The sequence below is a fragment of the Sphaeramia orbicularis genome, chromosome 5 (genome assembly GCF_902148855.1).
Source record: "Sphaeramia orbicularis chromosome 5, fSphaOr1.1, whole genome shotgun sequence".
NCBI lineage: Eukaryota > Metazoa > Chordata > Actinopteri > Kurtiformes > Apogonidae > Sphaeramia > Sphaeramia orbicularis.
In genome coordinates, this window is record NC_043961.1 from 49,914,238 (window position 1) to 49,970,764 (window position 56,527).

At 35.3% G+C, this 56,527-nt stretch overlaps 2 protein-coding genes across 2 annotated transcripts in view; both read right to left on the reverse strand.

Moving 5' to 3' along the window:
* Positions 1–13,775: 13,775 nt before the first annotated feature.
* On the reverse strand, positions 13,776–32,621 carry LOC115419679 (elastase-1-like). The gene is made up of 8 exons (XM_030134617.1): positions 32,567–32,621; positions 31,252–31,352; positions 28,810–28,910; positions 23,587–23,712; positions 21,523–21,659; positions 21,265–21,407; positions 18,678–18,827; positions 13,776–13,819 (listed from the first exon to the last, which is right to left on the reverse strand). Exons 1-8 carry the CDS (start codon positions 32,604–32,606, stop codon positions 13,808–13,810), a joined length of 810 nt encoding a protein of 269 aa, XP_029990477.1. The 5' UTR covers positions 32,607–32,621; the 3' UTR covers positions 13,776–13,807.
* A 22,742-nt stretch (positions 32,622–55,363) lies between these two features.
* LOC115419712 (elastase-1-like) overlaps positions 55,364–56,527 on the reverse strand; it is a 5,405-nt gene continuing 4,241 nt past the window's right edge. The window contains exons 6-8 of the mRNA XM_030134657.1: positions 56,329–56,471; positions 55,531–55,680; positions 55,364–55,410 (exon numbers count right to left, since the gene is read on the reverse strand). Coding sequence (XP_029990517.1) covers positions 55,399–55,410; positions 55,531–55,680; positions 56,329–56,471 — 305 coding nt within the window. The 3' untranslated portion in view covers positions 55,364–55,398. The remainder of the gene's footprint in view (positions 55,411–55,530; positions 55,681–56,328; positions 56,472–56,527) is intronic.

The following is a 56,527-nucleotide window of genomic DNA, read 5'->3' on the forward strand; positions in this document are numbered from 1 at the left end:
AATGAATAAACAGTGGAGGGACACACTGGGTTTATGTTAAGTTAAAGAGAGATTTGCTGATTTGCTAAAAAAAAAAAAAAAAGAAAGAAAAGTCACTTTTTCTTTAGTTTTCTCTATTTTTTTCTCTATTTTTCTATATAATAACCCTCAAATTTACTGTTAGCTTTTATGACATCTATGTGAACTGTAAATTAAATGTAAGAAAATACCTGATTGTTACTGAAAAACCAAAAAATAGTGAAGATATTATAATAAATGGTGATAAGTCACTTAAGTAAAGTTAAATATAGAGAAAAATTCATTTGGGAAGTGCCACCAAAGTAACACTGAGTCCTTATGAGTTACATCAAAGTCCATATATGACTTCAGTGCAAAATAACAATTACACTGATATCTGTAACCAATCCCATGCCCTTCCTGCCATCTAAATATGGTCCATTTTGAGTAAAGGCAAATTTTTACCTCCGCCAAGGAGGTTATGTTTTTGCCAGGGTTTGTTTGTCTGTTTGTTTGTCTGTCCGTTAGTGTGCAACATAACTCAAAAAGTTATGGACAGATTTTGATGAAATTTTCAGGGTTTGTTGGAAATGGGATAAGGAAGAAATGATTAACTTTTGGGGGTGATCGGGAGTGGGGGGGCCCACGGGGGGGCCCACTGATCAGCCTTGGCGGAGGTCTGCGCTCTCCGAGTGCTTCTAGTTAATATTTTTAAAAATTGTCAGAAATTCAGAAATCAAAATTTTTCAAAACTGTGAACAAACTTTAAAATTTAAAAAGAATCCGACTAGTAGTTTTGGAAATTTAGATTACACTGGTATACAAATTGTTGGAAACTGTCTGCTTCTGAGATAAAATTGGCTAACTCTTACATACTTTGATAAGATGAACTGAAAAACAAATAATAAAACTGATGATCGGCTAATATATATATATATATTTAATATTTAATGGCAAAGTTTTATTATGTATATACATATACATAAATCTTGCGTTTGAAAGAATATTTTTATCTGAAGTGTCCAAGTGCTACCTTGGCAAGGACTTATTGTAAACTAAATGTATTAGGAAAATACAAACTGAAACATCACTCATAACAACAGTTTTACCTTATGTAGATGGTGCTTTTTGGCTTGTCTCTTATCTGTGTTGTTTACACAGTTTCAAGGCATCTGTGGCTCCTCAGGTAAAAATAACAGACAATTTGATAAAAGTATCACACACGGACAATTATAAACACAGCTACATTTGACTTAGATCAGTGCTCGTCATGGCTTATGAAATGTAACAAAGTGTATAATATGTCAAAGTGGGCATGTTCTATCAAGATGTTATCATAGATGAATATGTTCTACATTGCAGAAATGTTTTGAGTCAGAACTTGTAGCTCAGACTTGTAGCTCCCAACCCTCAGCCCCCTGGTGGTATTGCTGTGGTCTTTGGCGAGGGCAGTGGGAGGTAGCTGGCTTGAACACATCCAGCCTAGTCTCTCATAAGAAAAATTAAAAATGGTCACTTGTCATTGGACAGACTGTCTCCTAAATGGTCTGAGAGTGGTCCAGCTGTGGAGTGGACTAGGTCTATATTCAAAAAAAAAAAAAAAAAAAAAGAAGAAGAAAAGGGTAGGAGGAATACCCTTTGACTGGCCATGGCTGGTCTGGTCCTTGGGCTGTGGCTGTGCTGCTGGGGGTGCTGGGAGGTGTGGTTGGTGTCCTCCCCTCCTTGGGCTCTGCATGCTGCCCCCCCCCCCCCCCCCCCCCCACAGCCATATTAATTTAAATTAATTCATATAAACTCAAAACAGATAGTAACTGATACAAATACATTATTACAAATATTAAATTATTTTTACTCATTGTTGTATTGTGACTGCCTCCACCGCTACCGCCGCCACAATAATGCTAGCCAATTCGACTACTGGTATTATTATTATATATTTTTGTATTATTGCAACAATTATTATTTTCCCCCTGACTCTCCCCTCTCTCTTTCTCACTTTCATTCACACCCCCGTCCTCCCCTTTTCCCTATCGCCCCTAACCAAGCTATATTGTTTAGTTGCACTGTACATTTATGATCTTTTTCTTTGTAAAATGATGTTGTCATTGTTGTTGTCGATACTCTGTCGTCGTTGTTGTTGTTGTTTTGTTTGTTTATTTGTTTGATTTTCCCTTTGTTTGTGTGTTGTTGTTTTTCTGTCCACAATGTCTTGTTAACTATCACTAATAAAAAATAAAAATAAAAAAAACCTCGTAGCTCAGACACATACATATCCTTTCAGTCAATAATCGCTCTTTCATTACTTCGAATAGCATTTATTACTGAATCTTGATAACTTGAGCCAACCATCACTTTTGACTTATTTTTTCTTTTTTAGTAACTGAAAGTAGGTCAAATTTAGCTACTTTTATTCTGGAAGCATTTTACTTTGAGGTTTGTCGACATTAGGGATCTGCTCGTCACATAGTTACATCACATCCGTCTTATCTGTGATTGGTTTACTCTGCACCTGTTAGTCCGGCCTTCATATTTGGATTCAAGCCCCACCATTCCAGACGGATTTCTCATTGGGCAACACAGGCAACACGCCAACAGCACTACACAATACTTTTAATTTCAGTTGGATTTGTTTGGTTTTTTTCAATAAAAGGATGTTTTGAGAAAAGAATGAAACGTTTTAAGGTTTTTTAACCTGTTTTATGGTACGTGGGCATTGTTCTTATATCATGGAGTAATACATTGGTGTGTAAAGTGTTGCCCTGATTCTTCACTGTGATAAAAGGCTGCAGGTATCCACACCGTACCCCCTCCCGTGGTTGAGGTCACAGTTGTCCAGCTTCCACCAGATGTCACTGTGTCTCCATCAAAGACATGCTCTTATCACAACGGTTGATCAGTCTGTCAGACAGTCCTCTGGTCTTCCACCGTAGTGTCACATGACAGAGGGACAAAAGACCTTATGTACACAGACTCATTGTTTGTCTTCTTCAGGTGTGATTTCAGGTTTTAGGACACAGGCAAATGACAGAGGCACATTCCTCCACTCCTCCTTCATTCTACTGTCTACTTTGATTTACCAGAATTGTTTCATTCTGGTAAACCATTATCTGTCCTGCCTGCGATGGCTTGTAGAGACCAGGATTATTAACATATCAGCACAAAATTCAAACATGCAGCTTTTTAAAATTTCGCCTCATTGCTTAATGATGCAACTGATAAGTGAAGTATCTCGCCTGGGGTTTCATTTTCACTAAACCATTCAATAAAATCAACCAGAAGTTCGCAATCACTGGCTCGTGGAGGCTGTGGGCTTCATGCAGTTTTTGGCCTGAAGGGAAACGGTGGGTGGGGTATTAGTAGGAGAGAGATTTCTAAGGTAGAGACACTCTGTTTGTCTGACAGCAAATAAAAGTGCTGGACTTAACTGTCTTCAAATAATTTGAGTCACTTCATCACTGTGGCAGAAAGGTATAATGTTGTGGTTTCTATCTTTCCCACAGCTCGCACCATAAACCTGCTCCAGCTACAATCTGAGCGAAGCGTGAAGTCCACCGCTGCTTTCATGATGAGAAGGAAAAGGCAGAATTTATGAAGATTAAAGAGTAGATTACCTGATAACTTTTGAACAACTGTAAACTTCAAAAGTACTTTCAGCTTAAATTTGTATTTGTAGGTGGCTCATGTTACCTGTAGCTGGTAAAATTGAGTTTGTCAAGTGCAGAATTAACAATTTATGTGTTTTGGTACAAAAAAGCTCCAGTTTACACAAACTTTTCCAATTAGGATTAAAATGGTTTGCAGTAAACTCAACAGTAAAATCAATATTGCAAACAAAATTAAGCAAAATAGTACAAAGAAGGGCATACTCCTATTCAGTAGAAAAAAGAAAGTAAAATTACGTATATAATGAAGAGGTAGACAATAAAATAAGAAACATACAGGGGTTGGACAAAATAATGGAAACACCTTCACCTCAAGATGATAATGCCCCAATCCATACAGCTAGAATTGTTAAAGAATGGCATGAGGAACATTCTAATGAAGTTGAGCATCTCGTATGGCCGGCACAGTCCCCAGACCTCAACATTATTGAGCATTTATGGTCAGTTTTAGAGATTCAAGTAAGACGTCGATTTCCACCGCCATCGTCTCTAAAAGAGTTGGAGGGTATTCTAACTGAAGAATGGCTTAAAATTCCTTTGGAAACAATTCACAAGTTGTATGAATCAATACCTCGGAGAATTGAGGCTGTAATTGCCGCAAAAGGCGGACCTACACCATATTAAATTATATTTTGTTGATTTTTTAAGGTGTTTCCATTATTTTGTCCAGCCCCTGTATAAAAGGAAACTAAACTAACAGGGATCGTGTGAGGCAAACTTAAAAGTTAGTCTATGCTTTTAAAAGTTTTTAACAAATATTACAGACTCAACACTGACAAGACACAACCCCCCCCCCCCCCCCCCCAAAAAAAAACAAACTAAAAAACAAAGTTTAAGATTTAAGAACGTTTAGTCAGAAGATCTCAGTAGATTTGGTTTCAAGTGTAAAGTAAATACTTATAAACCTTCCAAATCCTAGATTCTGACATTCGAGTGCATTCTTTTACCATTGATTCAGTGTTATTTGACGGTTTATTTAAACAAAGTGTGTGGACTGATATATACATACTACATATACACAGTATGATGGTGGTACAGCCTGTGATTTGCCTCCTGAGAACATTAGACTAAATTAAAATTCCATGTAGCTCACCTCTGACTGTGTGTTAAACTCAGGCGTGAACATTTCTCATCACTTGAATCTAATTAATCAAGAAGAACAAATGATGAATGGGTTGTAATTATTCCTTCAAGCCAAGTATTTCTCATTAAACCAAGAAACAACATCTTTTCACAGTAATAAAACACTGACCTTTACATTATGTTCCACCAGCTGAGAATGTGCAGTTAAAATATTTTTTAATTTGACTTTTGTGCTGATTAACTCATGTAATTAGTAGCTATTACTCTAATAGCTCTGACTATTAAATATACACCGTTACCGTATGTTGATTGAATAAAATCAGAATTTAAATAAGCAATTTAATAATCTCTTGCATGTGCTTTGTCTTAAGCAGTACATTAAAATGTGTGCTTTCTATCTTTTGCATAAATGTTTCTTCATTATGAGCAGAGGTGGAAAATGTTCTAAACAAAATATGAAACGCATCTGCACATACGTAAAAGTACTACGAACATTTTAATACAGCAAAAATATGTGGCTAAGAACATCACTTTTGAAATCTAAGACATGTTGTAATACTTGTTAGGCTCTTTAATTAATAAGTAATGTACCAACCTTATTCATGTAGTAAATACTTTAATGATTTACATTACATAATTACTTTTCTACATAACTAACACATATTTTAAAAGTGGAAATTAAGCTTTAAACATAGATTAAACTAGGCGGTGTAAACCTTACAACAGTGCTCAACACTGATAACTGTCAAATGTTTATCAGATGTTCCTCAGTATATCTGAATTTAGACTGGCAAAGATCAACCCCCCAAACATACCGACAGTTATATTTATTAACTACATTTAAGCATTTTTGGCAGTTGCTACATCAGACTACATTACATTTGATTAGTTATTCTCTGACACTTCTCAATATGTGAGAAGTTCATGTTTCAGTCAGAACTGAAACCTATCTTGTTGGATGTGCAGTTAGCGTGGCAGTTATCGAAAATGTACATCAGATTCCTATGCCGCAGCAGGATGAGATGACAGGCATTTACTGAGGTATATAAAACCACTATCTACAGCAGGCTGACACACACAGAGCAGAAAGTTTACACACAAATTAACATCAACACAGATCCAGACAAAGTTAGGCCAGTATTTTATTGGAGTTGTTATGGTTTATGAAGCTTTTTTTTGTATCGCATTTGTTATATTTGGCTCTCATTTGTCTTTTTTCCATTCTCTTCAGTTTAATACAGAACAGATGAACAGCGTATCCAACATTACATGCATTAAAAGCTTGACTTTAAATGTTGTCTCTATACTTCTGCAAATTAAAATGTATTGTTTATTTAACCTTTATTTAACCATGAAGACCACATACAATAAAAGATTATTTACAAGGGAGGCCAAAAAGGCACATCATTAAAAATAAATAAATTCATTCATTCATTCATTCATTCATTCATTTATTAACACAGTTTTTTGTAAATATTATTTTTATTATGATAATAATAATTATTAATAATAGTCGTAACAATAATCATAATAAAATGTTAAAAAAATATTGTAAGACAAAATGCATGATAATAGCGTTACTGTTCTTGGGGTATCATAATCGTGTAATCATTTGTCATCTGTCTGTCTGTCCATTCAACAGTTTAACCCTTTCATGCATAGCGGTCACTACAGTGGACAGTTATTCTCAAGCTGTTCTCTTGTATATTCACAGGTTTTGTTATTTTAGTTCCATACCATCCAACACAGTGGACACTTATGAAGAAATGAAATCAGAAAATGAAATGTATGAGTGGACATTTTTGTAACTCTGAAAATGAAAAATGAAAATGAAAATGAAAAATAGGTTAATTAAAAAAATCTCAATTGCATTTTTTGCTTAAAGAGGAATAAAATCACTCAAGAAAAAAATACTGACTTAGGTTCTCATAATTCATGCATGAAAGGGTTAATCACATTTTCTGAAGAATGCGTTGACATATCTGCACCAAATTTATACTGTTGATACATTTTGGCATGGAGCAGAAGCGCATTGAAAATAGATGACCTTGACCTACTTTTCCAAGACCAAATGGTGTCAAATGGTGACATGACCCCTTTGTTTGGGGTGATAAGTTTGCTTGAAACAGCCCTGTGCAGTTACAATATCTGAGTACTTTCAATATAAATATGTATGCAATAAGTTTTACACAAAGACAATCTAATCTAAATTACAGGGCAGTAACTTTCAACAGAATCTTATGCTATATTTGGCTGAGGCATATTAAAAGTGCACATCACGTTATGTTTAGTTATGTAGAAATGTTAGCAGTAGTAATAGTGGTAGTAGAGTCTACTCTCGTTAGACCGCCAACTTCCGTTCACGGCCAAATTGGCGGTATAGCGAAAATGGCGTTACAACGGGTTGCGTCCATAATGTGCATGTCTTTACTATATGATGTCTATGCTGCCTCCGTTAACCCGTTCTAATTGCGTTTCTAAATAAATCTTGATTCTGTTATGTTGTAAGGGATCATTTGAAGTGGGGAAACATTTTAAGCATTATTATACCGTGTCGGGAAATGACACCCCATCATCTTGAGGCTTTGGCTTAATCCCTCGTCCTCTTCCCGACATCCTGACCTACTGAGTGTTCTGCGATAAATGAACGGTGGCCGTTCCGTAGACCTTCTCGTAGCTTGTCGCGATCAGCGTCTGGCGCGTTTGTTTCAGTGCATTGTTAAAATTTATGTGTACTCGATGGCAATCACGCTGGCGGTATAACGGTCGGGAAATCAATGGTATAAGTGTTGTTTGTGCATGGAACTGGGCTGGCGGATGGCGATAGGCGGAAATGGCGGTAGCTAATGGAATAATGCATTGGGGATTTTTGTGCAATGGTTTTAGTCGGCGGTGAGCGAAAATGGCGGTATAACGGTGGGCGGTTTAACGAGAGTAGACTGTAGTATCAGTTTTGGTGAACACTAAATGCTACACTGTAAAAAAAAATGACTGTAGAATTAACACCAAAAAGTTGTAAAATTGCAACATAAAAAGACTACAAGTGACAATACAATGCAAAGTTGTTTATTTGAAAAGATTTTTGTGTTAATGATTGAGAGTATGTGAACAAAACCAGATTTGTATGTAGAAATTATGTATTTCTATTGTTTTTAGAAAATAAAACTGTAAATTGAAATACAGTGTGGTGCCGTTTAAATTGCAAAGACCATAATGTTGAAGTAACAGCATATTTGCTTTTTTATATATATAAAAAAGTTATAAAAAGTAAACATTTAACAATGTAACATTTTAAATTCATAAATGAATGGGTTGGTAGAGCGGCTCGTCCAATAACCAAAGGGTTGGTGGTTCGAATCCTGGCTCTGACTGTCCAAATGTCAAAGTGTCCATGGAAGACACTGAACCCTAAATTGCTCCCAGTTGGACCTGGTGGATTTGGAAAGTGCTTTGGACACCATGAAGGTGGAGAAAATGTGTTAAATAAGTGCAGTCCATTTACTATTTAAATCCAGTGTTAAATCTACATGTTTAAAATGTTAAATCTACATGTTACTCCGCAAATATGTTTACAGTTGGATGTGTTTTTTACAGTATTGTTCTGGAAACCACAGCTGCCAGTTGTTGTTTTTTTCTGTAAAAACAACAGGATTTTTTTTACAGTGTATTTAATTTCAGATAGTTGTCCAGTCATCTGTCTGTTTTAAAGCGACGCATTCTGTGTAATGCATAAGGCTGTTTCACTGCACACCATACACTCATGTGTTGTGCAAATACAGCATCTCACTCACTGATATGATCACATGGTAGCACCTTAACATTTCTGCTGCTCTGCTGTCTAATGCACCTCTGTCTTATTGGCCAAGTTCAGTTCACATGTCACATCGCCCACAAGATGTGATGTCAACTGGACGCCGTGTGTGTGCCAACATGCTGGCACTTCTGCGAGCCGCTCAGAGGGGAAAAGTCACCTGTTCTTGAAATGAAGAGACATCACAACAGCACTGCAGGGCCAGGCTATGACCTGATCCTGAGAGTCCCTGGTCTATGTTTGCAACGTTTTTCAATGATAATAAAGTAAAGTGAAGATGCTGAAACTGTTGAATAAATGGTCTCCATAAATATGATGTATAATCTTGTCTCAGAATCAGAAAGTCAAATATATAACCTGAATAGTGTGTAAAACTGCCACAAACCCACACAGCGATAGCTGCCCAGACTGAACCCTCAATTAAGAAGCGCTAACCTGCCACTTGAAAATATGCATGCATTTCAAAGTCCCCTAAATCACTGCACCCCACCAGGATCTACGTCATTTTGATAACATCACTGAAAATAGCCATGTCCCCCCTGCAGCTCTCTCCTCTCAGTCCAAATCAATAGACCAAATATAAAGATACATGGGCTGATAGGAAACTTATGAAATCTATGAAATCTATGTTGAACTGTAGTTCAATATTGGACAAATAAGACACGGCTCATGTTATATTGCATTTTATGGTTTCATTTTTTTATGAATGTTTGCATTTGAACAAGAACCATAAATTATTTCAGATATGTCTGCTAGTCCTGAGTCATAATCTATACGAGGAGTTCCTTCATGGGTTTATTAAAGGAAGCTACTGTGTTTTTAACTCACCGGACGATAGGCCATGAGTTATTATGAAGCACTAGTGATGGGAAGTTTGGCTCCTCTCAGAGCCACTTTTTTGACTCAGCTCCTGTAAAAGAGCCAGTTCTTCCAGCTCCCATACGGCTCTTCATTTAGTATAATTTGTAGCCCAATGTTTTAGCCTAACCTAGCATTTCTGAATGGTTTACATGTTCATAAACCCTTTGGCATTCACTGTTTTTATGAGAAGCCTTATAAATGTCTGATTTTGTGCATTTACACAACAGCATTCTTACTTTTGTTAAAAATTTTATTAAAACACTGCAAAAAAAAAAAAAAAAAATCCACAGAACAGGAACAGACCTAAAAACAGTCTGTTTGTGGTGGAACCTGCACTTACTGTGATTTTCATTTTACAGTGAAGGAACATTGCTTTGTTATTTCCAATGTCTTTAAACTGCAGCAAGATACTGCCTTTTTTTTTTTTTATGTGTGTCACTTATATTTATTACCAGTTTTTGCAATGCACTTAGACTCTCTTTCTCACTGCTGTCTCATTTAGTCAGAGCCACAGTGGAGCGTCTGCCCCCCTCTCTGCTTTCACATAATGAAATAATCCATAAACTCACATGTGATTGACCCCATGGCCGCCATGCTGCCAATCACTTGTGAGGATACGGACATGTGACCAATCAAAACAAAGTTCTGCAGTGAGCAGTGCCAAGACACTGAGAGCGAGAGAGCTGAGCAGTGAAAGGAGGAAAAAACTGGAGAGCCGGCTCACCCTCAGTGGGAGCCGACTCTTCTGATTCACTACAAAGTATCAACTCTAAGAGCCGACTCTTATGAACATGACCCATCACTATAATCCAGTCCACCATAATTTAATTTAATTTAATTCAATTTAATTCAACTTAATTCAATTTATTTTATTTTATTTTATTTTTACATTATTTTATTTAATTTTATTTGCAGTCATTACAAGCTAGTAACACTGTGTTCAACTTCCTATAATTTTAGTGAAAAATGGAGGGGCGCAATGGAAGGCTACACGCGCTGACATGTTTTTGACTATTGTCCCGGTTTTTATCAACTCACGATTAGTTTGATCATGTCTGAATTGGCACAAGGTTACTGAAACAAACCATTGTGAGTACATAATAATGTACCTGGAAGACTAACAGTGAAACTAAATGAAATACCCAACTAAAAGTAGTCATTTACTTTTATAAACTTTGCTTTTTACGTATACTTTTTATATAAGTACCCATGCATTTGTACAACGACAAAAAAGTGCATTAAATTAAGCAAAACAACAAAATTTTAAAAAAGGATGAAAATTTCCAAAGTCATACGATATGTCCTGTCCTTTTGTCCTCTTGTCTCTGTATACACTGTCAGAGCTGTGATACCTGAGCAGAGGACTGATCAAATGGACACGTAGTGAAAAATTCAGTTCCTTTCTTCTATACAGTCCAGGCTTTAATAATTCAAGACTCTCAGGAAGGATAATACGTCTTGATGGAGGTAAACGTATTAGGTTTACCTGCCAGGGCCACCAAGGAGTTACCACTTCATCTCCTGCAGCCGTCGTCACATGCTCACATAATGTCATTTCTCCACAAACAGTAGTGGATGAAGACACTGTGTACAGACCGTTGGAGAAGCTGTGAGCAGTGGGAGAGAATGAAGGAGCTTTCAATGTGTTCTGCATGTCAGGGATTCATGCAGCATTAAGCAATGTACATTAACCCGCTGTTACATACTGTTCCCTCTCCATCTCAGTTTCTGAGCTGTAATTCATCACTGACATTTGTTGTGTTTTTTGTTTCATACTTTTGTTGTTTTTATGGTTTTCATCTGTCACTGAGTTTATCTTTTTGACAGCTATTTCCCTCTCTCCCTGTTTTATGAACTCAGATGGACTCACAACATATTCAGCACTGAAGGAAGCTTGATTTAAAGCTGGTTTATCTTAAACTTTTTAAGAGTCTTGGGTCAGTCTTCACATATTGTCCCTTGAGAATCAGTTGGTTCTATGTCCACTATTTGCAGAAATGGAGTTAAGCATATCAGGACATTCTAAAACCATTTAAGTTTTTGTCCCAAAGTTGTAAATGAAATAGAGTTTAGGTATATAGTGTAGGATTCCACTTGCCATTGCTGACTTTTGTTGTGTTAATTCCAATTTTATTTTGGGGACATGAACCCCACACCCCTGCAAATTGGGGTTGTGCACCCCAGGAGATAGCAGCAGTTTTGTCGTTCTCTCCTGGTGAGTGCACGCATATTGGTCCTGTCTTTATTTTACATTTTTTTATTTTCTTTATGTCATATTTGAATAGGTGTTGTGTGCCATTGTGTTGGTGTCATGATTGGCTTTCTGTTGAGTATGTTTTTTTTTTGTTTTTTTTTTAATTGCAATGTTCTTTGTGTATGTGCATGGAGTTAGCCAACTGTGATTTTCATTTTTATGTTTTTTTATTTTTAGCCTCAAGACGGACTGCAGGGTTTTCATTTAACGTATGTTTTTTTGTTTTTTTTTTTTGTATGTGTGCCAGTGTGCCAGAATAAACTGGTGAACAAGAAAGAAAAGGGTTGTGTGGAAAAAAACTCTTTGGCAACGCATCTGTACAGCCGCTACATAAACTCCAAGCTCAACATCTACACACACTCACACCTAGAAACATTTAGTTCTGTCCTGAGTGGCGCTTGTTTCAAATCAGGTAGTTCTATGTCCAAGAGGACCCAATCAGGGGCCATACCTGGATCATGTGACATTCACTCAAAAAAGATGTATGCTCAGAAAATACATGGAGGCGGTCTCAAATTGACTGAGACATGTTTAATTTATGCCGTTGATGCCTAAGTAAGACATTTTGATACTAGTAAAAGTTTTAAATGATTGGTCTGAACAGGGCTATCATGTAAATAGTTTTGTTTAATGTTTGTTCAAAGTAGTTCAGTGTTCAGATTTGGCATTTTTAGATGGGCAAGACTGTCCCGGAGAAAGGTCTGAGAAGGTGGCTCATGGATAAACTTGTGTATTTGATAGTCATTTTATATTTGAGTGTATGAGGCATTTTGATGCAAAATTCGGCATTTCTGGATAAGTTTTATTTTTCATTCTTTCATTCTTTCTTTCATACGAGATTTTGGTCAAGTGACCAATATTGTCCCGGCCTCAGGTTCAAATGAGAATTTGGCTCATTTACAGACTTGTCATTGATTTGATATCGTTTTATCTGTGAATGTATATTTAATTTTGATGCAATTTTTGCATTTTATACACTTTTTTTCTAATTTCTATTTTTTATGTTATAAATTCTGGTCAAGTGGGTAATGTTGTCCGGTGTCAGGTTCAAATGAGAATGTGGCTCATTCATCGACTTTTATCGAAGAGCGTACGAAGAATTTTCAATACTCATCAATCCTCAGTCTTCAAAAGGTCGTTCATGGTGTTACACATCATTTGCCTACATTCCACAACTAATTCTCCTGCCTTTGAGGATTGAAGTATGGCTGAAAAATGGTTGTTTGCCATGAAAACTGAGTTAAAACAATTTACTCAGGTACTCCAGGTGTCCTAACATGTTTATTCACCATTCTACCTTTAATGAAAAAGGATAGATGTGCTCATTTTAGTTGTCAACCTTAAATACATGTGGATTGGAAAACACTAGCAAAGGCTGTTTTTTTATGTTGCATTTTGTGACATCAGTATAAAATACATGTAATCACTGACGAAAACGTTCTTAGTTTGTTCATAACTTTTTTAAAAACAACTCTGGTGGACATAGAACTTCCTGATTTGGATCATAAGTGAAACCTGTAAAGGCACCAGGTCCTATGTTGGACATAGAACTTGTTGACCAGGGGCAGCTTACATACCTTGGAATCAGAAAGTTCTATGTCCATTTTTAACTTCTTACATCTCTAAGCTTATGGAGATTTACAACATGTTAACAATATGTTTAGGGTTCCTTCCACAGTCAACACTATTCCACACAAAAAGATGATTGATAACTGTCCAAATATCAGATCAGACAGGTGAAATTTTCAAACTCCATTTTCTCAAAATGAGGAAAAGTGGACATAGAACCAGCTGATTCTCAAGGCATGATATGTAAGACTGAATACTGCTGCTTAAGCTATATCAGATCAGGGAAGGTTGTGGTGATGATTTGCCTGTAGTTTATTAGCAAACAATCATCTCTCAAAAATAAATATCCTACGAAAAATTAGTCATTAAATTGTGTGTGTGCATAGATCTATTAATTACACCCCTAATTTATGCTTTTATAAATCTTAGCCTGGCAGATGTCTGTTTTCTCCCACACAGAAACCAGGGCACACAAATGTATTTGATAGAACATTTTATTCAGACAGAGACGAGCAGACAGTGAGATTAATCCAGTTTGGTGTCTTGTCTCCATGGTGATCGTCCTTCTCCTCAACCCATGATCTAGCAAAGGAAGGACAAATAAATCATTATGCGATTATCCTAAAGAATATGACCACAACACTGCATGAATAGGTAAACCTTGTTCGCTGCACATTATGCATTTATTTTTGGTTTATTTGATGAGGACATTTACTGTATGAAGTGGAAATAGTGATTCAGTACAAGTATCACAGTGTTTATAGTGAATTTCAAAGTTGAAATTGCATCTTTAGAAGAGTTTTAAGGGGGTAAAGTAGTACCATGAATAAACACAAGGACACAACAAGGTGCACATTTGACATATTAACCCTTTCATGCATAGTGGTCACTCCGGTGGACAGTTCTTCTCCAGCTGTTCTCTTGTATATTCATGGGTTTTGTTGTTTTAGTTCCATATCAGACAACACAGTGGACGCTCATGCATCATCCCATTCACTGATATTCATACTGTTACTGTAACTTTGCTGTTTTTCATAAACCTGATCTGCAGTAACATGTTTGAGTGTAAATCAATTGCTAGTTATTATTAGACTGTAATTAACAGTTTTCCTAAACAAAAAGTGAGGGTTTTTAGCATATTATCTCCATGAAGTGAGTAATAACTAATATTAGGGTATGTTAAAATGGGAGAAAACATCAGATTAGCAGCATTAAAAATGTTTTTATTTCATAGTTTTCACACAGTATATATTTTAACCCATAAAGACCCAAACATCCACCATCTACTAAAATCATCTACTGATATAAACTGTTTAATACCTGTTGATCCATTAATCCTACCAATCCATGTAAATAATTGGTGTAAAATACAGTTTGTCGTCTTTTCATGGTCATCAGATATGACCATATTTGGATGTTTAGAGGCTCTGCAGTTACCGTGGAAACACCGTCATCTTCTCCAACATTGATTTTCCAGTCAAACCCATGGAGTTGGATCAATGACAGTGGATGGACACACTGGGTTTATGTTCAGTTGATGGTATATTTTACTGAAAAAGTCACTTTTCCTTCAGTTTTCTCTATTTTTTGATATAATAATCTTCAACTTTACTCTGAGCTTTTGTAGACATCTACATAATTAGTAAATTAAATGTAGGTAAATACCAGATTTCCACTGAAAAAACACAAAACACAGAAGATAATATTAAATAATTGGTGATAAATCACATAAGGACAGTTAAATATTGAGAAAATTGTATTTGGGAAATGACACAAATGTCACACTGGGTCCTTATGGGTTAAATATATGTTTCTTTGCTTCAAAAATTAAACACATGGTGTCGGGCTGAGTGGACATTTTTGCAAATGAATAAAAACGAGGTTCATTCATCAAAATTTCAATCAAAAATTTTTTTTCATGCCTAAAGAGGAATAAAAACACTGAGGACAAAAATCTCTGATTAAGGTTCTGATAATTCATGCATGAAAGGGTTAAGACATGAGTTTTAGTCTTTAACCATTAAAAAGCCTAAATCGTCTACCAATGCAAAATCTATATTAACTATTTAACCACTAATCCTATAATACAGAGAAATAATTCAAATAAAATGCAATTTGTCATCTTTTCAGCAGCATCAGATGTTTTTTTTTTTTGTTTTTTTTTGTGGACACAGCCATAGTCTCTATAGTTACCATGGAAACACTGTCATCTTCTGCAACATTGATTTTCTAGTCAAACCCATGGAGTTGGATCAATGACAGTGGATGGACACACTGGGTTTATGTTCAGTTAATGGTATATTTTACTGAAAAAGTAATGTTTCTTTCATTTACTTTGTTTTGACATAATGCACTTTGAATTACCTCTGAGCTTTTATTAACAACTACATGGTCAGTAATCATCTACCAGTATCAAAATCTTTAATAACTATTTTATCCACTAATTCTACAATACAGAGAAATAATTAAAATAAAATGCAATTTGTCATCTTTTCAGCAGCATCAGATGTTTTTTTTTTTGTTTTTGTTTTTTTGACACAGCCATAGTCTCTATAGTGACCATGGAAACACTGTCATCTTCTGCAACATTTATCCACCAGTAAAACCCATGTAGTTTAACAAATGACAGTGGATGTAGACACTTCTTTTTATGTTGAATTAATTGTATATTTTGCTGAAAAAGTAATGTTTCTTTCATTTACTTTGTTTTGACATAATGCACTTTGAATTAACTCTGAGCTTTTATTAACAACTACATGGTCAGTAATCATCTACCAATATACAACATCCTTAATAACTATTTTATCCGCTAATTCTACAATACAGAGAAATAATTAAAATAAAATGCAATTTGTCATCTTTTCAGCAGCATCAGATGTTTTTTTTTTTTGTTTTTGTTTTTTTGACACAGCCATAGTCTCTATAATGACCATGGAAACACTGTCATCTTCTGCAACATTTATCCACCAGTAAAACCCATGTAGTTTAACAAATGACAGTGGATGTAGACACTTCTTTTTATGTTGAATTAATTGTATATTTTGCTGAAAAAGTAATGTTTCTTTCATTTACTTTGTTTTGACATAATGCACTTTGAATTAACTCTGAGCTTTTATTAACAACTACATGGTCAGTAATCATCTACCAGTATCAAAAATCTTTAATAACTATTTTATCCGCTAATTCTATAATATAGAGAAATAGTTCAAAGAAAATGCAATTTGTCATCTTTTCAGCAGCATCATATGTTTTTTTTTTTGTTTGTTTGTTTTTTTGTGGACACAGCCATAGTCTCTATAGTTACCATGGAAACACTGTCATCCTCTGCAACATTTATTCAACAGTAAAACCCATGTAGTTTGACAAATGAAAGCGGATGTAGGCACTCCTTTTTATGTAGAATTAATTATATATTTTGCTGAAAATCAATGTTTCTTTCATTTTATTCTGTTTTGATATAATGCACTTTGAATTGACTCTGACCTTTAATTAACAACTGCATGGTCTGTAAATTAAATATAGGAGAAGACATGGTTTTCACTGTAAAAATGCAAAAGATAATATTGGAAATAAATGGTGATAAATCACTTGGTAGAGACAAATTCATTTGGAAGTCACCATAAAAATAGCTCTGGGTCTTTAGTGGTTAAACTAATGAAATTTTACGGTAAATTGGTGATAAAAGAAAAGTACCTTCAGAACTGACTGAAAAAACTGAAAGATGAGGCTTTGTCTGCACTAACACATAGCTTTTACACCAAGTGTCTGTCATATTTCATTTAATAAATCCAGGCCATGATGAGCCGTCTGTTGGTCATTACAGTGTCATTTCTTTTTTTCTTTTTTTCTTTTCTTTTATTGTGGAAGGCAGTCCTACAAATTTGGTTAACAATCAGAAATGGGCCTTAAGTGACAGCCTGTGATTTACAGAATGAATCTATTATTGTGTATTTGTTTTATCAGCTTTAGTATATCTTATATTGTATATCCATATATTTTTACTAGTTTTATCATATTTTTGTATAGTATTTTGGGCACTTTGCATTGTTCTAAATATGCTCCATAAATAAACTTGACCTTAGTGATTTTGTTCACTTGTTTTATCACTAATCATTTATTTTACATTAAATATTTTACTTTAACACGAAAGACTGTTGTTTTTTGTTTGTTTTGTTTTTAGTTGTTTTTTTGTTTTTATTTAACCCTTTCATGCATAGTGGTCACTACGGTGGGCGGCTATTCTACAGCTGTTCTCTTGTATATTCATGGGTTTCAATTCATACCATTACTGTAACTGTGCTGTTCTTGGTAAACCTGATCTGCACTAACATATTTGAGTTTAAATCAATTTGTAATTATTATTAGACTGCAATTAACAGTTTTCTTTAAAAAAAAAAAAAGTTGTTTTTTTTTTGCATGTTATCTCCATGAAGTAAGTAATAACTAGTATTAGAGTATGATAAAATGTGAGAAAACATCAGATTAACAGCATTAAAAATGTTTTTATTTCATAATTTTCACATAGTTTATCACTTTCTGGCGATGGTTTTAAGTACATATTTCTTTGCTTTAAAAATTAAACCACTGGTTCCCAACCTTTTTTGGCTCATGACCCCATTTTAACATAAAAACTTTCTGGCGACCCCAGACATCCAAAACGGAGACATTTTTTTGCTAAAATTAATTTGTTTTTGATCATGTAATAGTTTGCCATAATATGCTGCAAGTAAAAGTTAATTTTAGAGGACATTTAGGCGATATAATGTATTATATACATACATATACTCTGTTCGGTCCCGTTTTTGAACGCGACTGTGTCCAGGCAGGTTGAAGTGTAGTTACACATGCGGTCACATGATCGGGTCAATCACAATTTGTCCTCTCAGATATTATATCCTGCCTTTTATTTGAACTGGATTTTTACTAGGAAAATTGTGTGGTGTTTTAATTACAATGACATATATACTGAATCATTAAAAAATATTTTTATCAGTAATTTACTTTTTTTTTTTTTTTTTATCAATTACTAGAAATTTCAGGTGTCCCCATTTGAATTCCAGGCGACCCCACGTGGGGTCCCGACCCCAAGATTGAAAAACACTGAATTAAACACATGGTGTCCAGCTGAGTGGACATTTTTGTAATGCCACAAAAAATAGGTTCATTAAAAAAAATTTCAATCGCATTAACTTTTTTTCATGCCTAAAGAGAAATATAAACACTCAGGACAAAAATCTCAACTAAGGTTCTCATAATTCATGCATGAAAGGGTTAATTTCTGTAATATTTTCAAAAAAAACAAATTATATTGACAGCAATTCTATTTATAAAACCAATTAAAGGGGATAACCTCCAAGAAGTGAATACTTTTTATAGGCCTTGTAAAGGAGTATTTTCTTTAACATAACAGTTTCTCTGCGTCTTTGGCTGAAACACTCACGCTGTTCATCCAGCTGATGTAGGCAGAGACACGGGTGAAGACGGTGGGCTTCCTGTAGGCGTTGCAGCCAGAAGAAGACACGAAGCTGGTCACACCGTGGACAACCCACTTGCCACCGACGCTGCAGTTCAGGGGGCCACCAGAGTCACCCTGAAATAAGAAACAACAACACATCAAAGAGTCCAAAAGTCAATAACCGGTGGCTTTATTTCTGAGTCAGATAGGGCATTTTCTAAAGCACTTTACACATTCCCATTTACTTTTCATATCCCGTCCCATCTGACAGCCTCAGGCAACTTTATGCAGAATATGAGCTTGACACTTTGTGCATCTTAAGCACCAGCCCAAGGCCGAATGCCTCTGTTGATTCAGCAAGTATCTCTGCATGTGTCCTCCAAAATATCTTCTCTGGCAGGACAGGGTCAGCTCAGAGGTACACGCTGACTTCCACTTTGTCATGGTGGAGTGAAGCTGAAATCTGAACAGACCCAGAGTGACTAATAGGGAAGATTCCCAATGGGCTGGCTCATGTTCATCTGGAGTTTGGGCCGGTTGGATGGGAAAAATAATGTTGACACTTATCTGTCACTTCTCTAATCTTCTTCTTGAATTCATTCTCCATTCAACTATGCATTCATTCTCCATTCATCTGACAGCGCAGCCCCTACATCGCAGTAGAATAGATGGGTTTTACCATCTGAGGGAATTCTTCCCTCCCAAATGTTTAAGTTGGTTGGGTGTTTTCTGGAGCGGTAAAATTAAATATTGCACCAGAATAGCGCGAAACATCTGTGGGTGGTGATGTAGGGCAGGAAGAGGCCAGGTGGAGCTGAAAACACCAGGTTAAAGAAAAGAAATAAGGCGTTGGAAGAAGATGCTGCTAAATGTGTAAAATGTACAGACCTGTTTTCCAGAGGACAAACCCCAGTTGCAGCCGATAAAAAGATATATGGAAATAATTTTGTATTGTCAGTGTATAAGGCTATTGCGCAACGTTTGCAATGTCAACTTAACATAGTTTATTTTGAAGAGCCCAATACACACCATTAATCACAAATATTGAGTTTCAAGCTGAAAATAATAAACATAATTTAGAAGTGCAATATATTAAATTAGTTAAACCTAACAATAGAGCGCCTCTCTGTTGGGAAGAAAAATGCAATTTTAATTTTAAATTATTTTAATTTCAACTTATTGCTCCTGTACCAAGGTTATAATAGTTTTGGATTTTTCATTACAGTTTAGTTTTATTTAGTTTTTTTTCTCTAATTCAGCTAGTTTTTATTTGCTTTTAGAGCAGGTTTTCTAGTCTTTATTTGTTTTCATTTTCTTCTAAATGCTTAGTTTTAGTTTAGTTATAGATTTTTTCATATCTGTTCTCTTCTTCTCTGTCATATTCACATAAATCCTGTACAGAACTCTGCTGATTTCTCTCAACTTCAGTCTTTATGTTGCCAGGTAGAATGGGGACCAGAGGTGACGGACCATGAAGTGATTGAATTGAAGTGTAATTGATTTAATGCAATATTCAAATTTTCTGGCATACAGAATTTTGGGTTTTCATTATCTGTAATCCATAATCATCAAAATTTCCAGAAATAAGGCTTGAAATATTTCACTCTATGTCTAATGAGTCATATAATATATGGGTTTCACTTTCTGAAATGAGTGACAAAAAATATTGAACTTTTTCATGATATTCTAATTTTTTGAGCTGTACCTGTATTTATTCTCTGCACCTTTGAATCATTTGTAAAGTATTTACAGACTTTACTGTGTGTTTTGTTTTACCAGTGAGATTAAATTGAAAACCTGTGATTTATCAATTTTTCAACAGAAGATGGACATTATAAAGAAATACAGAAATGACAGGAAATAGGAGCATTCATTTGAGTTCTTCTTGGTATATAAATAAGGATAACTGAGTCACAGTGGTTTGTCATTTTTTAAAAGTAGATCCTCAGAAACACTTTAACCCTTTCAGGCATAGTGGTCAGTACAGTGGACAGCTATTCCAATATTTATCACATCCACTAAATTGGACGCCATGCATCCCTGGCTGTATTTCAACTGCAAATTATACCATTACTGTAACTTTACTGTTCGTGTTAAACTTGATCTGCTTCAACATGTTTTAGTGTAAATTGCTAATTGTTCTTAGAGCAGTTTTGTTTTGTTTTGGTTTTTTTTTTGCTTTTTTTTTTTTTTTTTTTGCATAATATCTTCATAAAGTGAGTAATTACTAGTATTAGAATATATTACAATGTGAGAAAACATCAGATTAGGAGCATTAAAAATATTTTATTGTATAGTTTTCCCACAGTACATCATTTTCTGATGTTAAATACACATTTCTTTACTTCAAATGTTAAATGTATGGTGAACATTTTTGTAACTCCATTGAAAATAGGTTCATAAAAAAAAAAAAAAAAAAGAAAGAAACAAAGCAATTGCATTGTTGTTACATGCCTAAAGAGAAATGAAAACACTCAGGAAAAAAATCTTGACAAAGGTTCTTATAATTCATGCATGAAAGGGTTAATTTATAGAATTAATGAAGACTTGAAAGCAGATTGTTTGGGCTCACCTGGCATCCAGACTCACTGCCGCCACCAGCGCAGACCATGGAGTTCTTGACAGTGCTGCCCCACCATCCGTAGCTAGAGCAGGTCTTGTGGTCCACGACGGGAAGGTAGGCCTGTTTGAGCTGAGCAGAAAGCTGACCACCAGCTGGAGATGGAAGGAAAACAAACCCATCTGATAAGTGCTGGATAGCAGGATCACACTGACGTCACTGACCTTCTCCTTGTGTTTATGGTGTCCATGTGTCCTGTGGCAGACTCACTCTGGGTGCGTCCCCATCCACTGATGTAACAGGGGTTGTTGTGGGGCAGGACCTGGCCGGAGGGAGGGAGGGCACCCAGCTGGACGTAGTTGTTGAGAGTAGCATCAGAGGACAGACGCAGGAGAGCAATGTCCCACCTGGAAGAAATCCAGCTGTTTTTCAGAGTGGGGCTTTGCCACATGTGTTGACATATCTAGTTTAAATATGAATATATTATTACTATATTACTATGTAGGACAATATAGAATATTATATGCGTTTATATTATGTATGTATATGTGTTTTTGGTTTTTGTTTGTTTTTAAGGTTTTTTTTAAATATCTGAGAGTGTTGATACTGGTATGATAATTTGTAAATGGGTATTATTATATTAGTGTATTTAGGAATAAGGATGAGTTATATTGTTTTATTATTGTTGTTGTTATATTGATATTCATATAAAATAATAATTTCTATAGATCATAAGGAATAGAGATTGGGGGTAGGACTATATAAATTTTTACTTCTTCCTTCTCCTTTTCGAGCATGTTTAATTGCATTTATTTTTATTTATTTTTTTCATATTATTTTGTATTTTCTTTTTTCTTTTGTTTACTTATCAACCTTTTATGTATCATTACTGATATTTTGTTGGTTGTTTTGGTTTGATTTCACTGTCTACATCTTCAAAATAAGGATTTCAATCAATCAATCAATCAATCAATCAATCAATCAATCAATCTACCTATCAAAAGAAGTAGGACCAGTATGTTTACATATCTATCTATCTATCTATCTATCTATCTATCTATCTATCTATCTATCTATCTATCTATCTATCTATCTATCTATCTATCTATCTATCTATCTATCTATCTATCTATCTATCTATCTATCTATCTATCTATCTATCTATCTATCTATCTATCAGTAATACTAGTATGTTAGCATGGACTTTCAGTTTGCCTGGCTAAAAGTTCAACCCTACTGGTTTCATAGTACGGTTCTGGACATACTAAATAAATCTTGCATACTGTTTTAGCCTCCTAATTAGGATGTTCACATAGAATTAGGGATGAGGCCCGCAAATTAGTTATGACTACAAGTCTCATATACATTACATCTGTTGCATCAATTTAAATTTCAAATGTAACAATGCCTAGGCATATATTTTCCCGTCAAATACAATTTAAATAAAATTGTAGACACGTCTAGCAAATCCAGTCCAACTTTATCTTATTTTATTTTATTTTATTTTATTTTTTATCTTATTTTATTTTATTTTATTTTATTATTTGTAGCCATCACAAGCTAGTAAAACTGTGTTCAACTTGCTATAATTTTTGTGAAAAATCTATCCGTCTATATGAGTTTAAACATTTTCACTACTTCTACTAAAAATACTATTTGTGAAAACAACATTAATTGGACATTAATTTTGGTTGACAGATTCCATATACACATTCACTGAATGATTACGGTGAGCTATGCAACAGACATTAAACATCTTATTACTGGGAAAATCAATTTTCCAAGTGCTAATGGGTCATGGTGTAGAGGCCGAAAGCTTCAGTGACTTTGCATAAAATGGGACATTAATGAACATTTGTCATTTTGATTTAATATCAGGAATTGTTTTATTCTATGCTTTTAATTTTATATGAATCAAGGCTTTGCTCATAATACTTGAAAAGAAAAAGATAGATAGATAGATAGATAGATAGATAGATTAAAAATCAGAAGTATCAAAACAGTGAAACAGGCAAACAGACTTGGATAAAAAAGAAATTAAACTGTAAGGTGCAAAATAATCTATAATATTCAGGATGACGAAGGGACAAAAAGCCAAGTGTAGAATAAAAATAATACATTTTATAAAAACTACACCAAAAGCAACCACTCCCTCCAAATACAAACATAATGTGCTTGTAAATCTAACTGAAAGTGAACTGAACTAATTGAAATTAGAATTTTAATCTGGAATTCAAAAATATAAATGGATGAAGATTTAATGTCTGCTCTCCATGTACTGATTTGATATTTTCTAAGAGGAAGTAGGCGACAGCGTGAACCGTATCCACTAACCCTCCGGCGACGTTGTTGGAGTTCCAGTTGGGGTGGAGGTAGACACGGCTCACGCTCATGTACTGCTCCCTGCCCTCGTGGGAGTTGATGTTGTGGTCTCCGAGAACAACACGCCAAGTCCTGGAGCTGAGAACACAGCAAAAAAATATTGACTTTATTTTGTAATGTGTAATATAATACTCTTCACTTACTCAAAGCTACAGTTCAGGTTGAGGATGAACACATACAGGGTGGGGAAGCAAAATTTACAATGAACATTTAGTTGTTTTTTCTCAGCAGGCACTACGTCAATTGTTTTGAAACCAAACATATATTGATGTCATAATCATACCTAACACTATTATCCATACCTTTTCAGAAACTTTTGCCCATATGAGTAATCAGGAAAGCAAACGTCAAAGAGTGTGTGATTTGCTGAATGCACTCGTCACACCAAAGGAGATTTCAAAAATAGTTGGAGTGTCCATAAAGACTGTTTATAATGGAAAGAAGAGAATGACTATGAGCAAAACTATTACGAGAAAGTCTGGAAGATACTATTAAAGAAGAATGAGAGAAGTTGTCACCCGAATATTTGAGGAACACTTGCACAAGTTTCAGGAAGCGTGTGTAGGCAGTTATTGAGAAAGAAGGAGGACACATAGAATAAAAACATTTTCTATGATGTAAATTTTTTTGTGGCAAATAAATTCTCATGACTTTCAATAAACTAATTGGTCATACACTGTCTTTCAATCCCTGCCTCAAAATATTGTAAATTTTGCTTCCCCACCCTGTATATGCAGTGGCGGCTGTTGAAATTACTTACTGGTGGGGAGTAGTAGTAGTAATAGTAGTAGTAGTTTATTTCGAGCGCATAGAATCATCAGATAACAAAGAATCATACAACATGGTTAAAACAAAATAGATAAATACAATTTGTCTGCACTCGAAAAGGAGTGGGAAGAAGTATAACTTATTGACTCCTACCCCCTTTTTACAAACTAATAATCAAACTAGATCTGCTTCCTTTGCTTTGTTAACACACATTTTCCTCTGTATATTTTTTACAATAACACAAAACATCCGTAAAAACCCTTCATACACATTTTTTTAGTCACCTCACACACAATCAGATTTGCATAATCAACCATTTTTAACCCTTTCATGCATAGGTCACTACAGTGGACACTTATTCTCCAGCTGTTCTTTTGTATATTAATGGGTTTTGTTGTTTTAGTTCCATATCAGCCAACACAGTGGACACTTATGCACCATCTCATACCCTGACATTCAGACCATTACTGCAACTTTGCTGTTCTTGATAAACCTGATCTGCACTAACATGTTTTAGTGTAAATCAATTGTTATTTGTTAGACAAGAAGGCTTTTTTTGCATATCATCTCCATGAAGTGAGTAATTACTAGCATTAGAATATGATAAATGTGGGAAGACATCAGATTAGCAGCATTAAAAATGTTTTTATTTCATTGTTTTCATATCATTTTCTGATATTGGGTTTTAAACACACTTCTTTACTTCAAAAATGAAATGCATGGATATTTTTGTAACTCCATAGGAAAAAAAAAAAACTCAATCACATTGTTTTTTTCATGCCTAAGGAGGAATAAAAACACTCAACAAAAAAATCTTGGCTAAGGTTCTCACAATTCATGCATGAAAGGGTTAATATAAACAATAATATTTATATGCACTTTAAATATTTACTCCAAATACAATGATCAATGAATATGATAGTATCTTCTTATCATGATAACCAATTAACTACAATAATATCTTATTTTTTGCGTACTTCTATAATGCTCTATATTTTGTTATTATAGTGGATTTATACATCCTTTTAAATGGGAGCAGTATGCAAGTCAGTTTTCAGATGCACTGTAACCACATATCACCACTAGGATACAGGCACATGTACCAGTATTTTAAAAGATTAATTGAAATTGAAATTGAAATTGAAATTGAAATGAAAATAAAACACATTGTATCATTATACGTAGGAGTTCTACCATCAGAAAATGACTCCTCTATTTATTTCAGATTTTAAGTGCTCCTTGTAGGAAAGCCATAACAAAGAAGTGGCCAAAACTAGAAAAACTTACAGTGGGGGAGTGAACGAACATCATTTATGACATTTTTAAGATGGAAAAAATTACTTTTGCATCAAGACTATAACAAGGTTTGTTTTTGAAAATACGGGAAAGATGGATCAGGTTAGTCACACCAGTTCATCCATCGTTTATCTAAAACCATGTCTATGTCCATTTCACCCCTTATTTCCTTTTAAAACAGGGGTGTCAAACTCATTTTAGTTCAGGGGCCACATTCACCCCAATATGAAGTCAAGTGAGCTGGACCAGTCAAATAATACTAGTGAAAAAAGTAAAATTGCATTATGATAATGTTTACATCTACAACGTTTCCTTAAAAATGTGAAAAATGTCAACAGCTTGAAATGTCTTAAGAAAAACAAGTGCAGTTTTAACAATATTCTGCCTCAGTTTATCGGTTTTATCATTTACACATGTGCATTACAACTTACATTACACTTACAAATACATGAAACATTTAGTAATAGGTATAATATTGATAAAATTGCATTTACTTTTCTCAAGACATTTCACATTGTTCATATTTGTTCAGGTTATTCACATTTTTTTTGTGAAAGGATAGTTTGTTTAAAATGTAAACATTTTCATGTAATTTTACTTTTTTTTTTACACTAAAACAAAGATAAAAATCTGCAGTTTTCATTATTTATAGGTTATTATGATAGTATTTTTCTGGTCTGACACAATTGAGATTTAATTGGACTGTATGTGTCTGTATGGAACCTGAAATAAAATTATTTTGACACCATTGATTATTAACATCTTCAGCGTAATTTGCCCCTGGGCTGCATGTTTGACACTTGTGTTTTACACCCTTTTGTATTGATGTTTTGTTTTTGTTTTTTTAATCACAAACATGCACCCCAGCATTCCTGTTCTGTGGAATTTAGTTCTTAATTGTGTATTGTAAAAATTACGTCTTTGGTATTGCTGAAGGAGGACCAGTCATCCTTAGTTGTATTGTCTGCGGAGTCACAGACGTATCGCTGTGAGATTCAGTTGTAATGTTCAGATGAATGGATGAGTGGTGAATTACTATGTGAATAAATATGTGAACCATGGAAAATACCAATGAAAAGAGAACTGAAAAAAAGAAAATTAAAATACACAATATGTGTTTTCAGTCAGTTATTTTTATATATGTAAATTTCACTCGTCTATCCTTCAAACATGCACATTTTTCTGACTATTGTTAAAGTCAGACACGTGTCTTTACCACTGATAGTATGGACAATGCATTTAGACCAGGGGCGAAGGCAGTACAGGTAGATTGCATGGCATTAAAAAAAAAAAAAAAAAAAAAAAAAGAAAATCAATGTGAGGGCAATTTTTTTGTGCCCTGAAGCTCTCCTATATCTTGAATTGGAGGGGGTCTGCTGTGCACACACCATTTATAACAACAGTCTATTATGGTAAAGGGATGACCCTCAGGCACAAACAGGAAACACGTCACTTGAGTGCTCACCAAACAACCGAAAACATGTTTCAACTACACTTGAATGCAGATTATACACAGTACTCACTGGCTGTATCATGTATAGCTTGTTTATTTAAATATTAATGTTTTTGTAAAATAATTTTAGGTGATTCCTATTGTCTTTTTCTTTATGTGAAACAGGTGGGGGGAGCACTCTACTAAAGAGCCGCCACTACATGAACGATAAGTTGTTTTGCAGCCTGATCACAATCAAGGTGTACAAGTATATTTGCATCAGTTATTAATCAGTATTGTAAAAAGATACCCCCAAAGCCATTCCCAAAATGTTTCTTTGGTCATCTTATTACTAGATCTTGCAATCCTCCAAATTTGAAGAAAATTGGATAAATCTGATAAAATGGCGACCCAATGAGCATGAAAACATGTGCACAATTTTATTGTTATAAGAGAGCAAAATTATTGTACACAATGTTTTGTAACACAATAAATAATTACTACTCAACTCCTATGTCTTTTTTTTTTTTTTTTTTTTTTTTTACAAAATACACACATCGCATTGCTTTTCATTTATTGATCATTTTTGTTGAACAGCTGTTTGATTATCAATTCTTATTTTCAGTTTTAAGACAATTAACCATTTTGTTCTGAAAACCCTTCTTTTACAGCCCTTTAATTGTAATAATAGAATGGGAACCTGTTATTTAAGTATTATTATGACTAAATATGCACAACTAGACAGATTTTGGTATGCTCTCTGGCTGCAGAAAATTTGGTAACAATGTGGCAAACGGATGTTTACGTCGAACCACATGTTTTCAATGGCGCAGTGTTCACCAAAATTCATGTAGTGTCCATACACCAGTATACTTCCATCAATAATATGGCGTATATGTCTTATAGATATATTGTTATAACTTGTTCACAAATGTTTATTTACTCCTGTACCAGGAAGACTTAAAGATCTAACAGAGGTGTGACCATGTGCTAAGCCAGATTTCCATTCCAATCTTGTAGAGTCCGTACACCAAGTACTGTCCACACACCATATCAAAATATGTGGGTCTAATTTTATTGTTTCTGTCAATATATGGAATTTTTCAGCACGCATGCTTTGGACACGACATCTGTGCAATAAACAATGCATGATTATCCTGAGTGCTGAAACATTTGTATATCTTTGTAGGCATTAAATATGGAGGCTATTAGGCTGTAGTGTCTGTACACCCAATGATTTCTGATTTGACAGGGGCAAGCCTGCGAAATTTTTAGTAGACACCAAAATACAAAAATATTTTGGACTTTAAAAGAGAAATATCAGACAAATAAAATGGCCTGTCTGATTTTTTGATAGAGCATTATTATTTTTTATCTATATGTGCACCCTTTCTGGTACCCTTGATTGTGATCAGGCCGTTTGACAAGAATCAGAAGTTTGATGGAAATTTGGACCCATTCTTTTCACGAACTAAGATGCAGTGTTTACAAATGCCAAGTGAAATCTGACTTGAAATAGATAAGAAGATGTCATGGTTCCAACAGGAGACACTATCAGGAGTGGATCTTTAAATTCCAGAAATATATAATGCAATGCATCTAGGGTAGGTGAGAATCCTGTTTTGCTATTCATCAATATTTCAAGCTTTTTTAACAGCTATTCCATATTAAACTCCTACCGGTCCACACAGTGAGCAGCGGTCATGACCCATCCACGTCTGATCAGGGTTCCTCCACAGGTGTGGTAGAAACTGCTGCCAGATTTGTACTGAAGAGAGATCTAAAAGGAACACAAACAGAGAACATTCAAAGGCTCAAGCTGGGAAGGAAGGAAAAATAATTACATCATTACTGTGTGTTCAATTATCTGCACTTTATTTTCCGTTTTCTCATTTTTTATATTTACTTCTTATATTTTAACACAAATATCTGAACTTTCTACATCTTACAATTTCATAACAGGTTTGTTACTTTAGCTTGAACCCCTTCATGCATAGTGGTCACTACAGTGGACAGCTGATCAAAGGTGTTTTCTTGTATATTTATGGATTTGTTGTTTTGTGCATCATCCCATACGCTGCAATTCATTCCATTACTGTAACTTTGCTGTTCTAGATAAACCTGATCTACACTAACATGTTTGAGTGTAAAAAAAAAAATGCTAATTGTTACTAGACTGTAATAAACAGTTTTGTTTTGTTTTGATTTTTTAAACAAAAAGTTGTTTGGTTTTTTTGCATATTAACTTCATGCAGGTATGTTAAAATGTGAGAAAACATCAGATTAGCAGCATTAAAAATGTTTTTATTTCATAGTTTTCATGTAGTATATCAGTAAATAATTGTTTCTTTGCTTCTAAACTTGTCCAGCTGAGTGGACATTTTTGTAACTCCATGAAAAATAGGTTCATAAAAAATTAATTGCATTGTTTTTTTGTTGTTTTTTTTTTTTTGTTTGTTTTTTTTCATGCCTAAAGAGGAATAAAAACAGTCTGGAAAAAAATCTTGTTTGAGGTTCTCATAATTCATGCATGAAAGGGTTAATACATTTATATGGAATTATTTGATTTTCATTTTTGCATCATTGTGCTAATTCCCCAAGATAAATACTGTTTTCAGACAAGAAGGGACAACAACACATTAAACATGCCCACATAGCATTGATGTATATCATGCATTAGAAATATAACGTGGCAAAAACAATGGCAGACAAAGCAGACATGAATGGAAGGTGGTGTATATGACACTGAAAACTCAAACGGAAAATTGGAGTAAATTAACCCATAAAGACCCGAACATCCACCGCCAGCCAGAATCATCTACTGACGTAAAATGCTTAATACCTGTTAATCAACTAATCCTGTCAATACATGTTTATTATCTTTTCATGTTCATCAGATATGACCCATCTGGAAACACTGTCAACTTCTACAACACTGATTCAGCAATAAATCCCATGAAATTTGACAAATAACAGTGCAATGGAGACACTTGGTTTATGTTCAGTTAATGATACATTTTACGGATAAAGTCACTTTTTCTTCCGTTTTTTTCTGTTTTGATAGAATAACCTTTGAAGTTACTTGCTTGCTTTGATAAAATTCTATATGATCAGGGTATTAAATACAGGAAAACACATAATTTATACTGAAAAATGATAAACGCAGAGGATAATATTACAATAAATGGTGATAAATCACTTGCGAAAGACAAAGAAAAAAAAAGGAAATTGTGACAAAAATAGTCATGGGTCTTTAAGGGTTAATGTGAATTACATGCTGTTTTAATTTTATTTGCAGGTATATTACTTTAAGAGTGTAAACCAGTGGTTCCCAACCTTTTTTGGCTCGTGACCCCATTTTAACATCACAAATTTGTGGCGACCCCAGACATTCAAAATGGACTTTTTTTTTTTTACTAAATGAATTTGTTTTTCATCATGTAATAGTTTGCTATACTATGTTGCAAATAAATGTTAATTTTAGTTGACATTTAGGCTATAAAATGTGTATTATTATGGACAGAGGCAGAAAAGCCAGGGGTAGATTACTGCACAAAGTGAGAATTTTATTTTCCTTGGGCAGGATATGTACAGTCAGTCCAGCTTGGATTTACAATTAATACTGAAAAAACTCAAACTATGAATTATGAAAGAGTTGCAGCATCTGAAACCGGCCTCAATGAACATTTGAAAGATAAACAGTACCACAGTGCTTCAGTTTCAGCCTCACAGTTTGTCATGTCTTTCATGTATTGGGGTTGTCTCTCATCTCACCATATATTCTTTATTTGTGAGTTGTTGTTTTTTTTTTTTTATCCGTTACTAGAAATTTCAGGCGACCCCATTTGAATTCTAGCCGACCCCATGTGGAGTCCTGACCCCAAGGCTGAAAAACACTGGTCTAACATGACATGAGGTTTAATTCATTATGAGCAGAAACGGTAGAGATGTCCTTCATGTACCGTTCACTAACTTTGATCACATTTCAGAGCTTGTATTTGCACTTATTGCCGTCAAGAGTCAGTCCTACTACCAGAGTCTTTTGTACATGAGTAGAGAATGTCTTGTGTTTGCCTTTTTTTTTCCTTAACAGCAGTGGAGTTAAACAGAGTGTGCATTACCTGCCAGGGCCAGGAGTTGGGTCTGGCCACCTCACCTCCCACCACTCTCTCCTCAACAGTGTCCTCCAGGTACCTGGGCTGGGGCTCCAGCTCAGCCAGCACTGAAAGGAGAGAAGAAATACACTTAAATTAAGACTGTTGAACAGCAAAAGAAAATAGCACCTGTTCCAAATCTGCTGCTGCCCCATTAGTGCAATAATTTGAAGCACTTTATTGCACTATGCACTTTAGTTTTTAGTCTTTTAAATTTTTATACATATACATTTAAAATGTTTACAGTATTTTAGGCTACTTTTATATTTCACGAGGTGTGTTTTTATTTATTTATTTTTTTTAAATTTATAAACTGACACTGTAGTGAGCCAAGCACCGATATTTTGTTTAACTCGGACACTGACTTAACCCTCTGGTATCCCGTCCAGCAAGGCCCTTACTAAGCACCAAGTGTGCCTTTTTGGCACACTTGTGGAATAATGTCAAAAAAAATTTCATATACTTTGTTTTTAATTCTTTTACACTTTTTTGTATTTCATCAACTTGAGCCATAAATAAAAATACCAAATACTCAATAACTGTCACATTTTTAACCCTTTAAATGCCGTGTTTGTATTGTAAACAAACCATTTTTTTGGATCCAAAAAACACAAAAAACATTTTTTTTTTTTTTCAATATACTACATAAAAAATGGATCACGTATTTGATTTTTGCAGCCTGGCATATGTCAATGATTAACTCCAACATTGGTTAATTTGCATTATTATTTTTGGCGTTAGGTCAAATGTTCAAAGATATTAGCATCTGTCACCAAGTGTGCCAAAAATGCACACCTACAAATCAAACTATTAAATATTATATACTGATGTGTTTTTCTGCTCTAATTTGATTTTATTTTTGTAAATCAAGGTCAGCCCTCATCATACATATCAAATGGAAGAAATAGTGCGTTTTAGGCACACTTGGGAGACAGATGCTAGTCTTGTAATTTTCTTTTGTTTACAATGTGCACATTTTAGCTGGTGGCGAGAATTTTAAAGATTATTTAAAAATGAACAACTTTTGAATTCTAACCTTATTTAAATTGTGAAAAATAATATGAAGTTTTTTAACACCAAGTCCAAAGTGTGCCTAAAAGGCGCACCCGGATACTGGAGGGTTAATAAGGTACTGATGGTGCATTTATTGAATGATAATAAAGCAAGTCTGAAGTCTGAAGTCTGATACACTTAAATGCCATCACTTCAGGTGTATTGTGTCCATTCATGTGTGTGTGTTCGTGTGGTGGCAGTAGAATTAGAGGAATCAGAGTGTTCTTACCCAGGGCTGCGAGAGAAGTCAACAGAAGAAACCTGAGCATGTCTGCAGTCTCCTTAAACGTTCTGCGCTCAACACTTCTGCCCACGATTCTTTTATACTCTCAGGGCCTCGTCTGCTGATGTGTGGACATATGGGATTTGTTCAACACCAGCACATGTGTCCACCTGTGTCTGTCCCACAGTTATCACCACAGTGGGCTCTAATTCGTGGAACCGCTGACTCAGCTACTCAGTCCATTTTTCCACATGGATTAGGTACATCTGTGGGTATGGGCTTATATCTGTGTTTTACTTATTAACTTTTACATTTCACAAGACAGTGGCACTTTTTAGATGGAATAAATCCCTTTTTGAATTGTTTGTTTTTAGCTGACACACCTCTGTGTATATCACACTATACCACGTCACAAAGGACAACTTCACTTTTGTCCAAGGTGAAAGATGCATGTATGAACCATATATACATGTATACATTGTGTTTTCATATGTTTATGTTTATGTTTATGGGACATTACATTGGCAGTAAAATGGAGCTAACATACTGATGCAGTGGACTGTTACAGGAGTTTAGTGTAGGTGCAGCTGTTTGATTCAGGGCGTAAGATACAGCAACATAAACAGTAAAAGTTATGCAGAGTGGAATTAAAGAGAAAGTATCACATTCACCAATAATCTGTAAACAAGAGGAACTGAGACGGAATTTAAAATACTCAGAGGGGTATGGATCTTCTTTTTCTTAGATATCTTGTATTCATGCTTTATAATTGAAAGAACTCTACAGATAATTAAATGTATGTCCTAGTTTTAACTTGATAATGAGTCTTATCCTTTAAATGTAATCATTTACATTTGAGGACCTGCCCTTTGTCCCCCCAGAGCTCACAAGTGACATTTTGAAACAGAATTATGTCAATATATGAATTACAGGGACACACATGCACACACACACATTAGCTGTGTTACCATAAAATATCAGGGGATATAGAAGAAAACTTTTGAAAAATTCTGTGCATTTCCATTAACTGGATTTGCAGTGAACAACCGAGTATGTGATGTGTCGTCCACAGGTGGCGCTGCAGGCTACATTAAACATGGCTGTGATAAACAGAGGAGAAGCAGAGAATGTTTTCCATTTAAAAAGGCTGTGTTGTTGTTTTTGTGGCTGAGACATGACCGATTGTACCAGATGTGTTTTCACACTTTATCAGAATATCTGAAAAGATGCAGGACAGTGGATCAGTCATCGTTCACATGAGTTAAATGATTGCTCCATAAAATTGTTGTCAAAAAAGGTGTTTGTGTTTCATTTATGCACCTTTATATAATAAAAATAAATATAAAAAAGTGAGAGAAAATGTTTTCAAATTTTGCTGTTTTCATTTTCCAATGCAAAATTCCATAATAAAATGCACCTATTGACTTTTTCATATGTATTCTTATTAAACCCTGGTGCTTTATACCCTGTACTTCAGTATGAGTGATTGTGTCCAACTCTGATCAGTGGAAAAAGGAACAAAATACCATCCCTTATTGGGCGAAGAGGCTGAATATATATTTAAACATGCACATTTATAATCATGAGCGGAACATGCTCATTCACAGTTTATGTGTTGAGGGCTGGAAATATAAAAGTCAAGGTCTGGTGATCGTGGAGGCCAGAGCTTATGATTCACATCATTTTCATACTATCAAACCATTCAGCGACTGCCCTGTCACTATGCACAGGGTTATTGTCATCAACCTGGAGGTAACCCCTCCCGTCAGGTTTTCTCCTTTAATCTGTTACCCACTCATATATCTAAAGGTGACACTCAGATGTGGTTTCATTACATGCTGAGAAATAGAATCACGCTTTTACCAACGAGGGCTGTGACTGTTGTTCTCCAAGCTGCTCTTATGTCAACAGCAGGCTCATTCAGCTGGAATGGAGTGGAGCTCTGCTTCTTAAAGGTAATGGGATCGTGTGTGCTGCATGTAAAAGGAAGTTTGAGCATGTTCCAAAATACAACATGTTGATTAATGTAGATTTAGAGCAGTGTCTAAAGCTTAACAGGCCTGAGGCTACAGTACAGTATGGCTTTGTAAAGTATTCATGAGGCCCAGAGGAGGTTGTAATAACCGTGTGTGATTCATTTTGCTACAAAAGGGCAACTTAAGACATATGTTAACCCTTTCATGCACTGTCCACTCCAGTGGACAGTTCTTCTCCAGCTGTTCTCTTGTATATTAATGGGTTTTGTTGTTTTAGTTCCATGTCAGCCAACACAGTGGATGCTTATGCACCATCCCATACGCTGTAATTCAGATCATTACTGTAACTTTGCTGTTCTTGATAAACCTTATCTGCACCAACATGTTTGAGTGTAAATCAATTGTTATTTGTTAGACAAGAAAGGTTTTTTTTGCATATTATCTCCATGAAGTGAGTAATTACTAGCATTAGAATATGTTAAAATGTGAGAAGACATCAGATTAGCAGCATTAAAAATGTTTTTATTTCATTGTTTTCATATCACTCTCTGATATTGGGTTTTAAACATGTTTCTTTACTTCAAAAATTAAATGCATGGATATTTGTGTAACTCCATAGGAAAAAAAACTCGATCGCATTGTGTTTTTCATGGCTAAACACTGAAGAAAAAAATCTTGACTAAGGTTCTCATAATTCATGCATGAAAGGGTTAAACCAATCAGAGTTGGGGGTTTTCAGGATGCAGGAAACATATTGAGCTTTCATTTCTTTTATTTATTTATTTATTTTTTAGGAACAATGCAGTTAACACAGACAAGACAAATAAGAAAAACGACGCTCCGTTTCCAGTTGTTACTAATTCAAAACTAATTTTCTTGCACTTTACCTTCATAAAAAAATGAATAAATTACAGCTAACAAGTATGATGAATGCATGCAATAAGACAGAGTACCTTGAGCCCCACAGTACTTCATCTCATTGATCTTTTTAAATTTCAGAACATGGTGTCCTTCACACATACTGTACATAGTAAAATCCATTAAGATTCTGTAGTTTGTTATAATACTGAGCTCTGTTTACCAGCTGCCTGTCAGTATTTCAGTCCTTGAGTATTTCAGACTCAAGGACGTACATGACCAATACTGTTGCGTTGTTCTGCTCTGCAATTCTTATTCTAATTACAAGAATTACACAGCCAAGCGCTTATTCATTAAAAATCTTTAGGAGCTCAACTGTCAATCTGCCCCTCTCTCACAGCACCAGTACATGAGCAGTGCAGGCAGCGGTGTAAGAAGAACACAGATGCTTGACCAGAATAACAACGCTGATATCACCCTGTATAACACAGCTCACATCTAAGTAAAAGTATATATTATAAGCGAAATGCACTTAAAATTTAACCCATAAAGACCCAAATACACACCAGTGACCAAAAGCATCTACCAATCTAAACTGTTTAATACCTGTTGATCCACTAATCCTATCAATACATGTGAATAATTGGTGTGAAATACAGTTTGTCGTCTGTTCATGGTCATCAGATATGACCTATTTGGATGTTCAGAGGCTCCATAGTGAACGTGGAAACACCGTCATCTACTGCAACATTGGTTCACCAGTAAAACCCATGGAGTTTGACAAATGACAGTGGATGGAGACACTGGGTTTATGTTCAGTTAATGAGAGATTTTACTGAAAAAGTCACTGTTTCTCAAGTTTTCTCTGTTTTTGGTATGATAACCCTCAAATGTAATCTCAGCATGATGATTCAAGTACATGATAAGAAAAATAAATATAGGAATATACTTGATTTTCACTGAAAAAAATGCAAAATGGAAAGGATAATATTATGATAAATGGTGATAAATGACTCATGAAAGGTTAACCCTTTCATGCATAGTGGTCAGTTGAGTGGACAGCTATTCAAAAGCTGTTCTCCTGTATATTTATGGGTTTTGACTTTTTAGTTGCCAACACAGTGGGACGCTTGTACATGATCCCATACATTGTCACCTGTTGGCCAGTCATGGGAAGTGTTTTTTTTTTTTTTCCATAACCAAGATGGTTGACAGGAAGTCAGAAAGGCTGAACATCCCAGGAATATCTTGTAAATCCCTCTATATCAGGACACCCCTGAAGGTAGAAAAAATATGCTTGTATCAGGTAACATCTAAGGATTAATATCAGTCTTAGAAATTCCAGATATTTATTTTATATCAGAAGAAATTTGCAATTAATCATGTCCACTAAATTGACGCCATGCATCATTGGCTGTATTTCAACTGCAGTTCATACCATTAGTGAAACTTTACTGTTCTTGTTAAATCGATTGATCTGCATTAACATGTTTTAGTGCAAATCAACTGCTGATTGTTCTTAGAGTATAATTGACAGTTGTTGTTGGGGTTTTTTTTGTTTGGTTTTTTTTTGCATAATATCTCCATTAAGTCAGTAACAACCAGTATTAGAAGATGTTAAAATGTGAGAAAACATCTGATTAGGAGCATTAAAAATGTTTAATTGCATAGTCTTCCCACAGTATATCATTTTCTGATGTTGTTAAATACACATTTCTTTGCTTCAAAAGTTAAAAGTATGGTGGACATTTTGTAACGCCACGAAAAATAGGTTCATAAATAAAATATTAAAATTGCAGTTGCATTGTTTTTACATGCCTAAAGAGGAATAAAAACACTCCAGAAAAAAGTCTTGACTAAGGTTCTCATAATTCATGCATGAAAGGGTTAAATAGAGAGAAAAATTTATTTTGGAACTACCACAAAAGTAGCACTGGGTCTTTATGGGTTAAAAAGCTGAAGTAGCCCCTGTACAGTGAAATGTCCTGGCAGTGTTTTACGACATAGACAATGTTATTTTATAAGATAAAGTTGAGCTCATTTCAGTTTCTTTGTGTTCTATCTGTAGTTGAATCTACAGCAATGCATCATGTTTATAGTGTTATTTTCTCAACTATAAAGAAACATGTCACCCTTCAGTTTATTGCACACATTTGTAATCCATTTGGAGATATAAATAAAGCATCTATCTGGTTATATTCTGCATCATTTTCATAAGTTGTATTTGCTATTTTGAAGATTTTATAAATAAGGCAGATAAACTATATTTAGAGTCCCCTTCGGATTACAAATGTATTTTGCTTATTTTTTCTTCGCTCTGACATGTTTGAGTTTTACTGTGCACAATGATGTCCATGCACACTGGGCCCCGTCAGCATTTTTTCCCCCACAATCACCTGCTGAGTGGGAACATTTCTCCACACTCACCTTAAATCTCAGTTGAAGGCCTGTAGAAGCATCACTGTGATATCCTAATACATTTGGACCCAAATGTGCTGTGTCCAGCATTAAACTTTTACACTGAACAACATTAATATGTATATATACAGGGTTTTTTCAGGAGGAGAAGGAGCCTCGGTCTAGTGCTATCTTCATGGTAATTACTGCGGTTGCAACATGTGCACGGTTCCCACCATCATCAGACACATATCACGTAATGACAGTACAGTACACTTGGGCTCTGGCAGCTCTGAACATGTTTCCTCTCAGTATAGAATATTCACCCACAACAACGGAGTCCAGTAACGGGTAGTTCACTCAGTGCTTCTGTCTGAGAATGTTTGTTTGCTAGTTATTATTTTTGCACCATAACTTGTAAACATATATAATTAACATGATCAAACTCTGAGCAAATATTGAGCTTGGCCCACACTGATCACCCATAGATTTTGAGGTCAAAGGTCAAAATTCAAGGTCACAGGATAAAAAAATATACTTATACCCAAATGCACTTCCTGTTTCTCCAACATAAGCCTTGTGACATGACAGGCAGGGCATTTCATAGATGACATTGTTTTTGTTTTCTGTGGGTATTTTGTCTTTTGGATGGACCAGTACAGTGGCGGCTGCTCGTCTTTCAGACAGGGGAAGCTCATTGTCGGCTTACATAAAAAAAAAAAATAAAAAAAAAAAGGTCAAGTTATTTAAACATAAATTCGTCCCTCCGTTCCTTTTTAAGAAAATGGTCAGTGACCTTATCATACCAAGTAAACAAGAAAACATTCAAATTATGTTAAATTGAAACAAGGAAGTACAATGAGTGTGTTTTATTTACAGTGCAAGAAATGAATAAGTAATTTCGTAGTGGTTTCTCTCTCGATTTCACAGCAGAATGCATGATGGTATTAAACTGAACTCTGTCAGTGAAGGAGTAGATCTGAAAACAGCTGTCAATCAGACGGGATTCAGCCTTTCAACTGATTCTCCAATCAGCACGTGGAAACCCAGCGTCCAGCCCAGCCAAGGTCCACCCACAGCTCCATTCACCCCACAGAGATGCCGAGCGTCCAGGGGCGGGACAACATCGTGGCATTTATCCAATTACGATCCGGTTTTGAGGCAATGAAAAAAAATGTTCCACTCAGTCCCATTGAAGTGCATTGACGCCGGGCTTCTATGGGCAAATGCATCAACCATAGATCGTATGAGAAAACAGCACAACGGGAATGGGTGAGAAGTGAACAACATCGAGTCTGTTGATTTGTGATAAAGCTGATTCTGAATGAACTCGTCTTTGAGATGAACGTGTTCTAACACATTTGTAGTCAATGAAATGTCAACACAACCGAACATATTTAACCATTTAATTTTTGTAAGTTTAGGGGAAGCCGAGCTTCCCTTGCAGTCTTTGAGAAATAGCCTCTGGACCAGTAGTGGTCTCTGCGTGGTGTGTGGTTTTACTGGCGTGTTTTTCCTCCTCTTCTCTGTCGTTAACGTGTTCTTTGGTTGTAAGCTCCAAGAATAAGTTTGGATTCTTTTCTGTCTCATTTTTAAAAATGTATTAATTGACTTGATCTGACCACAAACAAAACATAACTCAGCTGAGGATCCACTCACCAAGCAGGAAATGGATCTAGACATTTCAATGCACATCACTTTTATCATCCTTGTAAACTGATCTTCAAACTATGGGCTGACCCCCTTGTGCTAGGTGGGTTGGGTCACAGAAAATGGACTGGTGCCATCTGACTCTAAAGTCAAGCAGATGTGACACCTCAACTCTATGTAAAACCCTATATTGACAATGTGTTTACGTCTTATCTCCTGTGGTTTACAATCCTACGTGGGCATGTGTATTTAAAAGTGTAGGTAAAACCTGAGTCCTGTGTTCATAAATCTGTCAGTTTAGCATGTTGACCAAGATGTGACCCAATACTACCCTGAGAACTTTACCACTGACCAGTGAAACAAAGAAATCTGGTGAAACAAAGGAATCCTGACTGCTACTGACTAATATGTGATTAAACTAAAGGCTTCAACTATCTGAATTAAAATAATATTTCACTGTCCCGTGGGTCCGTGATAATGGTGACCCAGTCATAAAATGTTCTGATTACTGACAGTTTCTGTGTGGTTAGGTGTTCTGAAGTCCAGAACAAATATTGATTTGTGTTTGTGGGTTTCCTGTATATCTTGTTGCTAATGCCGCCGTCATCCTTGTGCATGATTTTCACGTCCAGGAACGATATGGATTTGTTTATTTCTTCTTCATGTGTGAGTTTGATGTTTCCTGTGTGGTCCATTTGGTTCAGGTGCTCAGTCAGTGTAGATGTCTGTCCTTTTCCAATTTTCCACAGTACATCGTCCACGTTCTTCTTCCAGAAACTGATGTTGCGTTGTGCTGGTGCTGTTTGTATGACTCTGGTCTCTAGGTCCTCCATGAAGAAACCACTCATGATGGTAGACAGTGGATCTCCCATGGCAAAGCTGTCTTTTTGTTTGGAAATGGTTCCTTTGAACTGGAAGTATGTTGAGGTGGTGACAAACTGCAATAGTTGTGTGATGTCATCTGCTGTGAGTGCTGTACGTTGGTGTTGTGTCTGATCCTGTCTGAGTTTGTTCTCTATTATGTGAAAAAGTGATTTGTAACGGCTGTCTCAGTGAACAGTGATAGAATGTCATGTGATACCAGTATTTCGTCTGTCTGTACCGTCATGTCTTTTAAGTCTTGAGCCAATAAAAGAATGAAAAAACTCAGAGAAAGTGTCAGCAGTCATCTGGAATCTCTTACTTTAAAAGCTAAAAATCAGGTTAGAAATCTAGGGACAATAATGGACTCAGACCTAAACTTTAACAGCAACATTAAGTCAGTGACATCATCAGCCTTTTACCATCTCAAAAACATTGCCAGAATCAAAGGTTTACTGTCAAAACCAGACTTAGAGAGACTTATCCATGCATTTATCTCTAGCAGGTTAGACTACTATAACAGCCTGAAACGCTGCTGCTCAGGGCCTGACCAAGGTTATAATAGTTTTGGATTTTTCATTATAGTTTAGTTTTATTTAGTTTTGACTTTTTTTTCTCTAATTCAGTTAGTTTTAATTAGTTTTTAGAGCACGTTTGCTAGTTTTTATTAGTTTTCGTTATTTTCTAAATGTTTAGTTTTAGTTTAGTTTTAGTTTTTTTTATATCTTTTATCTCCTTCACCATCAAATTCAAATAAATCCCAGACAGGACTCTGCTGCTTTCTCCCAACTTTTGTCTCCATGTTTCCAGGTAGAGTGGGGAAGAGAAGACGACGCTAACGACAAGTGACAAGAAGTGATGGACCGTTAAATATCATATGGTGCCTCCAGCTAAAATTGCTCAAGGGAAAAAAATTTATTTCATATCAATCCGACATTGACAAAAACGAAAACAAAGGGAATTTTATCCATAATTTCTATAGGTTTTAGTTAGTTTTGTAAACACACAATACAGTTTCAGTTAGCTATTGTTTTTTTCTTTAAATTATAGTTTTTTATTTATTTTAGTTAACAAAAATGTTTTTACAATTCTAGTTTTCGTCATTTCGTTAGTTTTCGTTAATGATAATAACCTTGGTCCTGACCAGAACCAGGAAGTACAACCATATTTGTCCGGTGTTCAGGTCAGTGGCAGCTGCTCGTCTTTCAGACAGGGGAAGCTCATTGTCAGCTTACATAAAAAAAAAATAATAATAAAAAAAAAGAATTAAGAAAATGCTCAGTGACCTTATCGTACACAGTAGGCGTCTTTTCCAGGGACTGGACCACTGTCCTCTCAATATCCATCAGAGCTAGGCTGCTTAGATTGCCTTGGCCCATTGTGTTGTGAGTGTAAGACATCAGCCTTTTTAAACTACAGATGCTCCTTTCACTGCGACCTAGCCGACAGTTTGATTGATTTAACTATCTACAAAACGACACTAAACTCGAACATGAAATTATTAAATTATGTAACTGAAACAAGAAAACGCTGAAATTATGTTAAATTGAAACAAGGAAGTACAATGAGTGGGTTTTATTTACAGTGCAAGAAATGAACAAGTAATTTCGTAGTGCTTTCTCTCTTGATTTCTCAGCAGAATGTGTGACGGTATTAAACTGAACTGTCAGTGAAGGAGGAGATCTGAAAATAGCTGTCAATCAAACAGGATTCAGCCTTTTGACTGATCCTCCAATCAGTACGTGGGATTCTGGCGTCCAGCCCGGCCGAGCTCCGCCCACAGCTCCATTCACCCCCAGAGACGCCTGGCGTCCGGGGGCGGGACAACATCGTGGCATTTATCCAATTACCATCCAGTTTTGAGGCAATGAAAAAAACTGTTCCACTCAGTCCCATTGAAGCCCAGAGACGCCCACAGTCTACGGACAAATGCACTGAGCAGAGATGGAGGAGAAGACAGCGCAACGGGAATGGAGGAGAAGTGAACAACATCGAGTCCGTTGGTTTGTGATAAAGCTGATTCTGAACGAACTCATCTTTGAGATGAATGTGTTCTAACGCATTTGTAGTCAATGAAATGTCAACACAACCGTACATATTTAACCATTTAATTTTCGTAATTTTAGGGGAAGCCGGGCTTCCCTTGCAGTCTATGAGAAATTGCCACTGGTTCAGGTCTCTGCACTGGCTCCCTGTCGCTTAGAAAATAGACTTTAAAACCCCTCTGCTCGTCCATGGTCTAGCACCAAAGTACATCTGTGACATGTTGGTCCCATATGAAGCATCTCGGACCCTGAGAACCTCAGGGACTGGTCTTTTGCTGGTGCCCAGAGTCAGGACTAAACACGGTGAAGCTGTGTTTCAGTTCTATGCAGCTAAACTCTGGAACAGTCTTCCTGATGATGGGAGACAGGCTTCTACTGTGACAAAGTTTAAATCCAGGCTGAAAACATTTCTGTTCAACTGTGCATAGAACAACTGAAAGGGCTCTATCTGCACTCTTCTCTTTTAATTTATTTTAACTGATTATTATTTATGTTTTATTGATTATGTTTTAATTGTAATTGTGTGTTTTTAACCTGTCTCTTTTCCAGTTTTGTAAAGCACTGTGAATTGCCCTGCGTATGAATTGTGCTATACAAATTAATTTGCCTTGCCTTGCTTTTGCCAGTTGTTTTGTGTTGTGCCAGACAGCAGGGGGCACAGTCGTCCCCTGTTGTCTGGCAAAACTGGATAAAACAGCTGAGAGGCCAAGTCACAGGAACATCTCATGACCCTTCTGAGAAAGGCTACAGGTGCAGCCAAAACATGTAAAGGTAAAAAAAATCTCCTTTTATTTATCTGTCTGACAAAAAAGAAACAAGGAATCTTTAAACCAGTGTTTCCCAAACTTTTTTGGCTCATGACCCCCTTTTAACATCACAAATTTCTAGCGACCCCAGAAAATTCAAAATGGAGAATTTTTTTTTTTTTGCTAAAATAATTTGTTTTTGATCATGTAATAATTTGCTATACTATGTTGCAAATAAACGTTAATTTTAGACAACATTTAGTCTATATAATGTATATTATTATGGATGGAGGCAGAAAAGCCAGGTGTAGATTACTGCACAAAGTGAAAATTTTATTTTCCTTGGTCAGGATATGTACAGTCAATTTACAAGGCTGACAATTAATACTGAACAAACAAGAACTCAAACTATGAATTATGAAAGAGCTGCAGCATCTGAAACCAACCACAATGAACATTTGAAAGGTAAACAGAACCACAGTGCTTCAGTTTCAGACTCACAGTTTGTCATGTCTGTTATGCATTGGGATTGTCTCTCTCAACTCACCATATATTTTTTATTAGTAAGTTGTTTTTGGGTTTTTTTTTTTGTTTTTTTATCAATTACTAGAAATTTCAGGTGACCCCATTTGAATTCCAGGTGACCCCACATGGGGTCCCGACCCCAAGGTTGAAAAACACTGCTTTATACTCTCAGACAGTATGAACCTGATTGGATTATAAATGCAATACATCTCATATTGTCTGAACAAGAGGGTTAACGGCATGTTAAGTGCAAATGGAGATCCCACTAAATACTACCTCTTTGGTTTATATAAGTTATTTTTCCCTGAAACTTGTGTTTTTCCTGCTGTACATACTTCACATATATCCAGATTGGATCTTAATACAGAGACTGAGAAATATATGTGGTCATTAGAACTTTACTGAACTAACAACCCAAATGTTGGAGAATGAATTTTGCATAGTACTATACATTGTGTATTTTGGAAACTATAATTCTATTTGATTAAAAAAAGAAGAAAAGAAAGAAAAAAAACCTGACAAAGTACATGTCAGTGCTTACCGGGAGCAGCCAGCTGTCACAAGTCAGAATCAGAAAAAAATTCACATCATGTCACAGAAACCAGAGTGGATCCTTGTGTCCCTGATTTGGCCCCTCAGTGCAACGTCTGCTCATCTGTACATTTGTCCCATTTCTGTCACAGAGTTAACTTGGCGAGTGCTGACAGTGTTCACATGCAGGGAACTGAACAGGAAAATGTTGAATTTCAGATTTTAGCAGATCTGACAAGACACTGATTTTCATATTGTCTCTGACTTTCACAACTTAATCTGATGTTGGTTTACAATAGATGATGTTTTCATTAATCTGATAGTCTGGAGTGTCACTGCTGAAGAAATATTAAAAACTGACTTCAAAATATATCGACACTTGGGGGGGGGGAAATGCGGTATATCATACATAAAATGTTTGTGCAGATAAAAACAGCTTAAATACACTGACATTGATTGGGAACAAATTTATTGTTGCACTACTTGACAAGAAAAATAAGTTTTGAAAACATATTGGTTTTTGCTTGATGAAATTTATCAATTTTAAGGCTTGTTCATCACCTGGGGGAAGAAAATCTATCAGTTCATTAATATATCATGGACTGGACTTTGATTAAGAATTAATGCAGTAAACTCCAGTATTTAGAAGAATGCAGAATCAGAATCATCTGCTTCAAAAAGCTGTAAGAAAGAAAATATCATGGTATCAAAAAAAGAACACGAAAATGTTGATACAGTGGACAGTTACAAGAAATTAATGAATACAAGTAAGATCATCTTCATGGAATTTATATGATCTTAAGTTTTATTGGACAACAATGGTGAGAATAATGAACTGAACAGGAAGTTCCATAAAATGAAAAACCATGAACAAAACAGTAAAGTAGACGCAATTATTGTTGCTGTCCTTGTTCTTCTTTAAGATATATTGGAACTAAGAAAGTCATCCCTGTGTCCAAGAACAGGTTACTTGAATCTTGTCCTTTTCAGAAGTGAAGAGAGGGAGGATAAAGAAGGATCAGGGGGAATCAAGGTCCTCGTATGTTAAAAATGTTACAGTTATATAATTACCAGTGTATTTGTTGTGTTGTATTCATAGACTGTATCAGTTTGGAATGCCAGCCTTCTGTAACATGTCATATTGGGTTTTTGGCTCTTTGGAACCAGAAATGCTATTGCTAAAGCTATTGGAGCATGAAGGATGAGCTTATGGGTGAGCTTATGTTAAAGGCTAAACACAACAAAACAGACCATTTCATCAAATATAGTCAGGAAAAAAAAAAAACATTTATTTCTCCATAAATTGAGGCTTTGAAAGTCAGAATCAGCAGGGTAGTGAGAGGTCAAACAAAACTATCAAAGCCCAAAACATTAAAGCCTTCCTTATGCCTCTGAAACTTAAATAATGACAGTGAACACCTTCACGCCCCAGTGCTGTGATGCAGAATTGGCAGAATCGACTCACCTCCGTATTTTGTATCAAAACTATTCACGTTGCCGGTGATGTGAGCTTGTGTCAGTTGCAACACTTGTTAAATAAAAGAATTGAAAATATGTGCGCTAGTCCATTCAATAGAAATAGTCATCACCTGGCGTCTGACTTGCAGCCAATGTGTCTGATTCAGTATCTTCTGGGTCCAGGTTCAAAGACACACACACACTCTCACACACACACACACACACACAATGCCAAGTGTATTTGCTTCATATGACATACACATTGCAGTATCGCAGCAAATGTGTGCCATCCGATATTGAATGGTTGTATTTTGCAATAATTTTTTTTGAGTGGTTGTATTTTGTGATTTGAATTTTTTATAGTTGAATTTTTTTATTTATTTATTTATTTATTTTTGAATAGTTGTATTTTGTAAATTGAATTTTTTGTATTTGATTTTTTTTCTTCTTGAATAGTTGTATTTTGTTATTTGAACTTTTTTATAGTTGAATTTTTTTAAATTGTATTTCATAATTTGAATTTTTTTATAGTTGATTTTTTTTTTGAATAGTTGTATTTTATAATTAGAATTTTTTGTAGTTGAATTTTTTTTTTAATAGTTATATTCCATAATTAGATTTTTTTTATAGTTGATTTTTTAAAATAGTTGTATTTCATAATTTGAGTTTTTCTATAGTTGAATTTTATTTTTTGAATTGTTGAATTTTTACACATAGAGTTTCATACTCTGAATTCAATTATTTAAAAAAAAAAAAAAAAAGTTTTTTAATTCAATATTCTCAAATACAGTGTGTTTCAAATTCAATCTAAAAAAAATTCAGTCTAAAAAAGTTCGATATAACATCTTGACCAGGCAAAACCAATGGAGTACCGAGCCACTCGATCTAACTTTCACCCAATCATACGTCGCGCCGAAGATCACGTGATGCGCACGTAGCGGCACAGGCCGGGACTCCTGTGAATAATTGAATTCAGTATATGAAACTCTAGGTGTAAAAATTCAACAATTCAAAAAATATATGTATATATGAAAATGATTCAAATTATGAAATACAACAATTCAAAAAAATTTCAACTATAAAAAAATTCAAATAACGAAATACAACTATTCAATAATATAAAAATCAACCTCAAAAAATTCTAATTACAAAATACAACTATTCAAAAAAAAAAAATTCAACAATAAAAAATTCAAATCACAAAATACAACCATTCCAAAAAAAATTATTGCAAAATACAACCATTCAATATCTGATGACACACATTTGCCTCCATATTGCAGAAACTCCTCACCACTCACCAGTCTCATAGTGTTTGTCAATGCTTCTCAACACAGGTCCATATCGCACCAAAAAAGGTGTGTGAAAACACTTGAACTTAAAGGTGGGGTATGATATCTTAGAAAAATGGTTCAAGCAAGCTACATTTTGAAAATACTCATTTCAAAAGTCCAAACCCCTTTCTTCAGACATCCCCCCGTAGCCACACCTCCAGAGTACTGGCACACACAATGCTTGTTACCGAGGGTTCACGAGCACCGCACAGGAACAATTCGCCCATCTCCATCTTCGGCTCCGGCTCCGGCTGGGGCTCCGGCCCCTTCTCTGGCTCTGGCTCTGGCTCTGGCTCTGGCTCCGGCTCCAGCTCTGGCCCTGTCTCCGACTCAGGCACCAATCCCGGCTACGGGCTCCACCTCCGACCCCGATAGATGCATACCTCATTCAGTCTCCTCCAACACCACTTAATTCATACCTATCTGGCTAACATTGCATTTCCTACTGATTCATGTTAGAGACAAAACAGTTTGCTGGTGAACTTTCCATCCTAATATACAGGGTGGGGAAGCAAAATTTACAATATTTTGAGGCAGGGATTGAAAGACAGTGTAAAAAGGCAAAAGTTTCTGAAAAGGTATGGATAATAGTGTTAGGTATGATTATGACATCAATGTTTGGTTTCAAAACAATTGACGTAGTGCCCGCTGAGAAAAAACAACTAAATGTTTATTGTAAATTTTGCTTCCCCACCCTGTAGGTAATATAGCCAAGCTCTGGCTCTGGCTTCATTTCCTGAACAAGTGCTCCAAGCCTCTGAAAACGCACGATTCATGCATGAAGAGGGGTACATGCAGAGAGGGGAGGGGGGAAGGACAATTGGCAGTTGAGTTTGATTGACATATCACCGTTCAATCATTTCGATTGGGCACTTAAAATGATTGGATGGTGTTTCTCCAGTCCTGTCCATTCCACAGGTGACTGCATTTTTTAATTTTTGTGTTACAGCATTTAATTAATTGGTTGTAATCGGTGTGTGAAGGTGATTTTAAGCAATATAGTAAAAAAAAAAAAAATGCTCCGGGAAAACATCTTGCACCTCACCTTTAATGACAGACCACTAGAACAACTATTTAAAGGTCCAAATTAAACAAAATTGCGATAGTATTTTTAGAGAAAGGTTCAGCGAAAGTCTGCAGGAGCAGTGGGATACTGGAAGAGCACCTAGTGGCTGTCAGTGGTATTACACCAAAGATACTGCTTCACTTTACAACTGTGGTCCTTGACTCCGGTTTGTTATGTATTATAGCAGTGGTTCCCAACCTTTTTTGGCTCGTGACCCCATTTTAACATTCCAAATTTCTGGCTACCCTAGACATTCAAAACAGAGACTTTTTTTTTTTTTTTTTTTGCAAAAATTAATTTGTTTTTGATCATGTCATAGTTTGCTACACTATGTTGCAAATAAATGTTAATTTTAGATGACATTTAGTCTATATAATGTATATTATTATGGATGGAAGCAGAAAACCCAGGTGTAGATTACTGCACAAAGTGAGAATTTTATTTTCCTTTGTCAGGATATGTACAGTCAGTCCAGTTTGGTTTTACCATCCTGCAAATTAATAGTGAACAAACAATAACTCAAACTATGAATTATGAAAGAGCTGCAGCATCTGAAACCGACCACAATGAACATTTGAAAGATAAACAGAACCACAGTGCTTCAGTTTCAGCTTCACAGTTTGTCATGTCTTTTATGTATGTGATTATCTCCTCAACTCACCATATATTTTTATTAGTAAGTTTTTTTAAATATTTTTTTTTTATCAATTACTAGCATTTTCAGGCGACCCCATTTCAATTACAGGCCACGTGGGGTCCCGACTCCAAGGTTGAAAAACACTGTATTATAGATTCACTTTGGGTTCTGACTGAGTGGCTCCTGTGGCCTAGGTTATGGTGGATTTGACCATTCTAATGAAATAGCAGAAAATATCATTAAATGTGCAGAAAGCTTTTGATAACTGAACAACTTAAATGGGTTGTTATGTTGAATTAAGCTTCAGGTTTTTCTAAAGATGAATATTAATCGAAACATTAGATGTAAGTACGAATGTAAACAACACATAACACATGTTTAGGTATTTGTAGATACTTTAATGTGGAAATGTTACATATTGTAGCTTTAAAACGTTAATGCAGTTCAAAACCAACAGCTGTTACAACACAGTAACAGTGATAAACACATGATATGGAATGATATGAAATGTGTTTTTGCTTCAGCAGCTATACTTATCTATGGTTTGCAGAAACAGGCTCTTGATATTTTATTTTGATACACATGCAGGTATTCTTTTTTGATCCCCAAGAGGCTATTCACTTTTCTTCAGCTCAAGAAAAGCAAAGACGACCAAATGAAAATAAAATTAAAAAGCAGTCATCAGTCTATTGGTCAGTGAGGATGAAGGACCCTCTGGTAAATGGGTTTCAATATCTGACAGTCCTACTTTGTAGTATTAGAAATTCTAGTGAAGTAAATTCTCTAAATAATTTAAAATCTAAATTTAACCCCTCATCGCTCATAGGACACCTGACATGGTAGCCCACTGTTCCTCATCTGCAGTGTGTGGTGTGTTCCTGCATGTTCAACTAGTGATGGTTAAACGCAGAGGCTCAAAGGTGCATGTCTACAAGTACAATATACTGGCAAATACAGATACTTCCTCTTCAATTAATAATTACTAATAACAAATAATTAATTATTAAATAAAATTAAATATTTTAATAATAACTCAGTTAAAGGAAGGATTTTGACATTTTGTAAAAGCTATAGAGCAGAGGTGTCCAACATATAACCGTCAAAGGGTCCAATTCGGTCCACGGGATGAATTTGTGAAATTCAAAAATTACACTGAAGATACAGTGTCAACAATCAAGGATGTCGAAGTTCAGTTCAGGTGCCACATTCAGACCAATATTATTTCAAGTGGGTCAGACCAGTAAAATACTATCATCATCTTCTTCTTTTCCTTGCAGCTGTTCCCTTCAGGGGTCGCCACAACGAATCATCTTCCTCCATTTAATCCTATCCTGTGCATCCTCTTCTCTCACACCAACTACCTTCATGTCCTCTTTCACTACATCCATAAATCTGGTCTTGGGTCTTTCTCTAGACCTCCTCCTGCCTGGTAGTTCCAACTTCAGCATCCTTCTACCAATATATTCACTATCCCTCCTCTGTACATGTCCAAACCATCTCAGTCTAGCCTGTCTGACTTTTTAACTTTAAGGTAATAACGACCGATAATGTAATAAATTTGCCTTTTTTAAAATGTAATAAGCCAATAACGTAATAAAAGTCCTGAACCAATAACATAATAACTTTTGGCCAATAACGTAATAACTTATTATGTTATTGGCTTATAGCATATGGCCAAAATACCAAACCTCCTATCTGAAAAAAATCACTTTTTTCAGGAAACAAAAAAAAACATGGATCCTGGAGGATTCTGTTGGGTTTCTGTAAACTGGCTTAGAGTCTGGTTTTGACCAACTCCATTGGCTTGGTAAAAAAAAAAAATTCTTTGTAAATGTCTTACTGAGCCAATAATATAATAATATATTAATATCACTGTATTTAAGTTTTGGGCGACACGGTGGTGCAGTGGTTAGCACTCGTGCCTTACAGCAAGAAGGTCCTGGGTTCGATTCCAACACCAGTCGACGGGGGGTGGGACCTTTCTGTGTGGAGTTTGCATGTTCTCCCCGTGTCTGCGTGGGTTCTCTCCGGGTACTCCGGCTTCCTCCCACCATCCAAAGACATGCACTAATAGGTTAATTGGTTAATCTAAATTGCCCATAGGTGTGAATGTGAGAGTGATTGTTTGTCTCTATATGTTCAGCCCTGCGATGAACTGGCGACTTGTCCAGGGTGTACCCTGCCTTCGCCCCTGTGTAGCTGGGATAGGCTCCAAGCGACCCCCGTGACCCTAGTGAGGATAAAGCGGGTTCAGAAAATGAATGTATTTAAGTTTCATTTATTAGATATAACTGCGATAAAATCTCTCTCTCTCTCTCTCGCTTTCTCTCTCTCGCTCTCTCTCTCTCTTTCTCTGTGTATTTGTCTGTTTAACTTGATGATTAAAATGATCTCTAGTCCTGTCTGCCGATCCTTAGCCTTTCAAGCTATCTCCAAACGAAATGGAAACACACATTTACAAACATAGACAATGGTATGATATGAAATATGTCTGACATGTATGGCATGTAACTCACTCTTGAATATAGTTTAAAAAAAATTCACTGTTCAGGATTTTTTGATTTCCCATAATTGACCACTAGATGGCAGTGGTGTGACATTGACTTTCTTCAGTTCTCCAAATTCCTTGCTTCATTTCTAGCACACATGTTGAAAGGTAATCAGTGATCAGTTTTCTTTGGTGAACAGTTCATTTTGCCGAAATTCTTGCATAAACCACGTACAATCTTATATATTTACTGCAAGAGGATACAACATTATTGAGAGTGTATTCGTAGCTAACTGACTATACCTAGCTAACTGTTGGCTAGTTATTCGCATTATTAACTGTTACAGTTTAATAATATCAGGGAGTATAAACATTTTTAAAGAAAGCTAAAAAGAGCTAAGTGAAAAAGCTTTAAAGATAGTTTGAAAGGCTAAGGAGCCGCAGACAGGACTAGTGATCATTTTAATCATCATGTTAATTAGACAAATACATGGAGAGAGAGAGAGAGATTTTATAACAGTTATATCTAATAAATGAAACTTAAATACAGTGATATTAATATATTATTATGTTAATGGATCAGTTATTACATTTGCAAAGAATTTTTTTTTACCATGCCAATAACGTAATAACCAGTCAGTATTGTAATAGGTTATTACGTTATTGGCCAAAAGTTATTACATTATCGGTTCAGGACATTTATCACGTTATTGGCCAGTTATTACATTATCGGCCAATAACATTTTAAAAATGGCAAATTTATTACGTTATCGGCCGTTATTATATTATTGACTTCTACAAACCTTAAATGACTTAAGAGAAGTAAGTGTAATTTTACTAATATTCTGCCTGTTGTGAAATGCGTTGTGTATTTGTAGATCCACTGTGATCTGTAAGTTGTAATGCACATGTGTAAATATAAAGCTGAGGCATAATATTGTTAAAATTGTATTTATTTTTCTTAAGAAATTTCATTTTTTGATGGTTGTTCATGTAATTCACATTACTTTTTGTAGATGCAAACATTTTCCTTAATGTAATTTTACTTTTTTCACCCTAAAACAAAGAGAAAAGTTTGGAGTTGACATTATTTATAGGCCAGTATGATATTATTTTACTGGTTTGGCCCAGTTCAGATCATATTAGTCTGTAATGTGTGGCCTTGAACGACCACAGAGGGATATTTGTGTCTTGCTGAAGTAGAAGCGAAACCAGTCAAACTGTAACCTCCCAGTCATATTGATTTCCTACAGTGTTTGGTAAAGCCAGTATCTTCCCTTTGCTCCTCTGTTTTCAGTTCTGTCTGACTCTGTGCTTCCTGCCATGATCAGGAATTGTAATAACACACATCTTCCACCTACAAGCCTTCCTGTGATGTAGGTGGACTGAAGCTAAGAGTTTCTCCTTGTGTTAATTAAGTCAATGTTCAATCTTAACGCGTGAGTAAGATTTCAATTCTTAAGTAGTATAGTCTGACACTTTCTACTTGTGGCTGTGAGAGCGGTGAGCAGCAAAAACAGGAGCGTGTCTGCAGCGCCTCGACGATTCTAAATGCTTATTTGAGTGTTTTATACCGAGTTGACCTTCATTTGATGTGTACCTTCTGCTGAGCCCAGCGATGAACAGATACGTGCCTGTCCTCAGCCCCAGCCTTTATGACAGTTTATATAAAAGTGTTTGAAGGCTACTTTGCAGTATCACACTTTTATGAAACGGATAAAGTATTTAGTAGAATCTTTAGTAGAATCTGTCAGACCCTAAGAACTGAGCTTTTATTTTCCATGTTCACTGATGGCGAGTAGTGGTATAAATCCATGGTCTTACATCATTAACCCATAAAAACCCAAACATCCGCCACCGACCAAAACCATCTACTGATATGAACTGTTGATCTACTAATACATGTAAATAACTGGATTATTATATTAAAAAATGGTGTTAAATCACTTAGGAAATGTTAAATATGGAGATAAAAAAAATCATTTGAGAACTACCACAAAAGTAACACTGGGTCTTTATGGGATAATTTTTGACCTGATTTTTTATTATTCTTTTATTAAGTAACAGAGTTTGTGTCTTTTGTTTTGGTGAATATTTCTTCTAAAAAAGAAGAAATATAACTTGTTTTTGCTTAAAACATCTAAGGATTAACCCATAAAGAACCAAACATCCATCACCGACCAAAACCATCTACTGATATAAATTGTTTAATACCTGTTGATTCATTAATCTTATCAATTCATGTAAATAATTGGTGTAAAATACAGTTTGCCATCTCTTCATGGTCATCAGATATGACCCATTTGAATGTTCAGAGGCTCCATAGTTAACGTGGAAACACTGTCATCCTCTACAACATTAATTCGCAAGTAAAACCCATGGAGTTGGATCAGTGACAGTGAATGGACACACTGGGTTTATGTTCAGTTAACGATAGATTATTCTACTGAAAAAGTCACTTTTTCTTCAGTTTTCTCTGGTTTTGATACAATAACCATCAAATTTAGTCTGAGCTTTTATGAACATCTATATGATCAGTGCGTTAAATATTAGAAAATACCAGATTTTCACTGGAAAAACACAAAATATAGATGATTGTTATATGAAAAATGGTGTTAAATCACTTAGGAAATGTTAAATATGAAGACAAAAAAATCATTTGGGAATTCTCATAAAAGTAACACTGGGTTTTTATGGGTTAATTTTTGACCTGATTTTTATAATTTTTTACTATTAAGTAACAGAGTTTGTGTCTTTTGTTTTGGTGAAGCGGGGGGGTAAAAGAAGAAATGTACCTTGTTTTTGCTTAAAACATCAAATGATTAACCCATAAAGAACCACACATCCATCACCAACCAAAACCATCTACTGATATAAATTGTTTAATACCCGTTGATTCATTCATCTTATCAATGCATGTAAATAATTGGTGTTAAATTATTTAAATACAGTTTGTCATCTTTTCATGGTCATCAGATATGACCCATTTGGATGTTCAGAGGCTCCGTAGTGAACGTGGAAACACCGTCATCTTCTATAACATTGATTCACCAGTAAAACCCATGGAGTTGGATCAGTGACAGTGAATGGACACACTGGGTTTATGTTCAGTTAATGATAGATTATTCTACTGAAAAAGTCACTTTTTCTTCAGTTTTTTTCTGTTTTTGATATAATAACCATCAAATTTAGTCTGAGCCTTTATGAACATCTATATGATCAGTACATTAAATATTAGAAAATACCATATTTTCACTGGAAAAATACAAAATACGGAGGATTATTATATTAAAAAATGGTGTTAAATCACTTAAGAAACGTTAAATATGGAGATAAAAAATCATTTGGGAACTACCACAAAAGTAACACTGGGTCTTTATGGGTAAATTTTTTACCTGATTTTTATTATTTTTTTATTATTAAGTAACAGAGTTTGTGTCTTTTGTTTTGGTGAAGCAGGGGGGTAGCATGTTTCCCTTAAAAAAGAAGAAATATAACTTGTTTTTGCATAAAACATCTAATGATTAACCCATATAGAAAACCAAACATCCATCACCGTCTAAAACCATCTACTGATATAAATTGTTTAATACCCGTTGATTCATTAATCTTATCAATACATGTAAATAATTGGTGTAGAATACAGTTTGCCATCTTTTCATGGTCATCAGATACGACTCATTTGGATGTTCAGAGGCTCCATAGTGAACGTGGAAACACCATCATTTTCTATAACATTGATTCACCAGTAAAACCCATGGAGTTGGATCAATGACAGTGGATGGACACACTGGGTTTATGTTCAGTTAATGATAGATTTGACTGAAAAAGTAACTTCTTCTTCAGTTTTTTTCTGTTTTTGATATAATAACCATCAAATTTAGTCTGAGCTTTTATGAACATCTATATGATCAGTACATTAAATATTAGAAAATACTACAGTTTCACTGAAAAATTACAAAATACAGAGGATCATTTTTCAATGAATTGTGTTAAATCACATAGGAAATGTTAAATATGGAGAAAAAAATATCTGAGAACTGCCACAAAAGTAACACTGGGTCTTTCTGGGTTAATTGTTGACCTGATTTTAATTAGAGTTTGTGTCTTTTGTTTTGGTGAAGCGGGGGGTAGTGCATTTCCTAAAAAAGAAGAAATAGACTTATTTATATATTTTCAGTCAGAATTTATTAACTTTTATTTCTGTAGAATGAGATCAGATGAATTATGGTCAGATGATTCTTCTGTCTCTGTGGATGGCTCTGCTTAGTTCATGATCTGAGAAAGAGAAAACGAATAATTCAGAATATAATCAAATGTATGAAATCTTGCACTGATAATGTATTTTCATGGGCTATCACATCACTGATTATAAATTTATATATGTCTCAAACTGACTGAGTTCATCCATGAGATGTAGGCAGAGACGCGAGTGAAGACAGTGGGCTTCTTGGGGGTGTCACATCCTCTACCGGACACAAAACTGGCAATACCATGGACGTAGTATTTTCCATTGACCAGGCAGTTCAGAGGGCCGCCAGAGTCTCCCTGAAGAGAATGGAAATAAACACAGCAACTTCAGCGCTCCAGTCACCAACATATATACAAAATAGTAGCATCGGTGAAATTTCTTCTGAATCTTTACTGATTTTTGTTCATTTTTTTAAATGAAGAGCATTATCATCTTTAATTTTTTTTCCATTATTTGTTTCAAATACAAAATCACTTGACTTATTGTGCAATTCCCAGTTCACATAAGGTCATTATAGTTAGATAAAACTAAAACCCAAACATTAGATTGGAGTTCGATATGGAAAGAAAAATCTAAACCAAAATAAAACTGTAAAAATAACAGCACACACTAACTAAAAAGCATGCAATGACCAGTGCAACATGATCTTAAATCAGAATTGCAGATAAAATCGTGTTCATGAGATAGGAAAGTGTCTTTGGATAATATGACATCTTCAAAGGTCTTTAAAAGTGAGTTTGTTGATCATATTTGATGAAGTGTTAATCCTGTGTTTTTATCAGTTTCTACAAATCAAAGTTTTCCTCACAACACCAGAAAAATTCAAACCAAAACTACAAAAAAACTAAATAAATCTCATTCCACTCATTTTCACAGCTAACTACAATTAAAGTCAGATAAAAAAAAAAAAAAAGTCATATATGTAAGAGGGGGATTAGACTCACGTTGCATCCAGCCTCAGCACCACCTCCACCACACACCATGGTGGTCTTGACAGTGCTGCCCCACCAGTCGGAGCGGGAGCAGGTGGCGTGGTCAACCAGAGGAAGGAAGGCCTCCTTCAGCTGTGGGGACAGGGGACCGCCAGCTGCACAGGGTGGGGCAACAAAACAGAAAATGATAAGTCAGGCTTCATGGAAAAGG

Bases quoted from the DNA above. Each gene is read 5' to 3' on its own strand.
- LOC115419679 (XM_030134617.1), bottom strand. From the start codon at position 32,606: ATGCTCAGGTTTCTTCTGTTGACTTCTCTCGCAGCCCTGG. The intron at 31,353-32,566 runs GTAAGAACACTC...CTCTCCTTTCAG, and splicing joins GACTTCTCTCGCAGCCCTGG to TGCTGGCTGAGCTGGAGCCC. The intron at 28,911-31,251 runs GTAATGCACACT...TGTTCCTTTTAG, and splicing joins CCAACTCCTGGCCCTGGCAG to ATCTCTCTTCAGTACAAATC.